General features: G+C 40.0%; 9 protein-coding genes across 11 annotated transcripts; 4 read left to right on the top strand and 5 right to left on the bottom strand.

The window, feature by feature from the left end:
• Positions 1-2,406: 2,406 nt before the first annotated feature.
• On the top strand, positions 2,407-6,188 carry RB195_011692 (uncharacterized protein; the record flags this gene model as incomplete). Its single annotated transcript, XM_064193221.1, has 15 exons — positions 2,407-2,494; positions 2,584-2,705; positions 2,823-2,890; positions 2,948-3,079; positions 3,693-3,871; positions 3,936-4,027; positions 4,104-4,259; positions 4,327-4,435; positions 4,494-4,612; positions 4,666-4,778; positions 5,118-5,232; positions 5,293-5,364; positions 5,516-5,607; positions 5,670-5,799; positions 6,042-6,188. 15 exons carry the CDS (start codon positions 2,407-2,409, stop codon positions 6,186-6,188), a joined length of 1,734 nt encoding a protein of 577 aa, XP_064050804.1.
• A 434-nt stretch (positions 6,189-6,622) lies between these two features.
• RB195_011691 (uncharacterized protein) lies at positions 6,623-8,867 on the bottom strand (the record flags this gene model as incomplete). The annotated part of the gene is made up of 7 exons (XM_064193220.1): positions 6,623-6,746; positions 6,807-6,922; positions 7,689-7,820; positions 7,874-7,955; positions 8,298-8,524; positions 8,636-8,720; positions 8,779-8,867. The coding sequence occupies 7 exons, from the start codon at positions 8,865-8,867 to the stop codon at positions 6,623-6,625; spliced, it is 855 nt and encodes a 284-aa protein (XP_064050803.1).
• A 6,251-nt stretch (positions 8,868-15,118) lies between these two features.
• Positions 15,119-18,167, top strand: RB195_011690 (uncharacterized protein; the record flags this gene model as incomplete). Its single annotated transcript, XM_013450365.2, has 14 exons — positions 15,119-15,201; positions 15,440-15,495; positions 15,827-15,939; positions 16,022-16,198; positions 16,279-16,403; positions 16,573-16,713; positions 16,793-16,947; positions 17,006-17,110; positions 17,165-17,257; positions 17,378-17,440; positions 17,549-17,629; positions 17,796-17,876; positions 17,934-17,989; positions 18,087-18,167. 14 exons carry the CDS (start codon positions 15,119-15,121, stop codon positions 18,165-18,167), a joined length of 1,410 nt encoding a protein of 469 aa, XP_013305819.2.
• A 396-nt stretch (positions 18,168-18,563) lies between these two features.
• Positions 18,564-23,099, bottom strand: RB195_011689 (uncharacterized protein; the record flags this gene model as incomplete). Its single annotated transcript, XM_064193219.1, has 8 exons — positions 18,564-18,613; positions 19,006-19,125; positions 19,680-19,809; positions 19,904-20,000; positions 20,601-20,767; positions 22,066-22,189; positions 22,722-22,841; positions 22,960-23,099. The coding sequence occupies 8 exons, from the start codon at positions 23,097-23,099 to the stop codon at positions 18,564-18,566; spliced, it is 948 nt and encodes a 315-aa protein (XP_064050802.1).
• Positions 23,100-23,455: 356 nt separating this feature from the next.
• On the bottom strand, positions 23,456-25,159 carry RB195_011688 (uncharacterized protein; the record flags this gene model as incomplete). The annotated part of the gene is made up of 6 exons (XM_013446102.2): positions 23,456-23,620; positions 23,842-23,976; positions 24,045-24,121; positions 24,190-24,295; positions 24,481-24,600; positions 25,007-25,159. 6 exons carry the CDS (start codon positions 25,157-25,159, stop codon positions 23,456-23,458), a joined length of 756 nt encoding a protein of 251 aa, XP_013301556.2.
• A 337-nt stretch (positions 25,160-25,496) lies between these two features.
• On the bottom strand, positions 25,497-28,571 carry RB195_011687 (uncharacterized protein; the record flags this gene model as incomplete). The annotated part of the gene is made up of 11 exons (XM_064193218.1): positions 25,497-25,593; positions 26,251-26,308; positions 26,385-26,466; positions 26,526-26,588; positions 26,649-26,775; positions 26,970-27,127; positions 27,222-27,300; positions 27,699-27,829; positions 28,015-28,134; positions 28,197-28,350; positions 28,561-28,571. 11 exons carry the CDS (start codon positions 28,569-28,571, stop codon positions 25,497-25,499), a joined length of 1,080 nt encoding a protein of 359 aa, XP_064050801.1.
• A 252-nt stretch (positions 28,572-28,823) lies between these two features.
• RB195_011686 (uncharacterized protein) lies at positions 28,824-33,171 on the top strand (the record flags this gene model as incomplete). 2 transcript variants are annotated; one of them, XM_064193217.1, is made up of 10 exons in its annotated part: positions 28,824-28,919; positions 28,973-29,083; positions 29,151-29,297; positions 29,349-29,442; positions 29,509-29,645; positions 30,336-30,420; positions 30,517-30,623; positions 30,800-30,942; positions 32,846-33,002; positions 33,061-33,171. In XM_064193217.1, 10 exons carry the CDS (start codon positions 28,824-28,826, stop codon positions 33,169-33,171), a joined length of 1,188 nt encoding a protein of 395 aa, XP_064050799.1. The 2 variants fall into 2 exon arrangements, with proteins under 2 accessions (XP_064050799.1, XP_064050800.1); XM_064193216.1 differs by having other exon boundaries at positions 30,794-30,942.
• A 6,112-nt stretch (positions 33,172-39,283) lies between these two features.
• Positions 39,284-43,872, top strand: RB195_011685 (uncharacterized protein; the record flags this gene model as incomplete). 2 transcript variants are annotated; one of them, XM_064193215.1, is made up of 8 exons in its annotated part: positions 39,284-39,349; positions 39,835-39,963; positions 40,981-41,094; positions 42,875-42,985; positions 43,120-43,196; positions 43,262-43,369; positions 43,512-43,517; positions 43,806-43,872. In XM_064193215.1, the coding sequence occupies 8 exons, from the start codon at positions 39,284-39,286 to the stop codon at positions 43,870-43,872; spliced, it is 678 nt and encodes a 225-aa protein (XP_064050798.1). The 2 variants fall into 2 exon arrangements, with proteins under 2 accessions (XP_064050798.1, XP_064050797.1); XM_064193214.1 differs by lacking the exon at positions 43,512-43,517.
• Positions 43,873-45,590: 1,718 nt separating this feature from the next.
• On the bottom strand, positions 45,591-48,187 carry RB195_011684 (uncharacterized protein; the record flags this gene model as incomplete). Its single annotated transcript, XM_064193213.1, has 4 exons — positions 45,591-45,753; positions 45,993-46,159; positions 46,948-47,005; positions 48,105-48,187. 4 exons carry the CDS (start codon positions 48,185-48,187, stop codon positions 45,591-45,593), a joined length of 471 nt encoding a protein of 156 aa, XP_064050796.1.
• Between the last annotated feature and the right edge of the window lie 3,074 nt (positions 48,188-51,261).

Raw genomic sequence — 51,261 nt, 5'->3', positions numbered from 1 at the left:
CTGTTCACGGCTTCGTTACGATGGATTATGAAACCACTTGCTTGGGAAGGGAGGGGGATACGTGTTGACGAAAGAATCCTCTCGAACCTTCGTTCTGCGAACGACGTCGTTCTCTTTTAGAGAAGAACCAATGAAACAGATCAAGAAATAAAACGAAGGAACAGAATAGGATCGCGAATAAACAGAAAGGAAACACAGTTCATGAAGAACTTCTGTTGCGAGGACGGAGTAACTTGAAACTGGAAGTTGAAAAAAAAACGTGGAAACCTTGTCATATGTCTACCTTGGACGTTTTTTGAATATGAAGAACGAACGGAAAAACTAAACAGATGGATAAGAGCAGCGTGGGCAGCACTCGCACCCATCAGAAAAGCTACGGACCAACTGACTGACCATGAACTCCTCGCCGTCTGTTCGACTCATCGGTTCCTCCAGCGCTGTGTTACGCAGCGGAGACGTGGGCAGACACCGTCGTCAAATCTAGGAAGCTACGTACTAGCCACAGACTCCTTGAAAGATGTCTTCTCAAGTTCAACTGGCGCATATAACATCTAGCCGGCCTTCGCAGCTCCGAATTAAGAGCAATGTCCCGTCGTGTCGCGACCCAGCGCAATATATATTGAAAGCAAAGGACATATGGGCCGCTCAAATTACGAGAAGAATCAACGATAGATGGACCTAAAGAGCGTAGAGCGAATCCTGTTGTCGCTTCGTCAACGTCAAAGCTCGAGAACATCTTGGACGAAAACCGCGAGGGAACGAAAAGAAGTGAAAAAATGCTGTTGGCCGCACGTCCAGTGAAGAAGAGGCATCTAAGTATCTGAGTAGGTATAAGCCATCCGCGGATCTCAGCGTTGCGTCTTCGATGCATATCATCAATGAGGCAACATACTTAAAGCATCAACATACTTAAAGGGAGCATACCCTTCAAGTACGGCCTCATTGGTATGGATCTGACGTGGTATGGATTTCTCATGGAAAGCTTCTATACGAGGTCGTATATTGCGGAAAACCACGTGGTTTCACTCTTCTCTCTGTGATTGTCGTACGAAACAGCATGGGAATCGCTTCAGTTCCTACGAGGTACTTTGGAACGCGCCTCTATGTACATGTTCCTTCCCCTCAGCAGTCTATTCATTAACTTGGATAGGTTGGCGAGGAGACCTTACTAAACATCGAAGGTTCGCCCGTTGATGCGACGCGTGCGCAAGGGTGGCGCGTGGCAATGCAAGCCGTCGTAAAAAGGCTTCGGGACGTTTTTTTTTACAACGAGCCTGTACAGAAGTTTTCCATGGGAAAACCAAATCATTTTCGATGCCTGGTATGCTGTTAATCATGTTGCGAATAAGAGTCTTGGTCAACCACACTATTATAAATTGAGAACTTATCCGCGCACGAATGCATCACGCAGCGGAAACGCATAACTACTATAAGCCTTAGATGTGTTTATACGATGAACGGATAAGTGACACAACGAAATACTTCTGGACTAAGTTTGCGTCAGGGGATCGAACAAATAATATTGCATATTTATTCAGGAAAAATATGTTGAGGGTCGGTTTTTGAATAAGAGCGAGGGTTTCAAGCGAAAAAGAGTGATGAAACGTGTGCAAGGCAGACGAATTTGCGTTGCGTCGCGGCTGCTTGGTTTAACATCATTTTGGGGAACTATAAAAGAGTATACTTCTAGTGGTTAGCGGGAAAAAATACTCTGAAGTAGCTATAACGGGCTTTTTAAAGTTCGCCCTAAGGCGCTTTAGTCTTCCTAGGTTTGTACATAAAGCCAGGAGCACATAATTCATTTATTATGCATATAATAACACATAACTGATTGACACACACACATGACTGATTCCAAATGTTCTGGTGAACTCAAAGTGACATGAATCATTACATCAATCCTTTATATAATAGCACAGAAATTTTCCGCAATAAAACGTTCTCTGTTCTTTCACATATCGAACAAAAAAGCCTAAAACTGCTGAAATAGAACGTCCCACCGAAAATTCTGTCCAAACTTTTCATCCAGTTTTGCGAACAACCCGTCATTTCATCTACTTTTCGGTCATTCCATTCATTCATCCGCTCATCCATTCATTCCATTCATCGGTTCATTCATTCAGAAGAGAACTAGCTATTCCAGCGCACCGTTGGTGACAATTGGGCGTGGCGGAGTGTTCAAATAGCTGAACGGCGGGAAATTTTTAGCGGAATGAGGGAAATTTCATTCTCTTGCCGTTTTTCTTGTTTCTTTTCCTGCAGAAATGGTTTCCGTTGGCTTACTCTTCACTTTTGTAGTTATGTAACCATCTTAGGTTTTCCTGCCTCATTTCGCCTTCATACAGTGTTTATTTTTTTAAAATTTCGTTCAATTTGTGCGAGTTCAATTTTGCAGTTCTCGACGTTATGGTTTACTTGGACTATGACTCTATTTCGGAAGCTTTATCCGACTTTGGGTACTTTCTTCCGGAAGAGGATGAGCTGATAAACAAAAGTGAGTGGCGTTACGTTCGTTTCGTGATTATGCAACTTTTTAAAGTGTCTATTGAGTTTCATTTTATGCTTAAATAATATTGGATTCAGTCAACTGTCTCGCAACTGAATTCAATCTTGACGTTGACGACTTTGTGGATGATCTTCTAGCTTCTGCCGTAAACATGAAGAAGAAAATAGTTGATAGTGCGATCCTTGAGCACATGGAGGCAGTACGATCTTATTGTTAATCCAACTCGAATTTTTTTAAATTGTGTTCTTCCCTTATCATATGAAGATTGCTAAAGTTCTCCTCATTCATGAATATCAGGAAAAGCGCTTGTTTTAAGGAGTTGAACAAGAAGTTGAAGAAAAATCTGGATGGAGTAATAGCCCCATCATCTTCTAAAACAAAAAGGTTTTCTTAACGCGTATCTCTTCATCTGATGTCGATTTTCGTTTTTCTCTTTTTTAGACCTGCATTCAGTGAACGTTCTGTTAATCAGAATCATTTGAATGTATCCTGCTTTGAGCTTGAAGAGTCTGTTCACGAAGATTTTGGCTCTTCTGAACTTTCTGGGAAGTATCGTGCCTTTGCTCCCGTGCTGTGAGTTCTTTTCCTTTTGTATTAATGATATAAATTCGTTGGTGATGCTCTAGAAATGTGTAATTTCTTTTGTGACTCTACGTGACAACTGAGCAATGAAAGATGATAGTCACAATAAAGAACATTCCAGAAGAGGGGAGTTAATCCTTGTAACACTGATCAGCTGCAGTTATTAATTGGGTCTTTTCTTCGAAACGTTCGATATACTGGTCTCCCTTAAACTGACTAGAAGTTGTCAACTATGTCTTTTCTATTACTACTAAAGAGAAAAGGTCGTGCTCCATATCCGTACAATCCCGTAAGCTTTGGTACTACTACAGTATCCGAACTGCGGTTACTTGCTTTCCTGTTTTATTCATTCGCAGCAGATTCCAGATAAAGCATTCTGCTTTCTTCCCCATTAAATTTTAATAAATGGTGAGAAATGTTCTCTAAAGAAAGTCATTCTTCGCCACTTCTTTTATGTCATGTTTAAATTTTTATTTCTGGATTTTAACTCGGTGCCTGTAAGCGCCTGCTGCTATGTTTGCAATCATCCTCGCAGATATGTGCTGGTCTATTCCGTAGTTGTTGAGGAACGTGAAACGGCTAAATAGTATTCTTCTCCTTCCAGACCATCCCCATCAAATGCTAAGTACCTAGCAAGATCCGAGCGTGGTATTATCTTTCAACATCTACAAGGCCAATTATTCGCGAAGAGCAGTGCTGCAGGATGTTCTGTCACAGTTGAAATGGTATCTTCTCTTCCCACAGAGAAATACGCAGTTGACAAAGCCTCCAACGTTATTGATGGTGAAGCATTCTTTTCCTCATTTTTTTTTACTTTTGTTTAAGTTTATTTTTATTTTTCTTGAAGCAAAATATGTGAAGATGGCGAATTTTGCTGCTGTCTGTCGAGAGGCTAATCCTGAAATTTCCGATTGGTCTATCCCTGTGGCAGGCTCGACGGTGAGTTTTTTCTTTCAGTATTCCTTGGAATTTCAACGTTTACAGTAAGTTCTTTTCTGATCTTTTTTCCATTTAGGACTCAGAATATGTTTATGGTGAGATTATTCGTGACATCTCAGAGGAACTACCACTAAGCGACCAAACAGTCTCACTAATGATGGACGACGAAGCCGGAACCGTGATGAAGTTAGACCTTAGTCATTTGCCCGAAGTCAGCGTATTTCCTGGTCAGGTAAATATTGGGCGTATTTTATACAACTTCGAATTTTTAATAGCCTTTTAATATTCTTTTTTCTAAGTTGGTTGCCTACCTCGGCTCTTTTGAAAATGGGGACCGTTTTGTGGCCACTAGACAATTCTTTCCAAAATCTCTGCCACTGTCTCCTCTTGGACGACCACCAACTGATGGTAGGTAGTTTTACATCGATATTATTCTCTCTCAGAGTTCAACTTTCATACTATTTAGAAAATTTGCGTGTATGGTGTGCCAGTGGTCCTTTCACCACCGCTGAAAACTGTTCCTATGAACCTCTGTGTGATCTCCTAGAAATGGTTAAACTGGAGCAGCCTCACGTGCTTATTCTGGTTAGTATTCTAGCCTGGTTATGGATCTTCCCCTTATTTCGTTAGCATTTTAGATGGGACCATTCGTTGATGCGAAGAACAATTTCATGCGTCGGCCGCAGTTTCCAGAAACGTATGAAGAAGTAATGAATCAGCTTATGCGTAATATAGCAAAGTTCTTGGATGGGTGAGTACTACTATATTACCATAGCCACATCAGACTGCGTATAGACTTCATAGAAATCAAGAAAGTGCAGTCGGCGCCTTACAGTACGGAAGTTATTTGATTGAAGACAGGGATGAGTGTTCGCCAAGCAGAGAAGAGCAGAGGGTCTACATTGCTTAAGATGCTAATCGATCACCCGATCGAAAAATCTTCATTTCATCTGCAGCAAAGCATGTTAATAATTTGCAGAAATAAAGCTCTAGGGTTTTCGATTCTCAGGAAGAGACAACAATAAATTTGAAGCTGGTTGTACTCTTTTTCTACGCATAGTTCGTCTTTTCAACGACTTCGACAGTTCAGGTGCCGAACGGAACTAATGGTGCAACCTGCACCATTCCGTGATGTATGTTGTGATCCTGTCTTCCCGACGCCTCCACTCAAAATCTGTTCCGATGCTTCTAAAAGAATGGGAAAGGTACGTATACACTGAATATCGCTTGAAAAGAATTGCAATATTCATTGTTTCATTGTTTAGCGACTGCATTCTCTTCCTGAGCCATGTGTTGTGCGCATTAATGGAGTTGAAATAGCTCTGACAAGTAGCGAGGTAATCCTTTGTATTTCTTTGCGTACATATTCGTCGAAGCAGAACACTACCTCAACCTGTTTACTCAGTTTTTTCTTCCCTTTCGTGAAAATTCAGCACTTTCCAAATAAGTCGAGAAGGGCATCGATGTTTACCTAAGCAACCGTTCTAGGTTATTGCACATCTCAGTAAAAATGAGTGGCATCGCTCTGAAGACCAGGAGAATCGTGACAGAATCGCTCGCCTTGCGTCTCATATTATCAAGTACTGTATTCTAGAAAATATTTGTCTTGATTTTATTTCTGTGAATGTTTTTTTTTTTTCAGTCAACGATCCTTATATCCACTATCACCTCCATCACTTCCCACATCGATGGAGGAATGTCTTAGAGTTTGCGCACTCCGAACAGCTCCCCACGTCATCATTGGGTCGTCTGTTTTGTCTGGTTCTGTTAAGGTACCGTTCAAAAACACTACATGATAACAAAAACTTTTAAAAGAAGATTTGCTTTCATATTTTTCACAGTTTACCTTCAGCTATAGCAGTGAAATAATAAAAAAATATGTGGTCACGAGTTTCGAATTGACAGAAATACGCGTAATGAATCAAGTCGACAAGTATTATATTCAGCAAAGTTATATGAATTTCTTCTTTTCAAACGAGTATTCGTATTTACTTAAGAACATCTTATTTTGCAGAATATTGGCGGAACTGTGGCGGCGAATCCTGGCATATTAGCTCGTGGAAGCAGTGGCACATTCCTTCGATGTGAATTTGCAAGCTCAATTGCACAAGACGCAGTTAATCTCTGCGATTGTTCAAGATTTGAAGTTGTTAAATTGTGAATTCTCTAGACGTTTTCTTTTGGACTACTTTATTCAATTTGAATAGTTTCTTACTTTGTAATTTTAAGATCCAAAGTCTTGCGTTCAATTCGTTTTGCAGAGTTCAAATATTTCCTCCTTCGTGTACAGATATTCAATAACCACACCATTTTATCTCTTAACGATTTGTAGCAGACCACCACCGTATCAGAAAAAGAGTAAAACTATAATAAATGGTGTACTACTAGGTACTTCCTCTCGCAAAAACATTTGCATCTGTAGAAGCCCCACTATCCACTACAATTTATTGTCTCCAAAACAATCATAGATTGATTAAACAACATGAAGGAGATCTTTAAGAAAAAACAAAAGACATCTACTGAACACAGATGATGAGAAAAAAAACAATGAACAGGTTATATTATTCGGACGTGTCGCCAAATCACAAGAGGTTCCTACGACCTGCTGCGTCTTCTGCGCGGCGAACGTGAACGGCTGCGATTGAAACGGCTTGAACCAAGCGGCACCATATTTGCATTTGCACCACGTCCAGGAGGCGAACGTCTTCTTCCAGGGCTGCTAGAAAAATTAAAGCTATATCTTTATTGCAGTATAGCGTAGAGAAAATCAAAGAAATACCTTCTTCTGACGGGACTCTTGCGAACCGGGGAGCGGCGACTAGCAGCACGATTCAAAGTCAACTCAACACTCACGACTTGTCCATCAATTTGACCGCCATCAAAATATTTCAATGCCTGCAACAATGAAACGTGCACAGATGCAACACTTGCACCAAAAAACAGAAACTAAGAGTGTTGCTACTAATGAGTCAAGGGCAATTCTCACAAATCGAAACTCGACAGGACAGGAACAAGTTACTGAATCATAAATGAAAGATGTGCACCATTAGATCAAAGGTTTGCCTTTACGATGAAACGTTAATCGTTGGTTCAAGTTGCGCAACAAAACAGGACTCCAACAAGTGAACTATAAAGCATTACAGTAATTCTTATTTTAAGAAATTACTATCAAAGAAGTATGTCAATTCAGATGTTTCAGTAAACAACAGCGATAATCGTTCGCATTTTGTTAATTTTCTCAGTAAATTATATATGAATGTATATGAAAGGAAAACAACTGTACAATTAATGTAATATATAGCTTTTGCACATGGTTCACACTAGCGAACTGTAGACATGGCAATGCCCAAATTAAGGTGGCCAATGGAAAGAAGATGACTGCAGAAACTGTAGATTGAGGAGGGAAACTAACCCCTAAGCTTGACTCTCATCCAACTCACAACAAGAAGTTTATAGTTAGTTATCTCAGCTTCGATTTGTTTACCGTAGATGCGATTAGGCTTAAAGCTAAAGATGTCTCTGTAATTTAAATATGAACCCAAACCTAAGAACAAATATCACTGTTTTTGCACGTACATACATTTCATTAAAGGCATTGTTTTTGAGTGAAGAGGTAAATAAAAAATAAGAGTCATAAAAAGTGAACTAAACAGAAACCCACCTTCTCTGCATCTTCAGCGTTCTCATACTCCACATATCCGTAACCCCTGTGAAGATGCGTATAAAATCTCTCTGGTGGAAGATCACAACTCTTGATGGGTCCGTACATTCCAAAAATCTCCGCAAGGTGCTCCTAAATTTGAAATGTCCTGAATAAGTATGCAGCCGCGGAAGCAACATTCTTACCTTGGTCACATTTCGACTTAGGTTTCTGATGGAAATGCGCTTCGAAGGGCTGGTCTTTCGCGGTGAAGTACGACGTGGAGATCTAAACATAGTTTTCCGCTACTGAAAAGATGATCCCGAGTATTTCATTCACAAATTTAGAGATACAGAAAAAAACTGGATGGGAATGTTCCAAGGATAAAACCCGTTCCAAATATAGGGGAAAAACAGCCTGTATCGAGGCTAAATTGTGAGGTTACGCCTTCTTCACTACCTCTCAGTGCACGAAAATGAAAAGAGTGAATATACACCATCAGCTTGTGGGCGGAAATCTGCTAATTATTACTACTTTAAAATTTCGAATACACCTTCCTCTCTCGAATTTCCTCACTTCACTCGTCATTTTTCCACAAACACTGGTGTTGTCCGAAAACACAGTTCGTACCTCTTAGGTGATCTTCGAGGTGAAGCACGACGCGGCGACGCGCGACGAGGTGAACGGCGACGACCACGGCTTGTGCTACGATCGGCGCGTCTTTTCGGTGACGGGGAAACGCGACGACGACGTGGCGAAGGAGAACGGCGACTCGGACGATCTCCTGCTCCTCTGTCAGCTCTTGCTCGCGCCGGTGAACGACGAGGTGAGCGAGAGCGACCTCTGGTAGTAGTTCCCTGCAAGGACTTTGTCTGACAATACCTTCTAAGAAAATACTTATACACTAAATGGAAAATCAACCTCACATGTGCAAGCTAATAATGGATTTTAGAAGAAAAAAAAATTACCTTTCCAGAATCCCTTTTTGCACGCGGAGACGGTGAACGGGAAGAGCTCGAAGAACTTGTCGAACGAGAGGATCCCGACGAGTCACTGTAGGGAATGAAAAATTAAGTACACAATACAAAGCAATCGTATCATAGAATAATACCTGCTCGAAGAACTCCCAGATGATGAAGTGCTACTGGACGACTCGGAGCGTGAGCGACGCTTCTTCTCTTCTTCTTTTTTCTCAACCATCTGAATAAAGTTGGATTAATATTAAGGCGGGATTTTCAAGAACACCTGCCTGAGGAATGAAATGCGAACAGAATTCACTACGATGAGGATGCAATAAAACAACAGCAGTATGATTGATTAGAAAATACCTATAACTCGTCATGAGAGAGTCAGAGTTCATAAAATCAAAATCATAGGATAAAAATTAGAGACAATTCTAACAGAAAACTGCAGCAGTATGAATATATACGAATATTACAAAAATTCAACCCGAATACAGCCCGACTTAGTTATTTAAATCAACTTTTAGTGAGATGACATGAACTCCCCGCCGTCTTCCCCAGTACCAAAAAAAACAGCACGAATACCTAACTCTACCCGTTTTGTCCTGTCAAAGAGTCGATAACTGCCAGAAAAGGATACAGAGATCTCGAAGCACGTTCGTGAAATCATGGAAATTTCACGATTTTGTCTATCAAAATGAACTCGGATGTTTTTGTAGTGGAAAGATTTCGTATGTCAGCTTATCCATATTTACATGGCCTATACTCACTGTATTACATTCCACATTCTCTTTCAATTATTCTCTCTTCATAAAACAAGAATCCCAACAACACTGTCAAGGAATCGTATCGATTAGTGAATCACAGGAACGACGCGAATTCTACTGGACTTCATAGCGGAAAGGCTTGCCAGTAGCACCAATACAGTAAACTAAAACATAATATGCGCAAAATGTAGCATACATCAAGAATTACTTAGAATAAAAAAAACAACTACACACACCAAAGAACCACAAAACGTATTTAGTGGAGTGCTGGCGCGTTCAAAACGAAAACGAGGTCCGCCCCACTCGGTCCCACAACGATAGCCGGACCGCAGTGAACATTGCACCCCATGGATTTCTCTGCTGCTCTCCACGCACTTATCACATCGTTGCGAATCTCTCGTGGTTTTATTTGTTTTATCGTTTTGAGGTCTAGTTCGACGATCGCAACATAAAAGCGAGTGGTTCGCAGCGGCACGGGACGGACACGTCTCTGGACCGGCGTGACCGACTCTCTTTCTATTGAAATGTTCCTTTCGAAGTGTTTATTATTGTGATGGTCAGGTATTTCGGTGTAATTGGATAACCACGTACAAAATTCCCATCTCTTCCGTTCATTCAAGTTTTGTTTTGACGGCCATCTATGCTGATTCGGCTGCGGTCGTCTCAGTTTACGCGTACGGTGAGTCAGACGATCGAACGAGACGCCTAGACTGACTTTATTCACTCAGTTCACTGATTCATTGTCTAACCACCAGTTATTCGATATCTACACACTATTCGAGTGCTACTGTTACACGGAAAAACTATTCCCTTACCCAAAGAACTTCTTCAGTTTGTTTCATTCACGAAATCCTTACCCATTAGCGGTTTACGGTGCAATAACCCTAATGGACTAGGATTTCGTAGATTTTTGCGCTATTTCCACTTATCCTTTTACATCGACCCTTGCTCGATTTAATCACATTCACGTTTTTGCCCTTATCGGGATCTATAGTCCTCTAATGTGCCTCGGATTCCCCAGCTACACCCATCATCCTGAAATAATTTCCTCTTTATTGCGGATCCGCTCCTGTTCGTGAGATCACATCTCGCCACCTGTTTTTCCCTTGTTGTTTTCTCCTAGGACCTACTTAAGCTGAAGACACTTGCTTGACTGAGAACCGGATACGCAGAGCCGAGAATTTCTTCTATAATTTTCTGCCAGGACCAGCGACAGCGCTTATTTTATTGGTTTAAACGGAATGGGCGGAGCATATGGTGCTTTTTTGCGCAAATTTTTATCTTCTTGCACTTCTGAGATGTCTTCGTTTACTTCTTTAAGAAAAATCTTCCCTTGCGGCTGATGTCCACGAAGCTTGTTGCATTATCGTTTTCTTTTCTTGCAGCTTTTCCTTATTTTTCTTTTTTTTTAGTTAAGGAAAGTGTAATTTTACATTTTAAGCAGTTTTAGCAAAAATATACGATTTCCCCAAAAATCATCATTTATGTGGAAAAAATAAATAGTCACTGGACTCTACTGAAATTTAGGTTTTGTTGAAGCAGAGTGTTTTGTACTAGAAACATCAGAAAAATTGGAAAATTTGTTGGTTTCACCTTCTTTTTATCACTATCTTACTCTCTTTCCGGTTATAATCATCCTCTTACGGTAACATGGAAAAATTTAATTCGAAATTTTTCAAAAGTTTGTTTTGTATGGTGAAGCTGTCAATAGTTATGGGTGTCCTGATAAGGAAAGTCGTATTACCACCGTTTATTTAAACATCCGTGCCGAAGACTGGTCTTTCACTACTCCATCGTTATCATTGGTGCAATAAAAGTGAGCGTAACGTCCCAGAGATGAGAACAACTGTAATCGGCACGAAATTAGGCTAATTGTGGCCTGTGTTCCAGGGGTCAGGTTTCTAATCTCTAAATTTCCATTCGGTTGCTTGAAATGTGGATTTTACACATTATGAATTTTTGTGTTGAAAGAATAGAAATATGTTAAGAGTAAAATATGGCTGTTCTGCAAGTTGATTCCATTGCAAGTGCTATTTCCGAGAATTTTCTGACTTATCATTCAGTAACATTGACTTCATGTAGTTAGTACAAGTTATCTCACCATCCAACCATTAAACTTTTCGCTCCACAAGATTCAATTTCTTCTTCTTGAAGATTTAATTTTGACAAATGACTCAGAAGACGCTAATGAAGGACATTTCATTCATGCGGAAATCAACCGATGACCCAGCCCTACGAGTTGTCCGTAAGATGATGGATGAATCATATGATTTTACAATGTTCCTTTTCCTGTTCTCTTTTCATCGTCACCGTTCTGTCTTATCGCGGCCGTTTTTTTCGTACAATTTCGACCGAATTGTTTGACGGTCACCGCTAGGTCCGCTTTCGCCTCTCAATGCATTGATGAATGGGACGTTCGAAATCTATCAAGGCGGTCGGTGTGTATGAAAAGGAAATAGTCAATAGGACATAGGCGCTCTCCTCCCCAAATGCTCATATCTCGTCTGCTATTCGATCTAACCCTCGCAAATTATGGGTTCATCACTCGCCCAGAAGCCGAATATTCTTCAGCTTAGCCGCCTTAGGAAGTTTTTACTTTTTTCAGTATCTGGAAAAATCAGCAAGAAATCTATTTACATCGAGGACGAATAACGAATAAAATATGCGATTAACATAACCCGTTTTACGAGATGGGCGTGTGTTTGCTGATCCTTGAGCAATTTTATGCTAATGAACATCCTATCGTAAACGTTTACGACCCTTCGAGTTACATCCTTCGTATTCCAGGCCATTTTCGAAGTCCTCTCTCGAACGTCCTTCTCACCGCACTTCTACGTAGTTGTTTTTTTCATGAGTCCTCTTCTATGTCTAACAGTTTCAAAAACTAGTCAGCGATATGCCGGTTAGTATATGCCGACTGCGATGACTCATTCGTGGTTTCGGATTCGCCGTTTTTCTTTTTCTCGGAAGAGGGGACAGGATGCATCGAATGGTTGTGTCCTATTTTGTGTGAGTCTTTGTCATCTGCAGGCGAATCGTTTTTTCTTGAACGTTATGAGGTTGACCTCAGTAATCATTCCAGAACGATTAGTCTAATGCTAGTCTAAAGTAGAAATAATGATTTTCCTTCTAAAGATTTGAATAGTTCTTTCTGTCTCTCTTGTTTCCTTCCAGCTTTTCTTTCGGTCTATTCTGATGTATAAGTCGGGAAAATGTAGTTGGGGGCGGGAGCACTCAGTGGCGCTCTTATTTCTCGACGCTTTAACTTACTCTTTTTCTCTTAGTATCTTTAGCTTACATGTCATTGATCTTCTTAGTCTAATGCTTAGACCTCAGGACCCCAATTGATTTAATTATTTAATTCGAGAAATAAGAGCGCCATGGAATGTCCCCCCAACTACATTTTACCCTCTCTTTTTTTCAAAATGTCCATACCAGTTGTTTTCTCGTTTGTACATGCTTTTTAAAGGAATCTGGATGCGTGAATATTCCGATGTTATTTCAGGAATATTCTCGAAAATTCTTTTTTCTTCAATATGCGACTTCTTTCTCTCTCTTCTCTTGTACAACACAGCTGTCAATTGACATTTGGATATTACAGTGTACAACTTTGGATATCTCTTCAATCGTTACACGGCTGTTTTCATCAGAGAACTCGGTTCACCTATCAGGTGGATTTTATTACACCACTGTTATTCACTTTACAACGATATAATCCTTCGAAAGAGAAATAGTTGGCGTGAGAGCGAGTGCTTGACCGTTGTTGACACTACTACACGCCATCCATTTTTTCAGCACAACGATTTCATTGTGAAATACCTTTATTCATAGAACATATTCCCTTTTTTCCAATAGTATTCTCTTTGATTATTTACCAATCTTTCATATATTGCAAACAGTATATGATAGTATACTATTACATAGACAGTATATTATAGTACAGTATATGAATTAGTAGTTTCGCAGAAAATTTTTCTTACCTTTAGTCTTCTGCATTCAATTTTTTTTTCCTCATCAAATAGATTTAACTCATAGAAATATAAACTGTGGAACTATTTATTTTAAGTATATCTAAGGCACCAGTTTGCCCCTTTCTATTTACCTACCAGCTTATCTCATAAATAATATACTTTTGTTATTTTCTCGCTATTTTTGTTGAAGTTTACATGGAATTCTCCTGATTTGAAACATATACACATTACTGGCGATGTTTTTTTAAAACTTTCCTGATGTACTTTCAATTTCATTTTTTTTTCTGAGGTCTTGCATTTGAAGAACAGTGTTTACATATAAGGTAATCGAATTTCCAGTCAAGTCAGTCAATTTGCATCATTTATGCGTTTTACAGCTCTTCGTGCAGTGAATTTCTAAGCCAAACTCAGAATTCATTACGATAACTTTCATATCTACTGGCGGGAATTACTGTAGATACTTTTCAGTTCCAAACTTACTTTGTTCATGTGAATTAGAAAGATTACTAATACGTCATTTCCTGTTCGTATACGAGTACTACACCACCTACCTGTTAGCGTCAGCTATTAACTATTGCATACTCTTTGTTTTTGTTTACTTTGATTGATGCATGCAATTCTTCAAGCAATGCACCTGATTAACTTAAGAAATAAGCTTGAGCACTCGCTGGGTGATGGTTCTCACATTCACACGTTTGCATTGTCTGCAATCTTTTTTTTTCATTATTTCTGCATGTAAGAGCAGCTGTAGTTGGGAAACTATTGGAACCATCTGAATTTGTTCGGTTGGGCGCGTAAAGGTTTTTTTCGCACTATATATAATTCATCGTAAATGAAGAAAGGAACGTTCGGGTGTTTTTGGTATGGGTAAGAGGAAGGGGCTCGCTTTCTTCATGTTATGATTTCTTCATGACGTCAAGTTATTCACGTATGTATCGAATATAAATTCGGAATTCATCACGCTTAACTTTCATATTTATTAGTGGGAATTAAAAAATTGAACCCGCTTCAGCAATTAAAAGATTTCTGCAGTTCTAGCTCATCCAGGACGAGAACTGGGATTGTTCTTATCCCAGTAATGTTTGTGACCATTTAAAATACCTGTGGTTATCCAATGACTCCTTGTGGTTCCATAGTGTTATTTCTAAAATTTTTTGAAACCAAAAGAAGTAATTCGAAAAAAAAAACACCATGTATTCTCTATGAAAATCGTAAATGTATTGTGGTATTGCGATGGCTGCTTGCGAAAGCGTTTATCGCTTGTTGGCAAACATTGACAGCTGGTGTTTGGTTTTATCAACACGCCTTCCTTCGACAATATCTCATATGATTCACGATTATATTGGATTTCTTCGAAAAGGGCATGAATGAAAATATTCTTCAGATGAACTTCTTGAAGATTTCATTCATTCGTTTAATTATCGGACCATTGATTTTTTTAAAATCGTTTCCTCTTCGCTTCCTCTTCGAGCACGGCGTTTGGACTCTCAACCTTTTAAAAGTGCATTTGGAATACAATTTCCACTGCTGATTTGTTGCATATTCTCATCCTCTTGTCAAGCTCAAAAATGGAACTTTGTGCTCTAATATTTTATTTGTTATTTAATATTTTATTGTTCATTATTACCGCGTAGCTCAATTTCGTTATTATTATTATTATTATTTTTTGTCTAGTTGATCATTTTAGTCGTTTTCTAGGTGTTTCACACTCGCAAAATCACCGTTGACCGAAGTCATCGTCCAAATCGTCAATGACATTAAACTTCCAAAAACATGGAGCGGCAATACAAGCCGCTTATGACCGAATCGCTACATCGAAGACAAATGATGAATGGTGTGTTTAAGCGATGAATCACTAGTAGTTTATTTTGGTTGTCGCATTTCTTTCTTAAACTATAAACAGTCAACAATTATTCAGACATTCGCAAATTGATTTTTCATTAAATTGTTACAATCAAATGGCATCAATTCAAGGCACAACTTTCTTCTGAACATAACATTATAGTAATGAGCAGCGCCTTTTGAGATGATTTTTGATTGCAAGAGAAATTCTTCACCACTATTTTATTTAGGGTTATACTTGACTACGAAGGCAACTCAAATGTCATCAAAATTGGCGAGGAAGGTGGTAAGTTTCTGCTTTTATTGCAAGAGTTCAGATTTTTTCCACTTCTTCTGGAGTTTTGCATTTTTTTTTTTGAATAAATGAATTTTTTCATTATTTTCGTAGAAATTCCGAGGGAAAGTATTAGATAGTATAGATTGCAGATAAACAAAGTTTTTACTATGTTCTAAAGAAAAAGTCGCCGAAATGTTACACAGCAGAGCTAACGATGCCTTCATTTTTGTTACGTTCCAATATGCAGTGTTTATAATATCTGGTTGCTGCAAAATTGGATGGTCTTTTCATTTGTGTTTGGTTTGTTTAAAATTGTGCTGAATCTTAATAACACTTTTAGGCTATGGTCTGGAGGAATTCAGCACGAGTTTCAACTCAGGAAGACTTCAGTACGGTGTGATAGGTGTGCGCCTCGCTAAAAGCGCGTTAACCAAAATAGTTCTCGTACACTGGGTTAGTTGATGGCAATGTCTACTAAGGTCATACTTCACAGCGTCTTCGTCCAATTTTCTTCTTGTTCACAAATATTGTTCAGCAAGGTGAAGGAGTTCCATCGGCGCGAGTAGCCTCAACAACATCGCATGTTGACGATGTTCGACGATTCTTAAAATCCGTGCATGTTATACATTATGCGCGAAGTGAAATCGATGTAGAACCTGAAGTTATTCGTAAAGAAGTAGCCAAACTGCCAGCGACGTATGCAACTACTGCGGTGAGTCAAAGTAACGGTGGAAACTCTTCGTTTAGTGCAGGGATGTGAAAAGTGAAAGTAAAAAGTCCACAGAATTTTAGGCTGATACATACTACACAGCGCCGACTGTAGTTGGTTCAGTGTACAAGCCTATCAAACCGCATACCGACATCAACATAAAAGAAAGGGATGAGTTCTGGGAGAAGCTAAACAGAGAAGAGAAAAGGTCTCGAATTTCGTACCAATTTTGGAATTTTCTTCTCTTTCCATTTTTTTCATTTTTGTTGGACACTTCTTCGACCACTCTTCTTCATCTATTATTCTTCGGCTTTCATCTCCAATTGTTGAGATAACAAAAGAGTGACCCTTTGGGAATGTTCGGTCATTCATTGCAGCAGCAAAAAGTCCGAAGAGATGTCTCGAATCGAAGAAAGAAAGCGCAAAGAGTCTGCCGAACGGGAAGCGCGGGAAGGGCAAAGACTAGCCGAGGAAAAACAACATCGAGAAGAGCAAGAAAGGCGTGCAGCTGAGCTACGGTAATTTGTCACAGTGTTAAATGTAGGATTATTTTCTACTCATATTTGTGGTATTTTTATTTAAGTGATTATTTTGTAGCAAGAAAAATGATGTCAAACAACACCACGTTCCAACAGCATCAGCTCCTGTTCTTTCTTCCATGAAAAGTAATTCTCTCGAGAAACCACATAGGACTATTGTAACCGGGCCCAGTAAGCTGAACTCAGATCGCTTGGGAATGTTTGAGCGGAAAGGTGATGAATTGTTTTTCTAATGAATTCTGTCCAAGCAATTCTTCGTTTTTTTTTTCAGACGAGAAACTTCCTAGCCCCACAAGAACAATTTATGTTAATAACCAGGCCCCAAAGAAAACCGAAGTATTTCATCCGTCTGCATCTCCAGTACTTTCTTCGTCCGGTCAGTTAATGTATTTTAAAGGGACTATGTAGAATAAAGCATAGCTGTTTTAAGGTACTGTTTCTCCTTCCCACGACAGTGTCAGCTCAGCAGGATTATCATCGTTCCATTCACCAAATGATTCTGGTTACGAAGCCAGCGCAAGTGGTGTGTTAGAGTGTATATGTTTTACCCACGATTTCCCCCAAACTAATTTCCGCTTTTCTTTATTTGCCTATTCTCTTTAATAATTTGCTTCAAATTTTGAAATTCAAAGTGCTATTCCAGAATCTCCAAAACTGTCAGAAACTCATATTCCACCGGGACCTGAAACGTTCATCTCAGTAAACGGTGAGCTAAAATGCTTTTTCTTAACCGAAATGTTTTTTTTTTGTCAAAGATGGCTTACTCTTTGAATTCACTTTATTAGATGTTCATTAGACAGTCTTCCGTTTTCAGACACACATTCTCTCCAAAACCATTACTATGAAGAACCTCCTGTTGAAGAACCTCAAATTATTCACTCCAATCCGACACCAAGTGAGTTGATTGCACTATGCAGTGTTTCTGTAAATTTGAAACCTCTTCCTCTAAACCGAGAAATTACGCTGAAATCATGGAAAGTACAGTTTTGTTGACAATTTTCCCACAAACTGATTTCAACACTAATGTGAGTCATGGCAACAAAGTGATCAATTATTTACAGGTAAATTTCCACAATATGATGAACCGCCTGGTGATATCTGTACGGGTCTACGTGCTATTGCTCTATGGGACTATCAAGCTGGTTCGTTTCTGAAGAAATTCGTTTTCCCCATTACTTTTATAAAATACTTAGTTTCAGCCGATAGTACGGAGATATCCTTTGATCCTGATGACTACATCACTGAAATTGATCAGGTGGGTCCATCTCATGTACGTCTCCTCAATAGGGATGAAAACTGAAATAAAACCTGAACAAATCGTAATTTTCTGGACATATGGTGTACTCTTCTAGGTGGATCCTGGTTGGTGGCGTGGACGAGGTCCAAATGGTAATGTTGGACTGTTTCCTGCGAACTATGTGAAGCTTATATAATCTTTATTCTACTTGGTCTTCACAAGATGCTCATTTTACTGGACATTCTCACCCGCACTTTTTTCCCCACGTACTGATCAGCCGTTATCATCCACTATGGTTGTGCAGGCTTTCTCGACGATTCATGTTGTTAGTGTTTTGACAGTTTTTTTTTAAAGTTATCATAGTTTTCGTAACCGTACATTTCCCAAGAATTCATGCCAGAATGTAGTTGCACTTACCAAGATTGCTTAGTTGTGATGCTTTATTCGTTCCGAGTGATTGCTTAAGTAATAGTTTAAATTCTGCTTATTTATTTATTCATTTCATTTCGTATGTGCCATTTGTCGATATATTTCGAGGCTTACGAACGACGGTGGAGGGAATCGTTTGTGTGAAAATCTATCATGAATAGTTCTATTTTTTCGATTTTTGTCTGGCAGAAGCTATGTGATGGAGCAGAATACCTGAAAACATTCCAATAGAGTTGCTAGGGAACAGAGTTATAAAAGTTAGAATAACTATTTGTAGAGGAAGAAAGAGAAAACCAGAAAACATTTGTCTGGAGCGATTAGCTAATCGAAGATAAAAAAAGCGTCGAATGCAGTGGCGGAGAGAAGGGAAGGATACAGGAAACGCAAGTAGAGGGCACGTTCCGGGAAAAAGACAAAATTCTTGAAAGGAGAGCCAATAATGAAGTTGGACCAGAAGCAGTGTTGAATGCTCGGGAAAGTAACAAATTTTGGAAGTCGGAAGGAAGTAAAACCCTTTTCGAGTTGATTTTTTGCAAATATTCAAGATTTTTTTCTCACTTTCTTACCAAGTGGTTCTGACACTTTCACGTGCGAACATCACTTACCCGCAACTACAGAGACGTTCAGTGAATTTACACTACTTTTTCTTCTGCATGAAGATCTAATCGATAACACAATATCGCAGTTGTTTATCACTTCATCCGAGATCCCAAGTCCCTCATCACCTAAATATTTGTGTTTATTCATTAGAGCAATTATGTGTAGTAACAGAGGATTGATATATTCTAATACAATAAGATTAATGAAGTTTTAAACGCTTACATTAAAGTCCAGTGAACATTTATGCACATAAATTATATATAACGATTCTTTTCTCTTTAGGGTCGCTTTTGCACGAGCGTTAGAATGCGCTCACAAAGGGAAATTTGCATTTTTTCCACCTTTGAGTTCTCGCTGACGCTTTCATTCATGCATAAATGAAGTCAGCAAAAAACCTGACTTGGTGCAAACTCGCCTTTTGACTAAAAAAGAGGACAAAAAACAAGACTCGCTGCGACTACTATGCGACAGCGAGGAAAAAAAAGCCTCGGAGGAAGATTTCCACGAAACTGACATTACTTTTAAGAAAAAAAAATTGATGTGAGAAGATGAGGCAAGTAAAATGCGATAAAATGTGTGACCTATAAAATGCACTAATGGACAATAATCATCTCTCGTTTTGAAATTACATGTTATATGCAGATTCTCAGTCTCGTTAACGGGCGCAACCACTACGTACCAAGGACAATCACGAGTTTTTGTTCGCTGTCCACTTCCAATTCGTTGAGCTCAATTGTAGGTTTTCCGAATTTTCGAGCGGAAATCGCGTCCGATGTGGCGATAAACACTGCTCCAGCGGATTTGAGGGCCTGTAAAATTATATCTATAGCAAACGGGGATGGGTCATAGCTCTGTTTAATCATAGTGTTAACACGCCAATGAAGAGAAAACGGTCGAAATCACCTTGTGATAAGAAAGGAATGAAGGGACACGTGTCACTCGAAAACATTCCAGAGCACCACATGAAGCCTTGCTCATTGAAGGTGTTATCCTCGAAGGCCTGTAATATTAGAAATATCACAGCAACAGCTCATTGCTTCCATGATCTTTTCACGATTGTTGAGTCCTGAGCAGAAAATTTTCTCTTCAATCTCTATTCAGGTGTTTGGAGCCGTGATGGTCTCTACTCAATGAAAATCCCCTTCACGAAACATTCTCAAAGCTTATTATGATCATAGAATGAAATTATATGATTCGGGAACACAATAATATAGCCAAACTTCGCGGATGTACCAAGCTTGGATAGAAATTTGAATTTGGAGGAAACCTTTCTTCTCGTGTATTCTCTCAAAGACTTCAAATTTGTATGTGACGTAAAGAAACTGTGGTGTTCAATTAGTTCTGCACGAACACAATATCCTAACATGCCACTAAGACAGCTACATCGGGAATGTTCTAGAAAGAAAATAAGAGAAATTATACCACCAACGCGTGGAATTTTTCAACCAACTCAATAGATACATGCAAAAATCCACTCGAACAAAGACTAACAACTAAAAAAGTCATATATTCCAATAAGAGAAGTTGACCGAAATCAACAACCAAAACCGCCATGGAGTTTGAGGAAGAAAAAGTAAAAAAAAAAAAGAAATCAGCATACCCTCTTCCTTCGGCGCACGCGATTTGAGCGCATCCAAAAAAGAGAGCACTCCTTGCTATCGCGCCAAGATTATTGGGATCAAGGATATTGTCTAGATAAATTGATGTGAGCTGTGTATCGGATACATTATATATGAAGCGAAGCGGTGAAGCATCCAGACAGATTCCCTGAAAGGTGAGAAGTTGCATGTGTGAATAAATCTACAGAAACAAATAGAAGCTCTCTCAAACTCTGGTCACAAGAAGTTCTAACAATTCAAAAAAAAAGTTGAACTTGTAGTTCTTCCGTCTACAGTCGGCGTAAATCGTGTTCTAATATGACGACGCAAGACGTCCTCGGCACTGAGCTCTCTGTGCAGTATGCGGAAACCCACAGCGGAATTTTTCTTCTTTTTTGTAAATTGTCAGTTCTTCTCTTCGTATAATATACATGTATAAGCTTACGTTAGCATTATGATTTGTTTTGCTCCCAGAATGTCTCGCAGATCTTTGTTCGTAGGAATTCAATTTCTGTCCCACTTTTTGTGTAGTTGCGCACGATTGGCGTTTGTTGTAATCGGAATTATAGCAAGATCCTAGAAGAAGAATGTACAGTTACATAAGAGAAAAGCAGAAATCCAATTCTTGCAAACTGGTCTTTCAAGAGATGCCCTGGAATCCGCAAAAACTTCTGGACTAGCAGAAAGAGATTTTCTCAGTATTACGATTACGAAAGGCAAAAATCGTGCGCAGTTACACAAAAAAGGACATAAATTAAATCCAGTTCATCTTAGAGGACCTAAAACCAAAACGATAATACTAATAGAAAAGAACTTCGACAGGACTATGTATTCCTACTCATGCATTATTTTACAAAAAAAAAAAACAAAAACCATAGAAACAAAAGCACAAGAAAACAAAAAGAAAGGAGTTTTGGGAAATTTTTCACACGCCGTGACGAGAGTTTAGTGCAAGCCTCTTCCGAAAATATAGTCGGTTCAAAACGGCATGAAACACGATGCACTTGCGTACGCGTTCAAAACAGCGCGGCGGAGGCAGCAGTTGAAACCGAGATGGGACCTTCGTAAACTGCAGCGATGTGTAGTGCCAGCTAGGATTCCACTGCGCTCCTAACCGCTACGTTCCAGCGTACCGCGTTGAGAGAAGCCGCGTACGCAATTGCGCCGTGCTTCATGTCGTTTTGACCCTACTATACGTGGCGTCGTCATATTACAGTACGTTTTACGTCGGCTGTACTTTCTCTATCACCGCCTGAAATTTCCGCCTCTGAGGAATTCGTTAAGGATTCCCATTTTCTTTATATTCTCAACTCAATCTCCCCTATCTTGACACGATCTCGATCGTAAGCACTGCAAACTCAGCTCATCGTACGCTTTGCCACCGTAATCTTGCTGTCTGCTCCCTCTCTCATTCTCGCATTCTCTAGCCAACCAGAAAACTTCTGCTTATATATGTAGTGAGATTACATTATGTAATTGGAAGTCGGTGATTTTGTCAAACTGTGAATGTGTGAGCCGTCGTACTGGTAATCCTAATGTTCGTGCGTATTCGAGAATCTTCGAAATACGTTCATCGCTAATGGATCTTGCCCTGAAAATGTCCAGTTGAAAATACCCAGCTTGTGATAAATAATGGAGCTCAGACATTTAAAAAATCCACAAAAAAATCGCACTAAAATCAGGCGTACTTGATTTTACTTTCTATCATAGTTTTCAGTAACTTGATCTTGTTGTCGATCTTATCCAGTCTTTTTTTGCTGAAGGGTCATTTTGACCCACCTGTACTCCTCTATAGTATTATCATGAGAAAAAAAAACAGAGTCCAAGACTATTACTACCACTCGAACACAGATTAGATAATCACGGGAACCTTCTGTACCCTAGCCGAATAAATAACGTTACAATTGAGAACCCACCACTACCTCTACGCACGTACATCTGGAGAAATCTTAGCACTCTACTCGTCTTGTGTGCTCAGATATACTAATCCTACTATTTGCCTACTCCAGTACAGACGAGCGAATATCTCAGTGAGAAGTGTTCTTCAATAAATCCCGATAATCGCAAGTTTACCTTAATTCTTGCCGTGGCTCCAGATCATAAGAAATATTTCAGTAACCTACCGCACAGTATCCTTCATGTATAGCCCGAAGAAATCCCGTGCTCCGGTCGCGAACGCTTCCAAGACGGGATACACACCAAACACTGGCTCACCACGAAATTTAGGTACAGGCACATTCGAACTGAAGAAAGCATCAGGTAATTCTCAGATGGATAATGGCAAAAAAAAAGAGAAATAAAATAAATATAATAATGACAAATACAATACTAAAAAGTAATAAACCAATAATAATAACAAACCTCCTCAACTCCTCAACACTTCGTCCAGTTATTTTAGCTTTTCGGTAAATCAAATTAGGACGATTCACTCCTTTGGTTCCGTCTGTTCCAGATGAAGCTCTACGTGACATTATTAGACGTAATCCGGGAAACGATGGCATCTACCGCAACCAATTCATGGCCATTTCCAAAAAAGAGACTGAGTGGAAGAGGTGCGTGAAGAATTGATTCTCGTTGTAGTGAAGCAGCGTTGCCAAGAACAACCCATTTATTAGAAAAAGTTTATTCTCTCAAATACCACTGGCAGACAACAGATAAAAGAAGCGTTAACCGTAAAAAAAATCGAAATCTAATTAATTATACAGCATAAAATAACAATGCAGCGATGTGCGTTTAAACAATAAACATAAACAATGAAGCAAAAAGCGCAAAACTCCGAAAACAATAAACAAATTGTGAAGTAGTGCAAACAAGAAAGCTTAGAAATGTACGGTAGCAACCGGAGGACTTGGGCGATTTAGTTCTCATCTAATTTCATGGATTTGATAATTTTCATCCCTTCGTTTATCAAAGCGAACATTTCTCGAATTTCTGCCACATTCTCACTATGATCGACTTTCTCACTTGCCCACTTCAACTTTCGATCAACAGCCAGCAGTGCGGCATTATAGCCATCTAGTAACTGAAAAAAATGACTGAAACATCTTTCTTACCGGCGCTTTTTAACGTGAGTCCAAATCAATATGTAAGTCAAAAGTCTGAGAGCAGAAGATAAACTGAGTCGCTGTTTCTCTGTTTGGCTCTTATTGTTGTTGTCAATGTATGCGGTATTCCAGCGTTTTAGCGAAAGTAGAGAAATATGGAAGAAAAAGAAGGTTCCGAAGAAAAGGAGGAATCACTCACGGTCGGATTATTGTGGACGTTGGAAGTTGCAGGAGCGTTCGGTGTTGATTCCCTTGATTTAACTATAGGTGCCGACCTACGCGACTGCAATTCGTCACCTGCCCATTCTTTTCTGTCCACATTCATCATAGATACCTAGAAATGTGTTTTAGGAATATCATCATTGCTTCTCTGCATCATTCACCGCTTTCTAAGTTTCATACCACGTTTCGACGTTGAGAAGGCTGTTCATCTGATGCTAATAAGCTGTTTCCGGGAATGACTCCATCGGCAGTGGCGTCTTAACAGAAAATATGCTGGAGTACAATGATAGATAAAGTGATAAAAATTTAGTGCACCCAAACCAACCCAACGGAACTTCAGCGATGAGGCGAGATCCTTCCTTTGTGCGTTCAGCAAAAAGTTCACAGGTAACACAGGTGCGTACTCCATTCCTGTCCTCCATAAGAATACCCTATTGTAAAATTATGACTCCGACAAACATAACCCAAAAAAGAAGACATCATCAACTAAAGAAGATCACAACCAAAGTGGAGGCCACAACAGTCCAAGTTTAATTTTAAAAATTCTAATAAAAAACAAGTCACTCAAAAAACGAATAATTAAATGAGACTCAACCACAAACCAAATGAAACCTACATTGCAAACTTCACAGTAAGCATCCAGCATTGTCACCCCCCGAAGTAGCATATCTCCCATTCTTTTGGAAACTTCGTCTCGGAACTCGTCACGGCGCGCTTGCGCTTCAGAGAGTTGTTCCTAGAAAATGGAAAGCAGATGTTCCAGCCAGATCAAGAATATTCAATCAAACGTCTGATTGAATATTCTTCATTCTGCGCTTTCGATTCACAGGTGATTACAAACACGGATAAAAACAAATCCATTCTCAACTGCTTAGCTTCAAGTATCTATCGTTAACTGCAAACTATGGTGGTAGCACGATAATATTATCAATAAATACTATCACAAGCTATTAACAAAGCTAGAATGAATTAATTTTTTTTTCATGAACACATTTCGAACTAAACCTTTCTGTCGATCATCAAAAGAGGAAGCTAAATAGTAGAAAAGATTCCTTCAATTATTTAAAGATACCCGGATGGATACAAAAAAGGACAGAATAGAGTTGAAGAAGTGCGGAATGAAGCGAGGAAATTAACCCTACCTCGGTAAGTTCTCTCATGCCATTGACTGGTGCCATTTCCTCGAAATAGTTGCGCGCGTTAAGATTAGGAGCGCGAGAATAACAATTTTCTTTCTTTGATGGCTGCTCTACCTTGGATAGTCTACTTGCCTGACCGAATCCTCGATGGCCCATATACCCTAAAATTTTTATTTTTTAGAGTTAATCAACCGGAAATGTACAAACTTGCGAAACGATCTATGTACAAAAACTAATACGAGTTTCAAAGGCAACGAATTGAATGGCTTGAAGAGTTAATAGCAGGAAAACTGGAAAAGTTAAGTCGAGTACTGTGAAAGGATAAAAAAAAAGAGAAATGAAACAAAGTTGTATCGAGGTGCAAGAAGAATTAATCCAACTGAGAAATTATTTCGAAGAATAGAGAACCACCAAAATTAAGTGCTACGGCAAGTGTTAATCACGATTATAGAACACAGACAGAAAGACCAGAAGCAAAGGCGGAAAAAAAGTCTCAAAAAGGTTTGGTCCAGAATTCTTGTTCGTCGCCAAGCTGCATTACATAGTCGAATCCTTCCCGTTTAGTCGAACCATCTGCGCCAAAAGAGAACCTAAATATGGGTTTTACAAGTGCTTCTTGAATGTAGACTTTGAATAAGTTTTCACCAAACACCAGCAGATTTGAAGACAACACGGGGTAAGAAGCCTGGAAAGCAAATCGCAATCGCAGAAGTTGCAAAATAAAAACTGTGCCAAGTGATTTAAAGGCATTACCCCACAAATGTGGGGTGGAGCAAATTTCAGGTGGGTTATGCCTATACGGGGTCGTAGATTATGGGGAGGAGTGTAATTCCGTCAATTTCTTCCTAATTGCCGTAAAAAATGATCAGAAGATGCGGCGTGTGCACAAGGCTGGCGAGCTCCAGTCGAACATTGTAGAAAATAGCGCCACGGAACGCTCAAAGCCGTATCTTCTGTGCCGTTTTTTTCAATTAAAAAGAAATATACGGAATAACCCTCCTCCCCATAATCTACTACCCTGTCTGTATAGGCATAACCCACCTGAAACCCGCACCACCTGATTCGTTGGATGATGCCTTTAAAAAGAATAGACAAATGACAAGCGTTCAACGTCTATTAAAGTTAGACTCAGTGGATTTCTAGACTCCGAATATTCTGTATGCACCGAAAAGATATGGGAGAAGTTTTGACGGGGAAAAATTGAATAGGAAGTAAGAAATGCAAGATATAAAAAGAAAAAAAAGTACCTGTGATAAGAGCCGTCTTGGCAGATAGCCACTATAGACTGCATAGAAGAGGATGTAGCTGCATAACATAGGTTATTATTGTAATTAACTCTTTAAAGTGAAGGTCACAATATTCAAAAAAAAAAACTGGGTACCTTTAATAAAACCACAGGCTAACACTCGCGGCTCAAGAGAAATCTGTACCGAACTACGTCGTTCCCCTTTTGTCAATCCAACCTGCACAAATTCGTATACAATAAATGAAAATGAGGTAATTCAAACGTATATCCACTAACCTTATGCAGAAGACCTTTTCTTGCATCTTCTGTGTCTCTTAGAGTGAATATATGAATAGTGCCCTTAAAATGCAAGAGTAGCAACAAATGGAAGGCGAATGAAAACATATTCAATCTTCTTACCTTATCACTAGAAACAGCAAGAAAGCTTGAGCAAGGGGAGAACTGCAGGCAGTGGAGTGTACATGGATCAGCTCCTCGACGGAATTCCATGAGGCATCGAGTTGTAGGAGAGTTTGTGTCGAAAATCCTAGAGAACAATTTGTTTTAAAAACATAAAAGTTGGAAATATCTGTGATAGGAAAGAAAAGGAAACAGAAATGAGGAGGACCCTTTTTCTTGGTTTGTTAGAGATTCTACAAATTCACGTCGAATACGAAAAGAAACGAGACAAACAAATAAAGCATCCTAAACAACGATGGAAATCAACAATCTAGAACGAACCTTATAACAGTTCCTTTAGTTGATCCAGTAGCTAGAAGTGTTGCTTGATTGTTTAGAGCTAATTGAGTAACTTCCGTTAAATGAGCATCAATACCTCGAGGTGAAAGTGAGGCGCATTCACTCATATTATTCAAATTTACAAGCTGAACACTTCCTACCTGAATGAAATGGAGTCAGAGGGATAACAAAATATTTTCTAGAACAAGAGCATAGTAATGAAAATGCAAAAAACAAGAATCAATCCACACTTACTTTGAAACCCGGATAGGCCAACATTTGTGAAGTGCCGTTGAAATCGCAGCCAATTGCGGCGAGACCGGCAGGGTTACAACTAACAAAAAAGACATTTAGATATCCCTGCTATAACATTGTGCTTCAAAAGCCTAGCAAGATTACTAAATGTCTGGTGCTACTTGGCCGATCAAGAACCGGGGAGTTTCTTACATGTTCATCGTCGTACCAATGAACTGTTTTTTTTTTTGTAATACATACGAACATCCAAGGCAGTAAATCTACACCCGTAGAAGTAAAATTTAACTTAGAAAACTAATTTTTAATAAGTATAGTTTAGATTCCTTTTATTCGAAGGTCTGATCATAGTAGGTTCCAAAACGCTCATAAGCTGCGCCATATTTCACCAAGTTGGTGAGAATTGCCCTATTATTTGTCCAATGAGGAGTATCTTCTCGAAATTTGCCACAATAGTTTCAGAATAAGTTGAATACCTACCGAATCTCTTCCGTTCTGATCAGCTTACATGGACTAGGAAATTGGAAGACATGGATTCTTTTCTCCTGCAGAACTATTAGTTTGGAGTAGGAAAGTAGAACATTGAGAATGGGACCGCCCGCAACGGTGACCTGGAGATTCAAGGGATAAGGGAAAATATAAAAGACAACTATGAATCAGATGCTAAATTGGGCAAGTCAGTGCTACTCTTCGTTTTTTTAAGAAACGTACATAACAAAGAAGTCAGTGGTATGTCCTACTGACCAACATAAACGGCTAAAAAAGGTAATTACGAATGAAAGACATATGCTGTTACCTCGAGAACAAGCTCCTGTCGTTTATCATCCCAAACCATAACCGTATTCGATGGGAATTTCGCATAACTTCCTCCCCCAACAAAGACAATAATGTTTGATCTGTGCAGAATACTGCTCACCTTAAGAAGTAGGTAGTGACATTCCCGAAAAAAAAAGCAGAAAAGGCAGTGAATTCTCGTACTTTGACGCCACCAATCTGTTCTCGGCTGAAGCTACGAAGAAGAACGGCCGGGTGTGAATTAAACAATCGTATACCAGAATCGGTAGCGACAGAAAAACAATCTTGTTGTGCATTAAAACAGGCGCTATGCACCTTTGAAGAAGGCGAACTCATGCTGAAAAACAAGAAGCATGGTCACTTTTTAGGAATACAAGAATGACTGAATGAAGCGTACAACCCTAAAAGGAAATCCCAAAACAACAAAGGATGAAGGGAGATGACAACAAAACTGCTGAACAGTGGACATAAGCTGTTAACAACTGAACCATAACAGAAAAAGTGGTCCCTTAAGCCGAAGGTGCAGAAGCTTGAAAGCAGTCGCTACCTGTTCCCCATTGTTTAGACTCCCGCTTAGGAGATGAGGTCCCGGACCCTATTGCCGACGTCGCTCACAATGTATTAATCGGATTCGGTATTCTCATTTGTACGTATCAGCTGATTTGCTGCCCTGCAGTCTACAAACACTACCGTAGTGGAAAAATACCCCGCCTACCGCGGAAAAATACTCTGTGGAGTGGTTTTTCAAGTTCTCTTTAGGTTATTGGGGTTGGACTTGCGATTCTGTTATTTCGACCTTTTTCTTATAGAATGGCAACGGTACACACTGTTGATGGCAGGCTTATAATATGCGCATCATCAAAGGTATTCTCTATTGTAGATTCACAAGGAGTACTGGATATCCGTGTGAGTTCACAGCAGTTTATTTTGAAGATAAAAGTTGACAGCCGGTTTTAAAGGAAACTTTTGATGTGAAAAACGCTTCCACCTCGGCACCAAAGCCAAACAAATGTTCGGAAGCGAACTCAAACGTCAAACAAAATAATGGCTCGGAGGATCCAAGTTACCAAGTGTGTGGTATTTTTAACACTATGACTCGTTACTAAACGAACTATTATCTGAACAGATCTTTTTTAGGTGTTATGTTGTGCTGTATCAAATTGTGGAACTATGCTAGCCATTGGCACATCGGAAAAGACCGCTATGATTCTCAATTCGAAGTCTTTGCAGATGAGGAGAGCATTCAGAATTCCCAAAGCGCCTACATCTGTTTGTTTTGACAAGGTATCCTTAATTTTTTGTAGTCTGGGTTTGAGAAGTTGTTCTTTTCTTCAGGATGACTCTCATATTATAATTGGGGATCGTGCCGGTCACGTTATTTGTTACACTGTTGAACCTAGTGAAAAGTCCGGATATGTGGATATGAATGGTATCAATTTATAATATCTCTTTTAACTCCTAAACTGGCAGTTTGCTTCATGCTGGCCTTTTTCAGGAGAAGAGTGCCCTTACGAAGGTGAGCCTCTTACGAGCGCCATTTCTATGGTTTTGGACGTTGCAATATCACACGATGGCAGGTTCTTATTGGCTGCCGATCGCGATGAGAAGATCCGGGTTTCGCGTTATCCACAAGTTAGCATTTCTTTTGCCTCTTATCACATTTGTTGGTTTCCCGTAAGACAGCCAAAGTGCTTTTTCTGATAGAATTCTTTGGTTTTTGTACTGGTAAAGATTGGGAAACTGTATGTATTCTCTTTCTGCCGTCCTGTTGGTTTCACCTACTAAAAACTCATCATTCGTCACTTAACTTGATATTTTTTTATCATTAAAAAGTTTTTTTTTTTCAACTTGGGCGTTTTCTTCAGCTCTTCGTAACATCTGTTTTTGAACAAAGCCACTAAGGTGTCTATATTAAAATGAAGCAAGACGATCGGATTTTGCGTTGCAAATCATAAGGAACCACAAAATCACAAGTAGTTTGAGCGTTAGAGTGATAGAGTACCGTTAATTTGTTGAACATTGAAGGTTCAGATTAATAACAGTATGTGTGACTAGCTTCGGTAATATTAGCTTAAACGCCGGAGCATTATATCCTCCTTATTCTAATATCTGATACATCTTTGCGTTCCATTCCGGTAGAGAAGTAGTAAGATAGTAAGTAACTAGTAACTTCTGGAAAGTTCGGTTTCATTTTTTGCTAGGCTATGCCTAAGTAAATAAGTACTATGTATTAGTTAGATTAGTTATTTTGCTATAGGTTAGCTAGATTATGTATTATTCATTAGATTAATTATTTTGGTGATTTAAATTCTCTATCTTAAGGCTTTTGTTGTGCAGTCGTTCTGTCTTGGTCACTCTGCATATGTTAGTTCGGTCGCAGTTCATGGGCACCGGGTATTTTCCACAGGTAAGCTCTATGTTTCCGAATTTTTTCTTCTTTCTTTATTTTTTTCTTTATTTTTTATTTTTCTCATTCCGCGAAAATTCCTGGGTTTCATTAAAGGCGGTGATAGCATAGTACACGAATGGAACATAGAGACCGGAAAATCAGTTGCAAAAAGTGACAAACTAGATGAAGTGCCTGTTCGAAGGATTTGTTTACTACCAAAGGTGAGCACAGGTTTTAGTTGTAATCTCTTCACGTAACGATGGGAAGGGAACTTCCATGGGAACTTGACGAAATTATGACCCATTTCTTCAGTCGCCATTCATTTGTATTTCTTACTTATAGTTTTGTTTGTAAAACTTACGCTAATACTATTGAGCGGTTATTTTTTGAGGTGCAGGATGAGAAGTTCAACATTGTTGCAATTTCTGGAAATAAGTTGCATATATTGAATGAAAAGCTGCAAGAGATCAGAAGTGTGGATGCATCAAGTGCGATAATGGACGTTTCCGTCTTGGAGGAAAATGTATATTGTGTGAGCAGGTACGTTTATGCTAGTATATAGTGTGGATAAATTAGTATTTTTCAAAAAAAAAACTACTAAAATAGTTGTGAAAGTAGACTTTCGTGCGGAAAATCTTAGTGTACTTGGAAAGGTATGATGGAGCGTCTGCACTGCCCTTTCATGAGTTCAGTAGGTGTGATTTTTGATGATGTATTTTCGTCACAGATGTTGCATCTGGAATTCAAATCCAATTGATGCAGTTATTGCTTTGAAAATTTTACCGCTGTGGAGCGTTGTTGCTGCTGCTGTTGTTTTAGTCATCAAATTTATCCCCATCTGCATTAGATGGCACTCTCGCTTAAGTAAGATGTTTTTTTAGAATTTCTACGCTAAATGCATAGCAAGCAGATGCGTTAACAGGTGTTAAATCCTTGTTTCCGTTCTCCGTTTTCATTCATTTCATCCCTCTATGTTTCACAAGTTCGTTTTTGCAATAATAATGGTTTTCAATTTTCCTTTCCGTTGTATGGGTGAAGTATTGGATCTCTAAACATCTATGACATTTGTTTCTTTACTTTTACAGTGAGCAACGTCGCCTAGTGAAAGACGCGTTAGGGGGTCGCAGAGTTCGGAGTGTTGAAATGGTGCTGATAAAACGCATGTGCTCACTACCGGTTATTGAACTCGACATAAGTAGTTTGGCAAACAATTTCCTTGATTTGCAAAAGATTCCGCACCGGTCATGCGAAACAAAAGAAAAAGGGCGAAGCGACCACTAATTGCTCCTAGAATAAGGTTAAAGGCAGGGTATCACGAAGTTAGGTAGTGTGGGGACGTGATGGAAAACATAGCGTTTTTAGTATAGATTACGATCGTGAGTATGGTTCCACTCAATTTTTACTTAATCGTCCCAAAAAACGGGACGGGACCGGTGTTTGTTCCTACTAGATAAGTGAGACCATGCACACCATTCTTGTAATTGCCCTGGTTCCTTCATTGAAGATTCATCGGTTTTACTTGGAAAAGCTGCTGAGGAAAAGGCATTGATTGTCGACCGCTCGCTCAAGAATGCTGCGTGTGCACAAGGGTAGCGCGTTTTATGATTATTGGGATTTATGTGCACTTTCAGGTACAGGAGTTGCAATCTTCATAAAGTGCTTAAAATATAGCGAATAGTGTACGAAAATGATGGACTTTTATCATTGAGTCGAAATAGTGTTCGCTATTATTTGTCATACTTAATTGAACTTATCATTTCTTAGAAAATTATTCCTTTTTTGAGGGAATATAGGTCTTTCTATCTGCGTTCGCAAGTGGACTGACTGACCCGCAATTTTGCCTTTGTCCATTTAGCTGCATCCATCCGGGGAACAACGACGCGTCTGCTGCACCTTGTCGAATCTGTCTGACATATTCTGTCTGTTTGAAGGTCTGACCTAATTCGAACGCGCCTTGAAGCTAACAGAAGTATTTGTTTTTTTTTCTGGCGAGAATAAAAATGAGTCTGGAATTTGAAGCTAGGTGCGCGTCACTTAGAAATGTCGACTTACGACATGAAAACTCTGGTGCTGCACCAACAATTTTTATTCTTTTTTATGTTCACTAACGTATCATTTAAATCTACGAAATGTTATTTCTATCTATAGTCGTTTTCTGGATAGATAGTGCGCTGGGTACTGTACATCTTCCCGCGTGAGACGCAAAATCCCCGCATAAAGAAAAGGCTATTGTCTGAGATGAGCAGTGGAAATTAACCTTCGGTTTGGTGGTGCATGATAGAAACAGTGGAACAATATAAATTTGCCATAAACGTATCAAGTAAACATTGCAGTTGTTGTTCAATTGTAACTCTCCCATTCTTTTGTTACTTCTGGTGCGTTATGGAGAAAATTGTCGATGACTGCATCGATTTTGTATAGTGAACTATGGTTGTTTTTATAGTAGTGGTGTGTTCTCATTCAATGTTGCTGAAGGAACGCTAAAATCACTCACTGTGACGAACGATTTGATTGAAGCACTGTCAAACGCTAAAGATCCTATCTCCAACTACTTTAAAAATGTTACTCATCAAAACATGGTGGACTATTACAAGAGAAAGGTATGAGTTGAATGGAAATCTTATGTTCTTCTCGTTGCTTATGGATGGATTTTTCCAGGCTGAAAAAATTGAAAGCATAAAAGAGAAGCAAAATCGTAAGAGAAAAGCAAAAGAGGAACGAAGAAAAGCCGAGAAGAGGTTAGCCGGTGAGGCAGAAGTTACATGTTGACAACCGGATTATCATTGTTGGTAGCAGTTTTCATTACCGTTATTGTTGATACTGTTGTTTGTTGAACTATGATGAAAAGTACGTGATAGGAAGTCTAGAATAAATTTTATTGCAATATTTGTGTTCCCTGCTACATCCACTTTCTCCCATATTCGAAAATCCGCTCCATCGTATTTTATGGCAACGTCATGTTTAGCAGCGATTTGATCATGCCAGCCGCATGAAATAAGCCGCGTAAGAGAGTATGGTAAGCGTAGAGACACAGCCGTAAACTCATCGGGTAGTCTATGCTCGTTGCAGAAACTCTGGACATTGTGACAGCATGAAAATAGTGTGTATCGGCAAGAAAATATTAACGACAGACGGCGCCGGCAGTGGTGCTCTACGGCACGCTGGGTCTCCACATTTCATGTGCTATTTTTCAAGCCTTAAATGGTTTGACTCTCCATATGAGGCATATTCTCTAGTTGTTCGATTCCCCTCACACTACTTCGCTTTTCATTCACACACGTATTTCGCGCGCTACACCTATATGTACTGAGTAAACGAGTCAACTCATCAGTAACTGTTCGTATCATTCTTTTGATCAGCTTTTAGTAATCGTTCAATCGCATCGTACCGTATCCGTCGATGTGACGGGACCCACTGAAGACCCGCCGTTTCCGACGACGGCTCTTCTCCATCATCGGCCGCTATAATAGGTGTTAGTTCGAAGTAACTAGTTTCTATTGTTCATTTTATTGTGTTTTTCTAATAGGCTGACATTTGAAAACTGTCCATAATTTGGTCATAGGCTTTCATCTAAGGAACTGGGTCCATAAGTCCATGAATCTCTGGAAATCGATGAAGTGCTCTCTGAGTAGCATCGGCCAGTCAGAAATCTTTGGTTGGGAATTTCCAGATGAGGATTGTTAATAACATGGTTTTTTTTTACCATTTGGAAATTTAGCTATCTCTTCTACTTCCTCGTGTTTTATTTGTTCAGGTTGCCATCAATCGAAAACATTTCAATTGTGGATTCTAGGGTAATACTCTTTCTATATGATATATTTCCTTACCCCGAGAACCAGATGCGAATCGGAATTTGGTGACACTCGATTTTTGAAGTGTTGACTTTACCGAGATTCCCTGGTTCAGCCAGCCTTCAAAAATCTTTGCCTTCAATATCGTCTCGGAATATCTCGTCAATTTTAGATTTCTCTTCTTAGAGGCTATCTCTTAGATCCTTCAGAACATCCCTACGTAGGAGGTTTGAGCTAAGACACAGATACGTCAATTTTGGAGGTAGGACGGAATTTTCGCCGCTATGAGGCAGCCACGGGACATTCTCATATGAAATTGCAGCAATTCCTATTTTTCTTCAGTTTTTTTTTCTCTACGAAAAAGTGCGTTACGTATAAGAAGAGGACGGAAAATCCAGTTTAGCTGGAAGAAAATCCACCACAGAAAGCCCCAATCGCTTTTTTAAATGTGTTAATTAACGATTTTCAAATTGCTTTCTTACGCACCGTGTACGCTCACAACAGGCTTCGTACTATGGTATTCAGAAGTGTGGGTTCCACAACGAAGTATGCGTAGTTTTTGTTTTGTTTCTCCGATTCTAGTTGCTCGTTCACTTCTGAGAATTCCTAAAGCTCTTTACCAGGTTAAGACCCAAGTTCGACCTTCTTTGAATCTTGACATCGTAGAGTTTGATTGTGTACTACTTTTTGAGCAGAACCAAGATTTTTCCAGGCTTTGAAGAAGGCGACGACGCCGAAACGTTAGGCAGAATAAAGATCAATAACAATCTTGATTCTGCTCAAAAAGTAGTACACAATCTCTATCATGTTGTTACCAATATTCACATGTGATAGAATTTATTCTAGTCGAATCACATGGTTACAATAAGCAGCGCAATATCTCCCGAACAGAAGTATAGTCGGGTCAAAACGACATGAATCACGAGTGTAGTTGCGGTGCATTTGCGTACGCGCTCGAAATGGTGCGGTGTAGGCACCAGTTGGAAACAAGCTGGGACTATCGCAAACTGCAGCGATGGGTGGTGCCAGCAAGGGTTTCACCTCGCTCCTAGCGTTACGCTCCACCGAATCGCCTCAAGAGAAGCCGCGTACGTAATTGCGTACGCGCTTTATGTCGTTTTGACCCTACTATATTCATACTAAGTTCATAGATGAACCAAAATCTCGTGAAAGTTAGATTAAGCAGCACAAAAAGCAGAAACACGTCTCGTGTTCAACAGTGTTCTCTGGGAGATAAGTGACAGTTGGGAGAAAAAAAACCGCTTTTGTCTTTTTTCTCGATTTCTTATTTGTTAAACGAGCCGAGGGTATTGAGTTGGCCTCACGCGTCATGTCACGGCACTGGTATGTACCCGCCTCCACTGATCGATAAGACGGGAATCGATAAGACGACGCCGCTTAGTTAGCTTGAGCTAGTTCTGTTTCTCTTTTTTTTACACCCTTTTTAACTTCTTTTTTTTCAGGGCAGTTATGCATCATTACGATGAATTCTAGTCGCATTCCTAGTGAAATACTATAACGTCACCGTCGTCACCCCATCTATTATCGGGCCATCGATCAGAGTAGGTGGGTACCCGCTTCTGCCGAGGACGTGACGCGTCAAGTTAACATAGTGCGTTCGGCTGTACACACACGTTTATCGAATAAGAACCCAGGGTTTTTTTGTGTGATCTTTGATACTCCAAGGAGCGGATTTTCCTGAATTATCAAACTAGCATTTGGGAGACTGAATGAATGAGAGAATGTCATCACTGTCGTAACAAATATGAATTTTGGCTTCTGGGTCTTTATTCTGGCCCCCGTTTGCCATGGTTAATAAGATTATATGAGACTCACTCCTTCCAGTGAGGAAATTGAGAACAATTTTAGAGACGCAAACGTCAAAGAAAAAGTATAGTAGGCGGTGTCTCATTGTGAATATGCCTCATGCAAGCATGCTTATACCGAGGTGCAAAGCGAAAGTGAATATGCCCCTTTAGCCAGGACAGGTCTGCAGAACCCAAATAGTAATATAAACATTTGCCGTTGTATAATGAATGTCTTAAAATTCTAAGTCTCATTGCTGGGAAACACACGTGAGGGCACACGGTTTCTACACTGAGCCCACTTAGTGTATAGTCGGGTCAGAAAGAAATGAAGCTCGGTGCAGTTAAGGTAGCGGTTCAAATCGAGGTGGGAACTTGATCGCGAACTGCAACGATGAGTGGTGCTACCAAGGGTCCTCCCTCGATTCTAACCGCTACGCTTTACCGCACCGCTTCGAGCACGTCCGCTTGTGTAATTGCAGCCTAGCTTCATGTCGTTTTGAGCCGATTTTTGCAAACAAGGCGTTCCATCGGCCATATGCCCCCTCCTTTGGAATGTGTGCGCTTTTTTCGGTGCTTTCCCGTAATTCGTCGCAAAAACTGACTCAATGTGTGTCACTACAGTTGTCACTAAGGTTCGGTGAATGTCTGCGGTGCGTTGCTCAGCCAGACACATCCGTCATATACAGTAAAAACGAAACGGGGGATGTTCTCGCAACTTTCACCCATGGTTAAAGCCATCACCCCACGAATCTGAGGTGGTACGGATTTCAGGAGGAGTATTCGTATACGAGATAGTAGATTATGGAGAGAAGAGTGATTCCGTCCATTTCTTCCTAACTGCCATAAAAAACGGCCCGGACGATACGGCTTCGAGCGATTCGGTGCGCTATTTTCTACAACGAGGCCGATTGGAGCCTTGTGCATGCGCCGCATCTTTCGGATAGTTTTTTTACAGCAAATAGGAAGAAATGGACTGAATCATCCCCCTCTCCATAATCTACTGTCCCGTATAAGAATACACCTGAAATCCATACCACCTCAAATTCGTGGAGTGATGCCTTTAAACGCCTCATATTCACCAGTTGAAGGCACTGATGTCAGTGCGAAAAATATGTCAAAACGTCGCCCTTGGAATTCGCTGACAGAAGCGTTAGGTTCAAAGATACCACATACCAGAAGATCCCCGAAACTTCTAGGTCATGCTTTTGAAAATACTCACGGAAGCAGTTCTACACTGTCAAGGGAACTTCGTGCATCACAGCAAGAAACTGCTCTCGTTTTGCACAAAATAGCTCTAGTCAACGGCAGGCGTTCATAAAGAGTGATACGCAAGCATTGCACGATTGCGTAAGCAAAAGCGCTCGAAGCGATGCGGTAAAGCGTAACGGTTGAGATCGAGGGGGGACCCATGCTAGCACCTCTCATCGTTGCAGTTCGCAAGAGTCCCACCTGGATTCCAACTGCAATCTTCACAGCGTCGGTTGGAGCGCAGCTGCTTAGGTAACTGATCCGTGTTTCATGTCGTTTTGACCTGACTAAATTGTTAGGTTAGAGGGTGCCGCCACCTGAAGAAAGCCAAGTAGACACCCCTTCGTCAAAAGAATCGTTGTGGACGGCTAAAATTGGGTGTGTTTGGACAATTATGATAAAGCAAGTTCAAAAAGACTGGAAGCTCGGTGCACTTGCGTAAGTTGCGATGGTCGAGGCACCGCGGTGAAGCTGGCGGTTGTGGTCGATGCGGGACCCTCGCTAGCTTGTCATCCGTGCAATACAATTGGCGTTACCGAAGGTCCCACCACATTGACCACAACGGCAACTCAACCGCGCCGCTTCGGACGCGACCACTTACGCAACTGAACCAAGCTTTAGGTGACTCTTGACCCGACTAGATTTGCTGCCAGCGTTGAACCTTTTAAAGCCAGCACATAGGCTGAAAAGCTGATGCACAAAGATTTGCGTTTTATAGGATTTGTGGAGGTACAGTGCTCTCTGTGAGAGTTCTAGACGGATTGTGTAACTGCTGAACTATGTGATTATAATTTGAACGAATATGTGAAGCTACAACTTCCAAATTCGTTGTGGCAATCAAATAAAGAGGTATGTGCTTGCAAGAAATAAAATTCTTAACAAACAAACATCAACAATCAGTTAAATTAGGTTTGACCCATACTGCCTAGGAGAGGAGAAACTCAAAGCTAAAAAGAGTTTTCCTTGCTTGTTTCCTTATCTTGCGTACTTCTTTTATTCCACATACTTTTTTGTAAACCCACTTTTTTCCTTTCTCTTTGCTACATGTTTACGTTCGAGAAGCGATAGAGAGGTTTTTTTCTTTTTCTATGGATAGATTGGATAGACCTTGGAGGATCCTTTGGAACATTGATGAAATCTAAACGGAAGTCAAGTTCCTTGATCGAATTGCCGATGTGGTGTTGAACTGGAGTTCTAGATTCACCACCCTAAAAAAAGACCAATGTCGTTCAGTATATTGTTTCGGGGGCCTGCTTGTGAAAGGGTTGTGTTTTGTATTTGTATGCTTGTAAATATTTATGTATTGGTTGGGAATGTTCACATTATTTCTGAGTCATCCATGTGTTATTGGTATTATCATTACGAACGATAACCAGTTCCAAATCAAATATTGTTATGAATAGGAAAACTTCAATGACCAGGAAAGATCAGTAGTTTTTCGCAATATAATTGTTTTCACTAATCCATTAAATGTCAAATGAAGTGAACTAGTGGGACCTGAAATGTTTGTGCTATTCGGACGTCTATAATATTACGATGTTTTGTAGGAAACAAGGAAACAGATTTTTTCTAAACGATTCTAGCTAGGATATGCCACGCTTCCCGAACATAAACATGTAGGAAAGGTCGGATGGCCGCAGCTTGAATAACATGTGCTTTGCTTTAGTGTTCCCTCAGCTCCAATGAATATATACTTTGCATAGTGCTAATTTAGTGCTTATTCCAAAGCACAATTCATGCTTTCCATTATTTTCTAACTATTACTGTATTTTGTCATTATTTCACCATTCATCCATTCATTCTGAACGTGGATAAACCTTAACATGAGTTAATTGGCCGACTAAAGGCTTGGTATTGCACTAAGAAAGTTCTTTTTTCCTTCTGTTCCGATGAAGTCAGTGATCTTTGGTTTCCCTATTCCTTTTTTTGCGCTGTATTGTTTTTGTCTCAGTTTTACAATTTTCTTTGGTATACTTACAGTATTCTGAGATAAATTTATAAAATTGCCCTGCTTCCGGACTGTGACTACTGCATATGGTCTCGTTCGTTGTCGTTCGAGTATCCGATGGTGAACCGATTAGGAAACTGACGGAAGTGCTGGTAAATATGATTCTCATTCGTAGTTTCTTTTTCTTTTTTTATTTTGAATTAATTTGATGAGACGTGGGAAAAGACGATGTCCCTTGCTTGTTTTTTTCGAAATGTCTTTTTTTTCTCGTGTCTTCATATGCACTTCTTCAATGGAGAGCCCGATAAGGTCGGTTTCTTTTGATAATATTGAAAGAAAGCCGACTACAACGGCTGTAGAGGGCTGTTGATGAAAAAGATTTGAGAAGGTGAAGTGAAAAGATAGTGTTGATTAGTTCAATCCCACTGAGAAACTGCCTACTACACCTGGAATCTTTTCTGAGATGGAGAGAGAATTTCTCCACGTGTAACCACGGCAAACAGTGGCCCAACTCAACAAAAAATAATCCTCCCCGTTTGATTCCTGATTTTCGTTTTTCAGTCCCATATCTTTTTTTTTGTCTCGCGGTAATCATTTGGGCCCGTCGCTGAAAAAAGTGCATACTTGAATTATTTAGAACGATCTTGCTTTACCGTATAACATCTGCTCTGAGGATAATCTGAAAGTGCCGGGTGGACCATCTTCTTCATGTGAAAGCGATGAGCCCAAATCAGTGAGAGTAATACAGGCTACCGGAACAGCTGAGGTGAGGTTATTTCGGTTCATGTTCTACACATACTTTCATGTTTTCTTCTGTTCATATTTTCTTTACTTCACTTCTACTCTGAACGGTTCATGGGGGACATTCACAGTTCTTGTTCTCTCCGTCTCACTAGCATTACGAGTCGCGTAAAATTTTCAAGAAGTATGGGACATCTTCAGAGATCTTTCGTTGCAAAATCAAGCAATTTCTATTAACATCTTCAAAATTATTATTATTTCGATGTTATTCACAGCTCCAGAGAACTTAGGCATAATATATCAATCAAATTTGTTCGTAGCGTTGTAATTTTCTTTCAAAAAAGTTCGATTTAATGGGTTGCACGGCTTTCTTCTACTAAGCCCATCATTAGAGCTCTACAAAAAGTAGTTCGAAGTGACTTTACGTTTACACTCCGTAGAAACCACAATCTCTCAGTTTTCCTATGTTCCACTTGTTTCTCCTTCTTTTACTTTCTGCAGAAATAAGTTACCAAATGTGACGTGATTTAGTATGTATGCACTTAACTACTTTCAAGCAGCAGCGCATATGTATGCTTCATTAAAAAAACAATGTGGCCTGAGACAACGAACAAAGGAGTAGAAACTTGACGTCGTGCACTTAAGAGACTTACTTAAGAGGGTATTATTACAGCATTACGGTATTGTGCCATCACAACGACGCAATTTTTGAAGATTTACACATGTGCTGCTCATTTATTTTGGCCTATTACATGTATAACCTCTGGTGCAATCACATTTCGGCTCCATTTCATTTCGTCTGAACTTTTTTAGCCTTTCGGTAATCCAAATTCGCTCCTCAACACCAAGCAGACAATTTTGGCAATGATGCATTATGTTTGAGATATGTAAGGAAATACATGGTAAGATAGAAATATTGAAAGAAAGACAAAGTCTGTTATTGTATAACACGAATTTTCTTCTTCTACGACTTTTTGGAATCAAGTACATTCTCCTAAGAACGCACGTTCATATGCTCGTTTAGAATGTATTCGTTTTTCAGGTTGTACCAAGTGGGAACGAGATCAATATAGCGACACTACTTCAGCATCACTCCAACAGCGACATGGATTCAAAAGCTTTCAACGAGTTGTGGATGCAGCCGGGTGGATCGCAGGTGAGCTGCTGAAAATCTGTACCGTAGATGAATATCCAATATCAATGAACATCCTATTTGTTCCACTGTAGTTCTAACATTTTCCTAAGTCGAAGAGACTTAAGGAGGGAAAGATGACCATAGTGTTGTTAAAAGTGTTGCTCGTTGGGAAGTTTGGACGAAGATGAACATCTTGACATCTATGAACTACAAAGCCTTCGTATTTTCAGTCAGTTTTGAAGAGAATTGATCCTAAAAGATTCCCAACTAAGAAAATTGTTTTGGAATTGGTAGCAGTGCACCCCGAGCTGCCTTATGGAAAATTTACTTTTTAGCAGACACTGTTTCAAACATTGTCTTTAGATTTTCCTTGAAATGTACCACTTGCGGGAAACGTTTTTTGTATGATTGTGGGAATTTGTCTATCGGCACGCATACATAGCGATAGATAGCGGGTACCTCCAGTCCATAATTTTAAGTTTTGGAGGTTTTTTGTTTTGGTTTTTTTGGGGGGTTGGAGAGGGGGTGGTAGGGTGAATTCCTTCCTAATTGCCGTAAAAAACGGCCCGGAAGATGCGGTGCCGCAAAAGGCTGGCGCGCTCCCGCGTAGAAAATTGTGCCAGTACGCGTTAAGCCGTATCTTCTGGGCCGTTTTTTACGGCAATTAGGAAGAAATGGACGGAATAACCCCCTTTCCATAGTCTCCCATCCCGTATACGAATACTCCACCTGAAATCCGTACTACCTCAGATTCGTGGAGTGATGCCTTTAAGTAAATGCATGGGATTAAGATGAGCATAAAAAGTTGAGACTATTAGAAAAAAAAACGGCAGGAAGAGAAAGAAGAGAAGTTAAAACGAAGAAGTAGAAGGAGTTAGAACTGAATTTCCTAGTTTTGGCGACGCAAGAAAGAAGTGGAACAGGATACCGTTTCTCTTGAAGTTGCTCTAACCAGGGCAGAAGCAGTATACATTATTATGAAAATGTGTTCACGACTTTAGAAATATATTCTGGAACTCGCGCAGACTGTAAATAACAACTGAAGTATTTAGACTCATTTCCAGCTATTGAACTGCTGGTTGCGCTAAGAGGATTAAATTTTTTGTACTTTATTCAGTATAACAGGATTGTAGCTGAGTTATCCATGATGAATTCAACAGCTGAACGGATTAAAGTGCTTGCACTCTGTTGTGGATTTTCGTATGGACAGCCAGTTTATGGAATCTTGGATGAAGCAGAACTGATTTGACATCTTTGCGTAACAGAGATTTAAAATTGAGATTTACGACAAAATTTGTTGTCCTGTAGAATGACGCGGTTGTGAAGTCTTTCACAATTTCGGATCGGAACGGCAGCCAATAGTTATAGTCAATATCGGAAGGACGCAACCTGAATACCGCGGAGGCATAACCATGATGAGAACTTAGGTTGTGGTATTAAAACTTAATGAGGCGAGTGTAGCGCAAACGGTAAGAGGTTTCGCTGTGACTGCACGATCGATCAATGGTTCGAAACCGTCCTAGCGCCAACCAAGCTCGTCATCTTTCTAGGGTCGATGAATTGGCAACAGACTTGCCTGGAAGGGTCAAAACACTGGCTCCATACATCGGCTAGCCCCCATGTCATTATATAGGCTAGACACGCGTTGTAAACGTTAAACGATTCTAAATTGAGCTGAATGCGTTGGCCCTTCCCAAGCGGATTGATTAACAACGGACACTTTATCCTTATTCACTATGTTGAATTTTAATAGCAATATAGAAATCTTAGACGATCATTTTACCGTGAATACCACTTTTAGTGCATGATACAACCGGACGGTTCCTTATCCGTAAGTCCATTCCCGTTCTTCGGTTCTTCAAGACCTCGGGTACCTAACAACATCAAACGTTATCGTCGACAGATATGCAAGGTTTTTTTTTTTTTTTTGTTTTGCAGGGACACCTCACACACTTAACAATCTTCAAGGATGCCTTTCATAAATCTAGAGAAAAGTCATTCTTGATTATTGTGAATTCCTAGAAATTTCCTAATTTGAACTTCCAGATGTGTGGCTCATCGAATTTAGTGCCCTTCTTGCGTTCGAAAATGGTTCATGCTGCAACACATTCGGATTTTAAGAGGTTCGGAAACTTTTATGTGAATTAGATGATTCCTTCCTTTATCATGTAGATATTATCCTATTCAGGTACAAATGTCCACATTGTGACAAACGAGGCGTATCTGTCGCAACAATTACATTGCACATTAAATCGCGGCACCCGGGTCAACCACATAACGAGTACTTTGATGAAATGTGAGTAATCGCTACCAGATTTATTCTTTCATACTACACGAAAATTGGACCTCGACTGCTTCTCACTAACTTATTAAGCGTAAGAAATAGCCGTAAATATCCGCACCATTCCACTTATTTACGATCTTATAGACATTTCCAGTCCAATGTAGGTATTATTTTTCACTTTCTACTTTTTGAGTATTTGTACTAGTGTAATAAGAAAGTCATAGCTAATTTTTTTTTCGTAAAGCCATGCTTTTGTTAAGAATGTCTAGATGACATATTAGTTGAAACGAACGAATTGTTAAAATATTCGATAGAAAAGTAAAGATGATCAGTTGTAGATATTTCTGTTGTATGTTATTCCTTTGGCTGAGAACTGAAGAGTGGTGTGAGAGATATGCTAGCACATTTCGAGGATATTTTTATTGCAGTTAAAACAGTGCTATTTCAGGAACGAAGAGGAATATGTGAAGTTACTTCTTCTCACTGAAAAATGTTTTGATAATCCATATATGTAATATAATATGTACAAACGATAGCAGATATAGATACTATACAAGAGCTTTAGTTCAAATAAACTTTTTACGTGTTGATTTGCTTTGATTGTCCTTTCTGCACAACGTAATGTAAAATGAAATACACCACACTAGTATGTACATGCAATGAATTTATCATTATAATGCACAAAAAAAGAAAAATTGAGAACATTGAAAATACGAAAAAAAAGAAGATGCCTTCTAAGGAACTGCATCACAACCCATTCGAAAGAAAACGTATGAAACGAAAGATTAAAAGGATCCCAATGAAATATTCCATCATATTCAATGATTATGAAAGTGATACATCCGAACAATATAAGGGTATGGTAATGATGGCATGAGAACTGGTTATGTGACATGATTCCGCTAGGATAATCTGTGTTGAACGAAAAAATTGTTAGGAGTACCCAGTGCAGTTTCAGATGGTAAAGCAATGGAAACAGCTATTGAAATAAGCATACAATAGAGACAGCGCATTCAACTTACTAAGTCACTTTAATATATCGGGAAGGGAATGCCATGTTTGAGCTAAAATGGTAAAAGAAAAGGAAAAGAACATGGTAATGTTAAAGAAGAGGATGGGCTGTTAAAGAAACTTTGTACATAAGTACAGTCGCCGCCGGGCGTATTGTGTCAAATATAGTTGGGAGGAGAGAGTATGGGGGGAGGGGAGGTTGGCACTCACTGGCGCCCTTATTTCTGGACGCTCCACCTTACTTTTTTCTCTTAGTAACTTCACATTTCATAGATCCTCTAAGACTAATATTAGGCGTTAGGGCCTCGACTGATGTAGTTATTTACATCCAGAAATAAGGGCAGTGCCACTGAATGACCTCCCCCCTCACCCCAACTAAATTCTACACCGATTTTGCTATGATTAAGTGGGTTGGGTGGATTAACGCAACCTGTAGCCTAGTGCTTCGGCTACAATCGAAGCGGTTGTGATCGATGTGGGGTCATTGCCAACTCCGCAGTGGAACTTGAGAACTATCGATGGTCCCACCTCGATCGGAGCCGCTGGCTTCCAGGCAGTAGCCTTCAGATTATTTTGACCCGAATATATATTATTACGATTACGAAGTAATCGTCATCATGCACTATGGAAAGAAAAAGATAAAAGTCAAAGTCAGTGGAGTATCAATCCACTTGGGATGCGCCAACGCGTTTTATTGCGATTAGTAATCGTTGAGGTTTTGGAACTGGTGTTGGTCTACCTGGACTTGCGGGGACCATCCGATGATCAGCTCAGTGCTTTTATCCTCCCATACAAGTCTGGTACCTATTTATCGACTCTGGAGGGACGAATGGTTCCCCTGGTTAGCACTAGAGCGATTTCGAACCATCGACCGTGTGGCTACAATGGAACTCTAACCGACTGCTCCACACCCTTCCCGGAAACAAAAAACAAAAAATTACCAAATTGGGAAAAATAAGTACTTCGAGCAGTTTCTTAGCGCCGATGCCCTTTTGATTACCGTCACATCGATCGGTGAACCCGACCAACAAAACATTAGGGCGACACAATATGTTTTGGCGGCGACTGTATCACTTTTAACGCATTTGAACATCTATGTAACTCTGAGACTTCTTGATGAAGCTAGCAAAGATCAAAGAAAGGTGCAAACTTGAACATGCAGAGTAAATCCCTTGCATATTTCTGTTCAAACTCACCAAAAACAAATCCTGTAATCTACTTGCTACCGGAGCATGAAATAAGTAATAAGCAAAGAGAGAATGGGCGTAAATTCGCTTGAGCTCTGCTTTGCTTGAGCTCCAGACTGAAGCCGAAGTGCTCTCGTCCTTTTTGGTGTCACTGAACGACAGCAGAATCGGCTGTTCCCATTCATTAATTGGTGATGCCTGTAATAAGACTGCTTCAAACATTCATCTTTCTCTCCAGCGATACAGTCGACTCAAAATGACCTTATTTGTGGTGAAATTGCTACGTTGCGTTCGTTGTGGAAACCTTGTGCCGTTGTGGAAAAGTGCTATGCCTACTAACAAGTGAGCAGGGGTCCTACCGCGCCGCGCTGAACGTGACCGGCTACGCAATTGCACCATAAATGAGGCCATTTTGACCGAACTCTAATTTCACGCACCTTTGTTTATCAGAAAAACGCTTTCTGACGTCGTTGCTGAAGCGAAATCTACGATCTTTCGCATCGATGCTCCACAGTCGAATAAGACGTTGACCAGCGGAAGACAACGATGAATACGTTCGACATCCAGCATGAGCATGCATTCCAATTATAGAACAGATTTTCTCCTAAAACAAGCCCTGGATTAATAATAATGCCATATGCGTACCTGCTCATTTCACTGCATTTTCGACTCAAATGCAAAATTATAGCTCTGCGGTGGAAACAGCGGTTGGATTCGAGGTAGGATCATGGCGAACGGCAGAGATTGGTGGCGGTAGCAAGGATCCTTACACGACGCCAACCACTACGCTCCACCGCGCCGCTTCGAGCGCAGCCGCTTACGCAACTGTCCATCCCTCATGTCGTTTTGACCCAACTATATAAGGTTCACAAAAATGAAAAAGAATGAAAAATGTAAAAAAAAAGTTTTGAAGAAGTATGTTAGTGTTGATGGCTATCGAAAACAGCAAGCTAACCTACAGCTGGACCAAGATGGGATGTAGCTCGGTGCAGTTGCGTAAGGGTTGCAGTGAAGCTAAGGGTTGGAATCGAGGGGGAAACTCTTGCTAGCACCACTCGTCGTTGCACTTCACGATGTTCCCATTTCGACAACATCCCCTAGTTTCACAGCTCCGTCTCGAGTGCTACCGTTTACGCAACTGCACCGAGCTTCATGTCGTTTTAAGCCGAGAGTCACAAACCGAAACCTCGTCGTTTGGGGCGCTTATCCCTTATGCCATACTACACCCGAAATCAGGTCGTTTTGCTGGACCATATCCAATTATCCAGCAATCTTTCCAGACAATTAAAAGTTCTTCACATCATACAAAGATTTCCTTTTATGTCACACAATTGCCACAAAACATATGAATTCACAATCAATACAAGTTCTGCAGAATGTCTAGATTACTACCTGTACACATTGACAGCTTTTCGCGGTCCTATCCAACAATGTGTTGCGATCGAAGAACCTGAAAATGATTATTTTTGTAAGAAACAAGATCAAGCATTCTTTCGATTCTAGACTATTGTAACAAATTACGTGTCTCTATCGATGCAATTTTCAGAAAACTGGTACTATTTTTGGGTAAAACGTAGTTTTGAGGGGCACTCAACACTGCTCCAATCGAACTAGACTCGAACTGCACTTAGAGCGTAATTTAGCAGTCTTAGAGCACAGAAATCATTCGTGACTGTCAAAAGCGGATTGTGGAGAAGCTATTTCTGAGGAAATTGGTTATTCACGTCGTGTAAATCTGACTAGAAAGTTCAGTGCAGTGAAGGCTTAGGTAGTTCCAACTCTATCCTTCTTTCTTCTCTTATAAGTCTTACCCTGCATATCATAGATCCTCAAAAACTAATAATTGAGTTCTAGTGCTCCTACTGATCCAGCTGTTCTCCCTTAATGATGGACTGTCGATTGATGAACTATTCCTTCTCAAATGGGGAAGTCATTTGACAGTTAAGAGCCGTACCTCCACCAACTACCTTCTGCTCCAATTTTTGAAGTCAACTTTGAGTGTTGGTGATAACTGCGTGTTCTTGAGGAAGATGGGAATATTGATGTCCACATGAGACAATGGACGCGACGCTGTGATGTTAGGGGTTGCGACCGACTTAGGGTGCAGATATGCGCGGAACTAGCGAGGGTCCCAACTCCAACGCAACCATTTATGCGCCGCGTCGTACTGCTTCTAGCGCAGCCGCTCGCGCAACTGCACCGAGCATCTTGTCATTCTAACCCTCGTATGAAGAGTATGAAGACCACGATTTTCCACAGCTATCATCCAGCTGTTATAGTCGGGTCAAAACGACATGAATCACGAGTGTTGTTGCGGTGCATTTGCGTACGCGCTCGAAACGCCGCGGTGGAGGCAGCAGTTGGAACCGAGGTAGGACCGTCGCAAACTGCAGTGGTGCCAGCAAGGGGTTCACCACGCTCCTAGCCGCTACGCTTCACCGAAGCGCCTCAAGAGAAGCCGCGCACGCAATCACGTACGTGCTTCATGTCGTTTTGACCCTGCTATTACTTCTTTTGTAATTTTTTTTGGAAGTTAAAAAATTGCCCACCTTATGTAGCGTGCTTCACATGAACCGCCACACATGTCTGGATCGCAGTCTCCGGGACGTACTCCTTGGCAAAGTGGTTCCATGAGTCGAGATCTTAAAAAATATGTGCTCCAGATTTATCATAGCTACTTGGTTTCAATTGCAGGGAACTGGATGAACATCTGGTGGGAAGTTAAAGGGGGTGGTTTTAACAGGGGCATTCATTTATGATTGCAATTGAAGGGCATTGCATGTTATTCTGGGTTTTTGCAACACTTTATGTTGCAGTATTGGGAACAAAGTACGAAAAAGTCGCTAATATGGATGCGCGGCTGGAAAGGGTAGGAAGCTATGGTCAGTATGCGTCGATATGAAGCTGAGTGCAATTGCGTGCGTGCGCTGCGCTCGAAGTGGCCCGGTGGAGCAAGCGGTTAGGATCGATGTGGGACCATCGCGAACGGCAGCGTTAATTGGTGCTAACGAGCTTCATTCGAGCCATTTTGACCCGAATGTACTTCGCTCCCTGCTAACTTAAAAACATTTTCAGATGTTCTTAATATAAATAATCTCGCGATAGAGAGCTGCATAAGGATATATTGGATACAAGGGAAATGTAGTAGAATAAAAACTACGTGAAGCACGATGCAGTTGCATAAGCGGTTGCGCTCGCGGCGGTGCGGTGAAACGTAGCGGTTGGGGCCAAGTGAGGACCGCCGCTACCACCGTTCACTGGTGCAGTTCGCGATGGTCCCACCTCGATTCGAACCGCTATCTCCACCGCGCCGCTTCGAGCGCAGCCGCTTACGCAACTGCACCGTGCTTCATGTCATTTTGATCCTACTATATGCATCTAATGTCCACAAAACTTAATTTTGTATTTCATTCCTCAGGTTATATGGATAATTTGCTGACTATAGATGGTACCAAGAAGTAGGTTGTTGATAATATTTTAAACAATACTTATAACAAAATTTAAATTTTCGAAAAAAACTATAAGTTCTGTTCGTAGACGTTATTTTTTAGAGTCACATATTTATAATAGCAGTACTGTTTTATACGCTAAACAATATAATAAGACGGACATTTTTAATTCTTCAATTTCTGTTATCTACTCAGTGCGGGTGTAGCGCAGTCGGTAAGAGGTTCCGTTACGACTATGCGATCGATCGGAGGTTCGAATCTACCGTAGTGTTCACCAAGTCTTTCGTCCCTCCAGCGTAGATAAATTGGTACCAGGCTTGTCAGAGAGGATAAAAACTCTGAGTTGACACATTGGCTACGCCACCGCAGGTCTTTATAAAGGCCAGTTACACGTTCGTAAACCTCAAACGATCTCTGAATTGAAGTGAACGTGGTGGCGCATCCCAAGCGGATTGATATGCCAGTGACTTTATCCTTTGTCATCAAGTCATAAATAATAAATAAATATTCGTTAATAGCTGAACGGGGGAGATCGTTAATTCGTCATCTACGATTATTCGTGAAGAGATTTTAACAATCTCTTGATACGCTGCCGTTAAGTTTCATTCGAACCGAACAGAGATTTTCTTCCTGTACTTTTTCCCCTTTGATTTTCTTTATAAATAATCTGATAGCTGCTTCGCTGTTGTATCGTTCATCATTTCTTCAGCAGCAATTCTCGCGATTCTAGCGTAACAAGATTTGTATTATGATTTCTGTTGGTCAGGCAGGAACGAGTCGAGCGTACGAGTCAGGTAAGCAAGTCATTAACATGCACGGAAAAAAAAACCGCTCGACACCTGCATGCTATCAATATCAGCCGCCGACTGACAACTACAACCATCAATTTCTCGCTCCGATACACCCTCGTCGTAGTGATCGTAGTGAGGTTACACATGAATAAACTAGCCGAGCCCCCAGTATACTACTGTTCGCCACACTTCGAACTTTGCCGATCGGATCGGAGCTATGAGAGAAAAGGTTTTTCAATTTTCCCGCTGTCATCACTGGCTGAAAAGTCGAGTTATTCTCACAAATTTCAATTTCCGGAATAAAATTTCACATATTTTCCACCGATACTGCAAAATTTTATGGATAAAAAGGGTTTCTCAATGTTCCTGTTGTCATGACTAGGTGGAGTTCTTCTCGGGAACACTACAAAAAGATGAATAATATTAGAAAATCATCCAATTTGCGGAGGATTTTGCAGATTTATCGGAAAGTTCACTGAGTGGGATCTAGCGGAGATCCTCCTTGACAAGGTGATTTAGCAGCCACATACAAAAGAAAATCGTGAAAATTTCTCCTACTCAAGTGACGTGATTCGAGGATGAAAAGATATCAGTCCGATCTTTCGACGTGTGACATTTTTTTATCTCGAAAATCGTTGAAATGATCTTCTACACAGCACTAATCGCGGAAAAATCGAAATATTATCCAGTGAATCCTTGACTGCTCGAGGAAACTGAGGAAAATTTAGGCCCCTGAAGATGGCGGAAAAGCCGGAACCTCACCTTCTAATAAAGATTTCATCTAAAAACCTCGTCGGCAGCACAGTAACAAATAAATGGGCAAAGGTCATTTGGTCATTGGTCGAGGTTCCAGCACATGAGAACTTTTTTTTTGAAGAGAAAGTTTTTGAGTTTTATGTTAGAAAATGTGTGATGTCCAGGTTTTCCGCTCACGGGTATTCGGAGGAACGTCGATGAAATCCAGAAGAGAATTTCTGTGAAGTAACTGATTGGTTCTAACTCGCTTCACTTCGTCATTCTTACCGTTTTTTTTTCTAGAAATTCTTTTTTTCAGTGATTATAATTCATTTTAATGACACTTAAATAATTTTCAAATATTTACTTGTGGGAAAACTTATCAATAATAATCAATAAATCAATAATTAATCATAATCATAAATAATTAGTCATAATCATTAATCATAATCAATATCAATAATTTCGACTAAACCTTCGGCGATAAAAAAAAACAAGAGGAGTTAAATGTCGCTAATTCCACGGAACAGTAATGAAACATTCGTTAAAAATAATTTCTGTGTCAAACGGAGATTTTTCCCTCATCAGTCCAGTAGATATTCTAGCTGGAAAAGTTCCCGAAGCTTCTATTACGGTGAAAATTTCTGTAATGAATGCTAGAAAATGTTGATCCAAGTGATTTTAATTCAATGCCAAAGTGATTTTGCGCATTTCGCATCGTTAGCCGAGCT

Source organism: Necator americanus, chromosome III (assembly GCF_031761385.1).
Source record: "Necator americanus strain Aroian chromosome III, whole genome shotgun sequence".
NCBI classification, from domain to species: Eukaryota; Metazoa; Nematoda; class Chromadorea; order Rhabditida; family Ancylostomatidae; genus Necator; species Necator americanus.
The sequence above is the reverse complement of the archived record's forward strand: the minus strand, read 5'-3'. Positions and strand labels throughout refer to the sequence as shown.